This window comes from Triticum dicoccoides, chromosome 3B (assembly GCF_002162155.2).
Source record: "Triticum dicoccoides isolate Atlit2015 ecotype Zavitan chromosome 3B, WEW_v2.0, whole genome shotgun sequence".
Taxonomy (NCBI): Eukaryota; Viridiplantae; Streptophyta; class Magnoliopsida; order Poales; family Poaceae; genus Triticum; species Triticum dicoccoides.
The window spans coordinates 24,790,729-24,862,817 of record NC_041385.1 but is presented as its reverse complement, the minus strand read 5'-3'; positions in this window follow the sequence as shown (position 1 = coordinate 24,862,817).

Sequence of the window (72,089 nt, the reverse complement as noted above, 5' to 3'; positions counted from 1 at the left end):
CAGGATAAAGGACTGCCGTGAAGAAAGCGCGATTTCAATTTTCTACAACAATTGCACGGACAAGGGAATCATAAACGCCGTCAGTCGTCGCGAAGTTACACGCTTCGCCGACCTAGCGACCATCATACAAAAATACTGCGCGATGGAGAGTGTCTGGAAAACCGAAACTTTTGGGACAATCCGGCCCTGAATACAACCCCGGTCCGAAATAAAAGGGTGCGTCATAATCAAGCACCTGGGTTAAAAACCAAAAAGCAAAAAACCCCTAAAGGGTACGGAACCGTACTGGAGGGATGGCTCAACGGACCCTGCAAAATCCACAGTACGGAGGGCGCCACTCCAATACATAGCCTTCGAGCATGTTGGATACTACGGCAGGTGGCCAAAAGTGGCGAAGGCTTTTTAGCCCCGGGCAACCAGCCCAGCAGTACCAGTACGGTATTAACAGTCTTCAAGACTTTCACATCAAATAACATGCGGAAACGAACAATCCGCAGCCTCGCCGAAGTCTACCAAGTAGCCACAACAAATCCATGGAGTGACACGGCTATCACCTTCAATGCCAGCGACGAACCTAAATTCCGAACAACTAGAGCACCAGCCGCATTGGTCCTCAGTTCGATAGTGGACGGCTTTCGCCTTACCAAGGTACTCATGGATGGCAGCAGCGGATTAAACCTCATCTACGAGGAAACCCTTCAAAAAATGGAAATTGACTGGAGCCGCATTGAGCGAAGCAGCACAACCTTCAGGGGAATAATCCCTAGTCGAGAAGTACGTTCCACAGGAAAAATCACACTAGATGTAGTGTTCGGCTCGCCGGACAATTACAGGTCCGAAGAGGTCACGTTCCAAGTGGCCCCATTCGGCAGCGGATATCACGCTTTGTTAGGGCGAGAGGCATTCACAATCTTCCAAGCTATACCCCATTACGGGTACATGAAGCTTAAAATGCCCGGACCCAATGGAATAATCACTCTCGCCAGTGATCCAGATACAGCACTCCGCGCTCAAAATAAGACAGCCGCACTGGCCCTAGAGGCATTATCCGAAGCCCTAGCGGTAGAGGAACTAACTGCGCTGCGCTCCACGGTGGATAGGGACGATGTGATACTCGATAAGAGGTCCAAGTCCACCTCTTTTAAACCAGCAGACGAAATAGTCAAATTTCAGGTCCATCCAACGGACCCCACAAAGACGGCCTCCATCGGGGCACAATTAAATCCTGATGTAGAAGCCGCACTACGAGAATTCCTTCGGGAAAATTGGGAAATTTTTTCCTGGCACCCTTCAGACATGCCAGGAATCCCACGCAGGCTGGCAGAGCACAGCCTAAATATCCTAAAAGGATTCAAGCCAGTCAAACAAGCTCTTCGGCGATTTTCCGAACCCAAAAGACGGGCAATGGGAGAGGAGCTAGCCAAACTCTTAGAAGCCGGATTCATCAGAGATATAAAACATCCGGACTGGCTAGCCATTCTAGTAATGGTACCAAAAAAGGACAAATCCTGGCGCCTCTGCGTCGATTTCAAAGACCTTAACAAGGCCTGTCCAAAGGACCCTTTCCCTCTCCCTCGCATTGACCAAATCATCGATGCTACCGCAGGGCACGATTCATTGTGCTTCCTCTATGCATACTCCGGATACCATCAAATCAAGATGGCGGAGAAAGACCAGGCCGCAACAGCATTCATTACTCCATATGGGCCATTCTGCTTCAACACAATGCCCTTTGGACTCAAAAACACCGGCGCAACATATCAGCGCATGATTCAGACATGTCTGGCTACCCAGATAGGCAAAACAGTAGAGGCATATGTAGACGATGTGGTCGTCAAGACCAAACACGTCGAAACTCTAGTAGACTACTTGAGGGTGACATTCGACAACCTCCGAGCATATGACATTAAGCTCAACCCGGAAAAATGTGTCTTCGGAGTACCAGCCGGAAAGCTCTTGGGCTTCATTGTATTCGATAGAGGAATTGAAGCAAACCCAGCCAAGATCCGAGCTCTGTCACAATTGGATATCCCAAAAGACCTCAAGCAAATACAAAACCTAACTGGATGCGTAGCGGCTTTAAGTCGCTTCATCTCCCATTTGGGAGAAAAGGCCCTGCCCCTCTATCGCCTCCTCCGGCGCACCGAACATTTCGAATGGACGGATGCTGCCATGGCCGGACTCGAAGAAATAAGGGCCATACTGGCAACAAATCCGGTCCTGGCCGCGCCCAACCTGGGCGAACCTATGTTATTATATATCGCAGCAACACATCAAGTTGTCAGCGCGGTACTCGTCGTCGAACGAGAAACAGAAGGGCACAGATTCCCTCTTCAAAAACCAGTGTACTACGTATCCACTGTCTTAACTCCATGCAAGTCCCAGTACCCACATTATCAAAAGATAGTGTATGCGGTGTTCATGGCATCCCGGAAGCTGCGACACTACTTTCAAGAGTGTTCCATAATGGTGGCCTCCGAAGTACCTCTCAACGATATTATAAACAATCGCGACGCAACGGGCAGGATTGCAAAATGGGCCATTGAGCTCTTACCATTTGACATAACCTACAAACCACGGTGAGCTATAAAGTCGCAGGTTCTGGCTGACTTCGTCGCCGAATGGACCGAAGCCGAACTCCATAAAGAGTACGGCGCGTACTCCAATTGGATCATGCATTTTGACGGATCCAAAATGTTGGCTGGCTTGGGGGCTGGCGTCGCCTTGACGTCCCCAACTGGAGACACAATCCAATACATACTTCAAATAATGTACATGGACTCCAACAACGCAGCCGAATACGAGGCCCTTCTACATGGCCTCCGGATGGCAATCTCCATGGGCATTCAACGCCTAGAGGTGCGCGGGGATTCAAACCTCGCAATATCCCAAGTAAATGGAGACTTTGACGCCAAAGATCCAAAAATGGCAGCTTACCGTAACGCCGTCCTAAAAATGTCAGCTCGGTTCGAAGGACTCGAATTCCACCATGTAGCCCGGGATAATAACCAGGCAGCAGATGTGTTAGCACGCATCGGCGCAAAAAGAGACACCGTCCCTCCAAACATCTTCCTGGAACGGCTCTTTAAGTCATCCGTCTTATGGGAAGAGGAGTCCGGAAATAACAATCCGGAGCCAGCTGCAGCACCTAACTCAGACCATTCTAACACAATCGGCGGCTCAGCCAATGAAATAACACCTTCAGCCCACGAAATAATGGCAGTAATTGCCCCGTGGACGGAACCATTCCTAGCCTACTTAATCAGGCAGGAACTTCCCGAAGACCAAAATGAGGCCCGTTGCATAGTTCGGCGATCTAAAGCCTACAAGGTCCATGAGGGAGAACTTTATAAGAAAAGCACAATCGGAGTCCTTCAAAGGTGTATCTCCGAAGAGGAAGGGCGAAATCTCCTGGCTGAAATTCACGCCGGACTCGGCGGGCACCACGCTGCAGCCCGGGCCCTTGTAGGCAAGGCCTTCTGTCAAGGATTTTATTGGCCGACAGCCCAGGTAGATGCTCAGGACTTAGTCCAACGATGCGTCGGTTGCCAGCTCTTTGCTAATCAGAGCCACATGCCACCCACCGCCCTCAAAACTATACCCATTACCTGGCCGTTCGCGGTCTGGGGGCTTGACATGGTTGGACCCCTTAAAGGGGGAACCCACAAGCACAAATACTTATTGGTAATGGTGGACAAATTCACCAAATGGATAGAGGCCAAGCCGGTTAAAACGGCAGAATCCGGACCTGCGATAGACTTCATATCCGGGGTAGTACACCGTTTTGGCGTCCCCCACAGCATCATCACTGATAACGGCACGAATTTCACGGCTGACGAGGTTAAACTCTGGTGCAAAAACATGGTCATCAAGCTCGACTACGCTTCAGTCTATCACCCCCAAACTAACGGTCAAGTCGAGCGAGCAAATGGTCTAATCATGAGCGGCATCAAACCCAGACTAGTGCGGTCCCTCAAGGAATCTAACACGCACTGGGTAGAGGAGCTCGACTCCGTACTCTGGGGGCTGCGGACCACGCCAAACCGAACCACCGGATTCACACCATTTTTTATGGTGTACGGTGCAGAGGCAGTTTTGCCCTGCGATATAATTCATGACTCACCTCGCGTGCGCATGTACGAAGAAAGAGAAGCCGAGTTGGATCGGCAGGACAGTTTGGACGCCTTAGACGAGGAGCGGGACGTGGCAAAAGCTCGTTCCGCATTCTATCAGCAGCAGGCTCGAAGATATCAAAGTAGAGAAGTACGGGCCAAAACTTACAATGTTGGCGAACTTGTTCTACGCCTACCGGACAAGAAAAAGGATAAACTCAAGCCCAAGTGGGAAGGTCCCTTCATCATCGACCAAGTCCTGACCGGCGGAGCATACCGTCTATGCAACGCATCTGACAACCGACTCGAGCCGAACCCATCGAACCCAGCCCGCCTCCGAAGATTCTACGCCTAAACGCCGGACTCACAGTTCGTCTCACTCCTCCGTCCACCTTTTTACATTTTCACTGTCTCTTGTCCCCATCCTTCTTCCCACTTTTTCAAATACCTTTGATAGGCTGATGTGCGCATTGTTCGCACGCACTTGATGTGCTCCTAGAACTCATTATACCTGGGGGCTTCTTTAACAGAAGCTTATTTATACGGGCTTCATGCCCAACACATGCGTTATACTTCTGCATGTACCTTTTATTCACCATTATATGCATCAATATGACTTAAGTTTTGGCTAAGCTGGGTTGCCTGGCTCCTGTGCTTACCCCTACGTTCCCGATTGTTCGGCTAGGAGTAAAGGGAGCACCTCTGCGATTGTTACTGCCGGGTCAGCCGGATGTGTACCTCAGACTGGGTGAAGACGAAAGCTAGCGTTCTTAAGAGAATATTCGGTCGGTGACTTGAAAGATGATTTATTACTTACTTATTTATCTGCCCCCAGATGCTTTTTCTGCTATTTTCACAGTACGGACATGCACTTTAGGGCATGCCTCCCAGGGAAAGGAACCCTTAACGGAACCATTCTCCCTGGAAGATGTTTCTTACTAACCATGTAATATAACATAGCTAGTTGGGCACTTGTCTGATAAAGCAATTATGACCCCGACGCCTTGTCTCCATGCATGCCCCGGTTCTTTTATAACCGTAAGGGTATTCAGACACACTCCGGACTGTTAGGTCCCAAGGTTGAAGCGAAACGGTCCGCAAAGACAAACGATCTACAATCCGGCTAGAAGGCATTCTATATATCATTTCAAAATTACATCGTCATATTGACTGATTGTACTCCTCTTCAATCCCATCTAGCAGGCTGTCTAATTTATAGTCCTGTTGGGAATATTTCGCGGCCAGCTCTACTTGGCCATACGTCAATCTCACAGAGATCTCCTTCCCATGAGGCCCCACTGGTCCGACCTCGGCCATGTGGTTTGGGTCAGCCTTCGGGTACCGCGTCTTCACCATGGCCCAGGCCTCCCTGGCGCCTTGACGGCAGGCCGATATCTTCCACAGATGGAGACGTCGCCGTACTCCCTGAAGCTTCTCAACAAGCCCTCCAAGGCCCTCAGGTAGGGAGACGGAAGGCCATAAGGCCTGCACGACGCCACTCATCGCCTGCCGAACACGTTCGAGCAGTTGCACCAGCTCGGGAAGTTGATCACCCGTTGAACCGGTCATTTCCTCCGCAGGGCGACCTGTGAGCACACCTAAAGACACATTTCTGTCAATCGACTTCCTCGCTGAATTCTTCTTTTCAAAGGAATTTGCTCAAGCACTTACTATAAATGCCGCGATGAAGCCGCTGATTCTCCTTCACGGAGCCAGACAGCCGGGCCCAAACATCTTTCAGCTCTTCTCCTAGCTGGATGTGGGCATCTTGGAGCTTGTTCCTCTCCTGCTGCACCTTCATAAGCACCCTCTCGCCGGCCTTTAGCTGACGCAGTAGTTGTTGCTTGTCCGGATCTAGTCCGGCGCCCTCTGCAATATTATTGTCAGATTTACGCACACGCCACACTTTGTTAATTGCTTGTCTTTTCAAAGTGCGTATTACTAGCGGGGGTCTCTGTGGCTCCCCTGTGGTGGCCAGTGCGGCCTCAAGTTGGGCCTTGCACTCTTGGAGCTCCTGGGACAGGTGGGTATTCTTCTCCGTAAGATCCTGCATAATAAATGATCCTTAAATCAGTTATTTTAACTATTTTAAGTCTCGGGGGCTACTGGCATATATAACTATTAAAATTACTTACCCGTATGTCTTTCACATACTGCTCTGTGGCTCTGGTTAACCCATCTTGAGCGGCACGGAGGTGCGCGTTTCCCGCATCAAAGGCATTTAACGCCTCCGGGGAGAAACACGCATCAACAAGAACTGTCCGGCGACGCCTGTGATTCATGGCACTCTCCACCTCAGACCGGGTGGTGGACAGCCTGTCGGCATCCTTCGTCGGAGGAGCGTCCGGCTCATGCCTTGTGTTTGCCTCCCCTTCCGGACCATGCGTTGGAGCATGGCTGGCGGAGGCTTGATTGGCAACCTCTCCGGACACTATCCGGCGAGCGCTCTTTCTGGAAAAGTTATGAGCATTAATATACCTCCTAGGGATCCTTCCCTTAAAATCAGCGATGCTCTGTACCATTGCGGCGACATTTCGGTTCGCGTCGCACTCCTCTTCCGCCTGCTGGGCCGAACTGACCCTTGTTGGTCAACGGCCGCGGGTTCGGCTTCCCGCCTTAAAGGCACCTCCTGCGATGCACCATCAGTATAAGATGGTTGGAATTGAGCATGGATCAAATGATGGTATCAAGACCTCGGTCATAATCACCTGGGAGGCTGGAAACAAACCGGGGTAGTCAGCCGGAATGGCGACTAGAGCATTGTACATGCTAAGTTGGTGGAACACCCCATCAATCAGCTCCACCTTTATGTCCGGATCCTATTTGGAGGCCGGATCAAGGGATCATTCCGGATCCTCGGGCTGTGGAGTTAGGCTTTGTATGCCCTCCACGTCCCGGCGCAGCTCCTGCGTCGAAATCACAAAGTAAGATACTTGACTTTGAAAGTATGGATCGGGTAGATGAACGTCCGCTTACCCAGCTCCGAGGGTTATTCATGGAGAATCCATTCAATGGATTCGTGCGAAGGAAGTCCTCCTCCTCCCCCTTGTACAAGCCGGACAGGATCTTTGCCAGATCGGCTGCCGAGCCTGGCCCTCTGCAGCCATGACGGGTGGCGTCATCTTCCCCGTTGAAATCCCACATAGGGTGGGCCCTATATTGGAGAGGCTGCACCCCTCGCATAATGCACGTGGCCATGATTCCAATCATGGTCAATCCGGAGTGGGCCAGTAACCTAATCTGGCCCATCAGATAATGGACGCTCCCATCATCTTCCCGTTAAGGGCTCCGCGGGTGCCAACTCAGGCGTTTCTTCAAGGGAGCATTGCTGAACTCCGGGAGGCCGATCCGAACTGGATCCGGCAGAGGGGCGTCCTCCATGTAGAACCATTCCGAAGGCCAATCTTCGGATGCCTTCTTCGGGGTGCCGGATAGATATCCGGTCCCGGCGATGCGCCATATTTTCGCTTCGCCCACTTGATATATCGACCCCTCGTGAGAACGGGGTACGAGGCAAAACAATCTCTTCCACAGTGCAAAATGGGGCTCAATGCCCAAGAATAGCTCGCAAAGAGCTACGAAGCCCGTGATGTGCAAAATGGAGGCAGGCGTGAGGTGGTGAAGCTGGAGTCCGTAGAACTCCAGGAGCCCCCGGAGAAACTGATGTATGGGAAATCCAAGTCCCCTTATTAGATAAGGGACAAAGCATACCCGCTCTCCTTTGGAAGGGTTGGGGACGCTCTCCGCCTACTTTCCACCCCTGAAGGTGGCCAGTCCGGCTCGAACCGGAACCATGAAAGTTGGGGGAAGATATCCCTCGGTTTGGAGCGCCACTAGCTCGCTATGTGGAACTGAGCATCTCCCCCAATCTCCTGGCTTAGGGCTGGGAGCGCGAGAGGAGGAGCCGCGTCGGCTATCCATGATAGAATGGATTTTTGTCAGAAGCGCTTCGATGAGTACTTGCGGAAGGAGGATGGTGTGAGTTGGGTCTAGATCCTCGCCTCTCTTATAGGCGGCTCGTTCGCATGGCTAGGGGGTAAAATGTAAAAATACCCTAGCTCTTCGCATTCATACGACACGTGGAAGAAGGCCATTATTGGGCGTAGAAGCCAAGGAGCGCAACATTTATAAGGAAGCCGGACACTATTCGGCAAGAACATGAAGTTTGAAGGAGAACCCGCCTTGCAACGCCGAAGACAATATACGCACCGGACTCGTCATCGCTGAAGCCTGGTTCGGGGGTGAGGGAGTCCTGGATTAGGGGGTGTCCGGATAGCCGGACTACCATCATCAGCCGAACTATCATCGGCCGAACTATCATCATCGACCGGACTCCAAGACTATGAAGATACAAGATTGAAGACTCTGTCCCGTGTCCGGATGGGACTTTCCTTGGCGTGGAAGGCAAGCTTGGCGATACGGATACGTAGATCTCCTACCATTGTAACCGACTCTATGTAACCCTAGCCCTCTCTGGTGTCTATATAAACCGGATGGCTCTAGTCCGTAGGACACAACAACAACAACAACAACCATTACAATCATACCGTAGGCTAGCTTCTAGGGTTTAGCCTCCTTGAGCTCGTGGTAGATCCACTCTTGTAAACAACCAAGCAGGACGTAGGGTTTTACCTCCATCAAGAGGGCCCGAACCTGGGTAAAACATCGTGTCCCTTGTCTCCTGTTACCATCCGCCTAGACGTACAGTTCGGGACCCCCTACCCGAGATCCGCCGGTTTTGACACCGACATTGGTGCTTTCATTGAGAGTTCCTCTGTGTCGTCACCGGTAGGCTTGATGGCCTCTTCAATCGACAACGACGCAGTCCTGGGTGAGACTTTTCTCCCCGGACAGATCTTTGTATTCGGCGGCTTCGCACTGCGGGCCAACTCACTTGGCCATCTGGAGCAGATCAAAAGCTACGCCACTGGCCGTCAGGTCAGGTTTGGAAGCCTAAACTTCATGGCCGATATCCGCGGGGACTTGATCTTCGATGGATCTGAGCCACAGCCGAGCGTGCCGTGCTGTCACGATGGGCACGACCTAACTCTGCCGCCGGACAGCACCTTGGAGGCCGCACATGAATCCGCTCCGACCTATAGTCCGGAGCCGATCGCTCAGATCGAGGACGGATGGCTGGACACCGCCTCGGGAGCTGCAACTTCTACGGTGATGGAGCCGAACACTTACCTTGTCCCGCATAAAGCTCATGACTCCGAGGTGCCGGACTCTCTGCCGGACTCCGAACCTCCTGCGCCCCTGCCGGTCGAATCCGACTGGGCGCCGATCATGGAATTCACCGCTGCGGACATCTTTCAGCGCTCACCCTTCGGCGATATCTTAAATTCGCTGAAGCATCTCTCGCTATCCGGAGAGCCCTGGCCGAACTACGGCCAGGATAGTTGGGACGCGGACGACGAAGAAATTCAGAGCCCACCCACCACCCACTTCGTAGCCACCGTCGACGACCTAACCGACGTACTCGACTACGACTCCGAAGACATCGACGGTATGGACGATGATGCCGGAGAATATGAAGAACCAGTGCCTACAGGGCACTGGAAGACCACCTCGTCATATGACATATATATGGTGGACACCCCAAAAGATGGGGACGGCGAAGAAGCAACGGAGGCCGATTCCTTAAAGAAACAGCCCAAGCACCGACATCAGCAGCGCCGCTCTAAATCCCGCCACAGCAAGAATAGAGATTCCGGCACAGGAGATAATAACACCCCAGAAAGTGCCGAAGACAATCCCCTCCAGCACGATCCAGCGCAGGAGGAGGCAGAAGCAAGCCCTCACGAGAGGGCGGCAAACGAAGAGGTCGAGGATGATAATTACTTACCTCCCTCCGGAGACGAGGCAAGCCTCGACGACGACGAATTCGTCGTGCCTGAGGATCCCGTCGAACAAGAGCGTTTCAGACGCAGGCTAATGGCCACAGCAAACAGCCTAAAGAAAAAGCAGCAACAGCTTCAAGCTGACCAAGACCTACTGGCCGACAGATGGACCGAGGTCCTCGCGGCCGAAGAGTATGAACTCGAACGCCCCTCCAAAAGTTACCCAAAACGCAAGTTGCTCCCCTGACTAGAGGAGGAAGCATACAAACCTGCATCACCAGCGCACAATATGGCAGACCGACCACCTCGTGGCCGCGACAGAGAGGCATGCAAGCCCTCCACCAAAACCGTACCCCGGCATCGCTCAAAAGGCATGAAGCCATGGGGGAACGTGCCGGACTTGCGGGATATATTGGAGGACAAGGCAAGACAATCCAGATCTATCTATGGATCACGTGGGCGCCCCAAGACCCACGACGAATACCGTCGCGCCGGATACAACTACTCCGGCCGGGCCGAACACAGCAGACAACGCTCTCTCGAGCTACGTCGCTATATTGCTCAATACAGAGGCGCTGCACACCCACTATGCTTCACTGATGAAGTAATGGATCATCAAATCCCTGAGGGGTTTAAACCCATTAATATCGAATCCTACGATGGCGCAACAGACCCCGCGGTTTGGATTGAGGATTATCTCCTCCATATACATATGGCCCCCGGCGACGATCTTCACGCCATCAAATATCTCCCGCTCAAGCTTAAAGGACCAGCTCGGCATTGGCTTAATAGCCTGCCCGCAGAGTCAATTGGATGCTGGGAAGACCTGGAAGCCGCATTCCTCGACAACTTCCAGGGCACGTATGTGCGACCACCGGACGCAGATGACCTAAGCCACATAATCCAGCAGCCAGACGAATTGGCCAGGCAATTCTGGACACGGTTCTTAACAAAGAAAAATCAAATCGTCGACTGTCCGGATGCAGAGGCCCTCGCGGCCTTCAAACATAACATCCGCCATGAGTGGCTGGCCCGGCACCTAGGACAGGAAAAGCCGAAATCCATGGCAGCCCTCACGTCACTCATGACTTGCTTCTATGCGGGAGAGGATAGCTGGCTAGCTCGCAGCAACAACCTCAGCAAAAACGCTGACAGTCCGGATACCAAGGACCGCAATGGCAGGTTGCGTCGAAACAAAAACAAACGCCGCATTAACGGCGACAGCAATGAGGATACGGCAGTTAATGCCGGATTCCGAGGCTCCAAGCCGATCAACGGAAGAAGCCATTCAAAAGAACCACTCCGGGCCCGTCCAATTTGGACCGAATACTCGACCGCTCCTGTCAAATACATGGAACCCCCGAAAAGCCAGCTAACCACACCAACAGAGATTGTTGGGTATTCAAGCAGGCAGGCAAATTAATCGCCGAAAACAATGACAAGGGGCTACACAGCGATGACGAGGAAGAGACCCGGCCGCCGAACAACAGAGGACAAAAGGGATTCCCCCCTCAACTTCGAACGGTAAACATGATATACGCAACGCATATCCCCAAGAGGGAGCGGAAGCGTGCACTAAGGGACGTATACGCGATGGAGCCAGTCGCCCCAAAATTCAACCCATAGTCCTCTTGCCCGATCACTTTCGATCGAAGAGACCATCCGACCAGTATCTGCCATGGCGGATTTGCCGCATTGGTTTTAGACCCAATCGTCGATGGATTTCACCTCACGAGAGTCCTGATGGACGGCGGCAGTAGCCTGAACCTGCTTTATCAGGATACAGTGCGCAAGATGGGCATAGACCCTTCAAGGATTAAACCTACAAAGACAACCTTCAAAGGCGTCATACCAGGTGTCGAGGCCAGTTGTACAGGCTCAGTCACAATGGAAGTGGTCTTCGGATCCCCGGATAATTTTCGAAGCGAGGAGTTAATCTTCGACATAGTCCCGTTCCGCAGTGGCTATCACGCTCTGCTCGGACGAACCACGTTCGCAAAATTCAATGCGGTGCCGCATTATGCATACCTTAAGCTCAAGATGCCAGGCCCTCATGGAGTCATCAGGTCAATGGAAACACAGAACGCTCCCTCCGAACGGAGGAACATACAGCGGCTCTCGCGGCAGAAGTACAGAGCAGCCTTTTAAGGCAATTTTCAAGTCCGACCGTTAAACTACCGGACACGGCCAAACGCGCCCGGAGCAACATCAACCAAGACCACCTGGCATGTTTCGAGCACGCGTAGTAATGCGGCCTCAACCCCAGCCCTCGCACAATTGTAAGACAAACTCTCCGCGTACATAATTACGCCCTGGAGATACCATGGGCATAGGGGGAGAGGCACAACCACAACAGACCCAGAGTGCGGTTCGACCACACCAGGGGCTCCCAAGTGTGTGGCTCTTTTTATCTTTTATTTCTCTTTTCTTTTACACAGGACTCTGTCCGGCGGCGAACCTGCCGAACTCATGATGCAACAGCCAGGGAGGGACAAAGGCTGCGACGAACACTCAGGTGGTCTCCATTACGAGCATTAAATTTGTTAAATACACCATTCCGCGGCCTACCCCTGGAGGGAGACGCCTTTAATTCGTCCAATCCCTTGCTTTCCGCACTATTTGTATCATTCCGCACTCATAGCAGATCTTCTCGAATAAAATGCAGCACTTTTTGCCCATAATTGCATTACCTTATATATATATGTTCATTTACGACATGTTGCATCCGTACATTTTGGTACGGCCAAATACACCAGGGGCTTATGTTCCCCGCATTATGGTGTGATAAAGTCCGAACACTTTCACAAGTGCGGCACCCCGAACTTATAGCATTATATGAATCGGCTCCGAATCATGTCTTGGGTCAATAGTTGGGTTTGCCCGGCTCCCATGTTTGGCACCTTACGTTCCGTTCTATCGGCTAAGGTAGCACTGGGAGAACCACTGCGATTGCGCCCCGGTTGAGCCGGGTTAACGCCTCAGTGGAGAAAGCTAAAACTGACCGTCGTGATAAGGCGAGAGACTGGTCGCTGTTCGAGAGGTCCTTTCAGGTCCTTAAAGACCTACGCCGCTTCGAGCGAAGTTCCGGATAATGTCCGACGAAGGCGTGGATAGCGCCCCTAATTCGGCCTTCCAAATACTAGGGGCTTCGCCGAAATTTCAAATTATAGAATTCTATGGCTAAGTGAGAGTGTTCAAGCACTATAAGTCCGGTTGCCTTGTTCCTTGTGTTGAGCGCCTCCCTAGATGGACCCAAAAATGGGAACAAGAGTGCGCAAGTTTATCCCGAACACCCCAGCACTCGTGGCATGGGGGCTGAAGCCGATGACTTGCCATCTCTCAGATTTAATAAACGGCCGCACAGAAGGTAATATTTTAAATTAATAAGCGTTGCTTAGCGCATATGAACAAAGTTTTCAGCGCACAGGATAACACATTGCGAATTTACTCAATAATTACATCCATGGGGCACTCATCCGCAATCTTGCGGGCACCCTTCAGGACAGTCTTATAGTACATTTTGGGCGTACGATATTCCTTGCCCGCTGGTGGCGCGTCAGTGATTAGCTTCTCCGCATCCAGCTTGCCCCAATGCACCTTTGCGCGGGCAAGGGCCCGACGAGCACCTTCAATACAGGCAGCACACTTGATAACCTCCACCCAGGGGCACGCGTCCACCACCGTCACACGAGACCGAAGTAGCTCCCAGGCATGGCCTCTCCAGGCCACAACCGGACTATGAGGCCCTTCATGGCCTGCTCGGCCACCTTGTGCAGCTCGACCAGCTGCTTTAGCTGGTCGCTAGGGGGCACCGGATGGCCGACCTCAGCATACTGAGACCAGAAGACCTTCTCCGTTGAGCTCCCCTCCTCGGCTCGGTAGAATGCGGCGGCATCAGACATGCTGCGAGGCAGATTTGCAAACGCCCCTGGAGAGCTCCGAATTCGGGTAAGTAACACGTAATTTACATTCACATGCTTGCTTTGCATGAAAAATGCGTTACCCGCCGCTATCTTCCTCACCAACTCAATCTCCTGAAGGGACTTATGGGAATCGGCCTTGGCAGTCTTGGCACTTTCGAGAGCCGAGGCAAGCTCGGACTCTCGAGTCTTTGAGTCACGCTCCAAACTCTCATGCTTTTCCATGAGAGCCTGGAGCTCTTGCCGAACCACCGCCACCTGCGCCTCCTGCTTTTCTCGCTCTACCCGTTCCGCGGCCGCATTGCGTTCGGCCGCAGACATGGCCTCCTTCAGGGTCGCCACCTCGTTTGTGGCCCCTGCAGTACCCATGTTATCCTTGTTATTTTTTATTGCAACCTAAATCCTTTTCTGTAAGGTACAAGTTCAAAGTGGTGTTACTCACCTTCTTTGTCCTGGAGCTGCTCCTTGGCGCGGCCGAGCTCTTGCTCGGACCGCTCGAGCTCCTGCTTCAAAGCACCGACCTCCGCAGTCAGTGCGGCAGAGGTCAGCAGCGCAGCCTGCAACCCATATTGACATAATTTTTTAGCAACCCTGCGTATATCTTCTTTTTTTTCAGATCCTCAGTCCGGCTTTTCTTTCTGAACACCGAACCGAGCATCAGGGGCTACTGTCTATGCGGTATTACATTGCGTATTTTTAACTTCGTACCTCAAAGCCTGATAGAAGGCTACTGCAGGCTTCGGTCAGCCCGCTCTTGGCGAGCTATACCTTTTTAACCACTGCACTCATAATAGTGCGGTGTTCTTCCTCGATGGAAGCGCTCTGGAGCGCCTCCAACAAATTGTCCGGCGCCTCCGATTGGACGGAAGCCGCCGGCGTCACGGTCTTGCCCTTCGTGTGAAGGGGCCGCCGGCCGGACTCCGGAACCACTACGGGTTCTGATATGGAGTCCGGCGCAAAGTCCGGGAGGACGCCTTGTGGCGCCTCCGGAGCCTCCCCCTGATGGGTCCCTTCTTGGGATCCCACCTCGGCGTCCTTGGTGTCGCGAGGGGTGGAGGCAGTCGGGATGGAATCTACATCCGACGGAGCCAATGACCCGCTCGATGAAGCGGGGAGATCATCTTTGGCCGGACTACAGGTAGCATGCGGCATCAGAATGACACTATGTGACACAGAAAAAGAAATTATAAATCATTCAGGAATCCGGATACTTACAATCTCGCTGGAGGCCTGGCCCTTGAAGGCCATTCTTCCTCACCAACGTTGATGTTGGCGGAGCTGTCCGGGGGAATAGTCCTTCCCCTCTTGGACCCTTCGGCCTCCCTTGTTGGGGAAGCCTTCCTCTTCCTCTCTCCCTCCTCTGGGAGAGAGTCCTCCTTCTCCTCCTCATTTTCGGGTGAGGAGTCCGCCCCGAAGTCGTCGGACACCTGAAAGCGGGAACTCTTTCGAGCACCCGCGGCCTCCTTCTTGGCCTTCTTCTCCGGCACCACGTGCGGTGCCGGAACCAGCAGCCTCGCTAGACAGGCGTCTACTGGGTTTTATGGCATGGGAGCCGGGCAGATAATCTGCTCCGCCTTCCTCATCCAGTCCTGTCAAAGGAAAAGGGGAAATTAAAACCCGCATAGAGTCAAACTATGAAAAGCAAGTGTCCCGTAAAGAGGTAGAATCACTTACCTCGACGCTTGGTGCTGCGAGCGAAATCCGCGATCTTCAGTCGCGGATGCGGGGGCTTCGGCGCCCTTAAACAGCACCCTCCAGGCGCCTTCGTACGTCGTGTCGAAGAGCCCGCTCAGCGCCTGGTGCTGTTCCGGATTGAACTCCCACAGATTGAATGCCCGCTCTTGACATGGGAGAACCCGGCGGACGAGCATGACTTGGACCACGTTAACCAGCCTGAGCTTCTTCACCAGCTTCTGGATACAGGCTTGGAGTCCCGTCAGCTCCTCCGAACTACCCCACAGCAAGCCCTTCTCTTTCCAAGAGGTGAGCTGCGTGGGGATACCAGATCTGAACTCGGGGGCCGCCGCCCACTTAGGGTCACGCGGCTCGGTGATATAGAACCACCCCGATTGCCACCCCTTGACGGATTCCACGAAGGCCCCTTCGAACCAAAGGACGTTGGGCATCTTGCCCAACATGGCGCCTCCGCACTCTGCTTGAGTGCCCTTCACTACCTTCGGCTTGACATTGAAGGTCTTGAGCCACAAGCCGAAGTGGGGCTGGATGCAGAGGAAGGCCTCGCACACGACGATAAACGCCGAGATGTTGAGGATGAAGTTCGGCGCCAGATCGTGGAAATCCAGGCCGTAGTAGAACATGAGCCCCCGGACAAAGGGGTGAAGTGGAAAGCCTAGTATGCGGAGGAAGTGGGGAAGAAAAACGACCCTCTCATGGGGCCTGGGGGTGGGGATGAGCTGCCCCTCATCGGGCAGCCGGTGCGCGATGTCGCCGGACAGGTAGCCGGCGCTGCGCAGTCTTTCGATGTGCTCCTCCGTCACGGAGGAGGTCATCCACTTGCCTCCCACTCCGGATATAACTGGGGAAGGTTGAGACGAGATGTGCGGGCTTGGGCGCTGGAGCTCGAGTGCGCGGAGATGGATAAGCAAAAGAGGAAGAAGGCGTAGGTGAAAAGGTGAATCCTCATCCCTTATATGGGCGGGCGAAGTCTACGCGTCCCCCACCGGCCTGGTAAAACTCGCTTATCCCCCAAGCATCACCATCAATGGCGCGGTTGGCTTACCCACATCCGTATTGATGAGAATCCCGGATTAAGGGGGAACACGATCTCTGCTTCGACAAGACGTGCCAACGAAACCGCTTCGCTAAATGCGCTGAGGTGGTAGAGTAAAAAACGATTCAAGTAATGGCTTGGTAGTGGCGTGACGTCATGCCGCAAAAAACGTCAGCAGATTGAACTTGTGTGTATATTATTCTCTCTACGGTGGAATGTGGAATTTATTTTCCAGAGCCGGACACTATCCTGGTGCTCACAATCTTCTATTATTCGGAGGAGGAACCCGCCTTGCAATGCCAAGCAATATATGTGCCGGACTTATCGTCATTGAAGCCTGGTTCTGGGGCTACTGAGGGAGTCCTGGAGTAGGGGGTGTCCGGATAGCCGGACTACCATCATCAGCCGAACTATCATCGGCCGAACTATCATCATCGATCGGACTCCAAGACTATGAAGATACAAGATTGAAGACTCCGTCCCGTGTACGGATGGGACTTTCCTTGGCGTGGAAGGCAAGCTTGGCGATACGGATACGTAGATCTCCTACCATTGTAACCGACTCTATGTAACCCTAGCCCTCTCCGGTGTCTATATAAACTGGATGGCTCTAGTCCGTAGGACACAACAACAACAACAACAACAACAACAACAACAACAACAACAACAACAACAACAACAACAACAACAACAACAACAACAACCATTACAATCATACCATAGGCTAGCTTCTAGGGTTTAGCCTCCTTGATCTCGTGGTAGATCCACTCTTGTAAACATCCACAATATCAATATCAATCAAGCAGGACGTAGGGTTTTACCTCCATCAAGAGGGCCCGAACCTGGGTAAAACATCGTGTCCCTTGTCTCCTGTTACCATCCGCCTAGACGCATAGTTCGGGACCCCCTATCCGAGATCCGCCGGTTTTGACACCGACAGCGGGCTACTGAGGGAGTCCCGGACTAGGGGGTGTCCGGATAGCCGAACTATCATCATCGGCCGGACTCCAAGACTATGAAGATACAAGATTGAAGACTTTGTCCTATGTCTGGATGGGACTTTCCTTGCGTGGAAGGCAAGCTTGGCGATACGGATATGTAGATCTCCTACCATTGTAACCGACTTTGTGTAACCCTAGCCCTCTCCGGTGTCTATATAAACCGGATGGCCTTAGTCCATAGGGAGGACAACAATCATACCATAGGCTAGCTTCTAGGGTTTAGCCTCCTTGATCTCGTGGTAGATCCACTCTTGTAACACACATCATCAATATTAATCAAGCAGGACGTAGGGTTTTACCTCCATCAAGAGGGCCCGAACCTGGGTAAAACGTCGTGTCCCTTGTCTCCTGTTACCATCCGCCTAGACGCACAGTTCCGGACCCCCTACCCGAGATCCGCCGGTTTTGACACCGACAGGGAGGCAACGGAATGCGTCGTGTTCATCGGGAGGCAATGGAACGCGTGGGAGCCAACCGGCTTGGACGGAACAGGCGATGGAAACGAGGCCTGGCGTACCGCAGAACGGAGGAAACGGACCTCCTACGGTCGAAACGGGGGTCCTGTTGATTGGGAGGGGTGTGGCGTACCGCAAAACGGACGAAACGGAGCTCCTACGGTCGAAACGGGGGTCCTGTTGATCGGGAGGGGTGTGGCGTACCACAAAACAGACGAAACGGACTTGTGTTGGAGTGCTACGGTCGAAACGGGGGTCCTGTTGATTGGGAGGGGTGTGGCGTACCGCAAAACGGACGAAACGGACTTGTGTTGGAGCGCTACGGTCGAAACGGGGGGAGGGGTGTGGCGTACCGCAAAATGGGACTCCACGAGATACTGTTCATCTCCACCGTCGACCTCCTCCAGCCTCCACAGGCTACCGTCGACCTCCTCCAGCCTCCACGGGCTCCTGTTCATCCAGCCTCCACCACGCACTACTCCACCGGCTACTGTTCAACCACCCCTCCACGGGAACCCCTCCACCGTATACTGTTCATCCAGCCCTCCACACCACGGGGTCCTGTTCAACCACCACTCCACGGCCACCCCTCCACCGTCTACTGTTCATCCAGCCCTCCACACCACGGGTTCCTGTTCATCCAGAGGCAACGCCACCGCTCACTGTTCATCCAAACCCCCCGCAACGCTCACTGTTCATCCAATCGATCGGCTTTAGTTAGCAGCAGTAGCGAAGGAATCGCTCCATCGGGTTCAGTTAACAGCCATCGATCGATCGCTCGGGTTCAGTAACGCGTAGCCTGCAGTGCAACCTCTCAGGTTCAGTTAGAGCCCAACGCCTCGCTCGGCTTCAGTTAGAGCCAACGCCTCACACACACACGCGTACGTACGAGAGAAACGTGCATCGCTCTGCCCCCGACCTCCCACCGTAACCGGCAACTCCCTGAAATTTTCCTCCCCCTCGATTCTACCACGGTTTTTTCCACGATGGACGGCCCAAAGAATGTCATGCAGCTGCGTCTCCGGCCCGTCCAGGATGAAAAGCCCATTTTCTGTCATGATTTTTTGTAATAGAAGTAGGAGCCCACCACATCTATGATGATACCGGGTTCTGTCACAATTATCGTCATAGAAGTGTCATATGTATGACAGAAAAAAAACTCATTCGGCCCAAAATGTCACGGATGTGTCTTTTTTTGTAGTGAATCATTATCTTTCGCGTAATAAGGAGGCATTTCCTTGTTGCGGCCGTGGACCCAGCTGTCAGCCTCTCCACGTACAGTCCACGTCCGATGGAAGTCGTTCTTTGACCACATTGACCACGCCGCGCCGAGAGCACCAGGGCGGTGGACGACGGTGAGGCCTAGGAAGGGGACGACGCAGAGCTAGGGAAGCCGTGACAGTGGATGCCCACGCATAGAGGAGTATGAGGGTTCACTGGTTCAGCTGCGGTGTGAGGCTGCTGTCACCATAGAATAACAGGGGGGTGTGGGTGAGTAGAGGGATGGCCTAGCCAGTGGTGGGAGTAGTAGGGGGCGGTGAGGCCTCCGCGGCATCAAAGCCGGCCACGGGAGGTAGGAGCATGCGGCATGACCGGCGCTGCTTTGGGCGGCTGGAGCAAAAAGACCAGAGGTTGAAGAAGCACTACGGCCGTTGGATGGACATCGTACGGTCACCAGAGCTAGAGTCGTTCATACTGACTAAAGTTGAAAAGGCCTCCGTCCCAGTCAACTTAGTAGGCCCACAAGTCATCCTCCCACCAAGGTGGGCCCCATCTAGTGGGGGTATTCATTTTTTTGTGCGTAATAAGGAGGCACTTCCGGTGGGTCCGAGATACAGCGGGGGGAACTTTTTTTTGCGAAATACGATGGCCTATCCGGTGGGTCCCAGCAGTCAGGGGGAAACGTTTTTTCGTGAAATACGGGTTGCCCATCCGGTGGGTCCCTGCTTTCAGGTGGAGGAATAATTATTTTCCATGTAATAAGGAGGCACTTCCTTGCAGCTGTCGTGGACCCAGCTGACAGCCTCTCCACGTACAGTACTCTTCCGATGGAAGTCGGTCATTGACCACATTAACCACGCCGTGCCGAGAGCACCACGGCGGTGGACGATAGTGAGGCCTAGGAAGGGGACGACATGGAGCCGAGGAAGACGCGGCAGTGGAAGCCCGCGCGGAGAGGAGTATGAGGGTTCACTGGTTCGGCTGTGGTGTGAGGCTGTCGTCGCCATAGAATAATAGGGGGTGTGGGTGAGTAGAGGGATGCCCTGGCTAGCGGTGGGAGTAGTAGGGGGTGGTGAGGCCTGCGCGGCAGCACAGCCGGCCACAGGAGGCGGGAGCAGGCGGTCCCGCCAGCGCTGCTTTGGCGGCTGGAGCAAGAAGATCGGAGATTGAAGAAACACGACGGCCGTTGGATTGGCATCCAACAGTTATGTCTGCTAGAATCGTTTGTTGACGTATATAATAACTAAAAAAATCTTGCATACGCGTCAACTTAACAGGCTCACAAGTCAGACCACTCTCTCTTTTTTTAATAATTTATATATAGCTCATTGCAACTTCTTATGCAATTTATTGTAGTTGTTTTTTTTTTGGTTGGCCAGGGCCAATTTTGCATATTTCTGTGGGTTCCAAACTATTTTTAATACCGAAATGTCAAGCCAGATTTAAAGTACTTTGAAGATATGTTTAAATTAGGTTAATGCCCAGTGAAATAGGACTCTGAAAATGTGAAAAAAAATCAGAAATTATAAAGTAATTGCCAATTTGTCATCTATTTTTATATTTACAACCCATTTCATATTACTTTCAAGATTTGCAGGTGTCTTGAAAGAGTTGCAGCCCATCAGGGCATAGAAAAATAAGTAGGCCTGGATTGGGTATTCTTCAGAAAAAATAAAGTGGGCTCATTTTCACAAAGAAAAAATAGCTGGGCTGGTCACATGGTGAACATAAAATATAAGCCTGAGCTAGACGGGCCATGGCCCAGTTCAAACCCTGCTCCGTCTCGACAATAACAAAAAAAATACTGCTCGAGCAGGTACGTCCCAGGTGTCAGCCGATCTTGTGTTGTTCTCTTGTCTATTGACTATATACGCTCACAATGTCGTGGGTCCCAGATGTCAGGAAAACACTAGGAGGAAGCATTTTATTTTTCCATACGCTGACATGGTGGGCCCCAACTGTCATCCTCTCCACATACTTCTGCCGATTTCTGTTGTTTGTTGACCATGTTGACAACGCGAGAGGGCGGCGCCGCGGTGAGCGCACCAAAGCGCGCGGAGGACGTCGGCGTTAACGATTTAGGAGAGGGTGGGGCGGCAATGCATGCGCTGAGGCGCAGCCAGCCGTGGGAGGCGGAAGCAGGCGGCCCCGCCGGTGCTGGTTTGGTTTTGGCGGCTAGAGGAAGACAGGACTGAAGAAACACGACAGACTGCAAAAGCAGCTGGAATACTTAACAACCTTAACTGAAACCAGCAGGGGCACTTAACAACCAAAGCTGAAAGCAGTATGAGTACTTATACAGGTTCAACCGTACAAAGCACGCCCCGAACAGTGCTACTTTGCCTGCAGTAAACCAAGGGTGAGGCCGCCAAGCCCCAGGACAAGGCCTAGGCGCCACCCCGCGCATCCACAACCTTCTCAAAGCGGCTTCATCTCGCAATGTGGTCAATAAACAGGATATTCGCTTTAGAGCCATGGAAAAGCATGAACATAATCTTCTGTCATATTCTCCAAGATGGACGGGCCTTAATTATTTGAGACCACCCATGAATAAGTATCTTTTCACCTCCAAGGGGAATGGAGTAGGTCGACATAAACATCATGTTGTGACCAAGTGCAAGTCTGACCCGACCATGGCCAGGCATCTGCATAGGAACAATAGAACTGGGCAGTTTCTGTTTCAAGAAGATCACAACTATAAAACTGTGTATAAGCAATAGTTTATGAACAACGTATATAACAGAAAACAGCTCGTACCATAAGTTTCTCGACACAGTTGGACCTGTTCAACGAGTGGAGTAGTGGCACACATATCCCACGTGGCCTTCCACCATTGAAACGCCCCACAAGGACCTCAAGACGATCAATAAAGTGTAGGAACTTGTGGATGTCGTCCCAGTCAACTTCAGTGCGATCAGTAACAGCCGAGTTATTACAAAATAACAAACGAGCAGCCTTCTTAACTCTGAAAAAACCTACACGTGCCACCAATTACAGGAAAATATTAGTTAGAAGTAGCATCTTCGTGAGAGATTTGTTGCTACTTCTAAAGTTAAATTGTGATTAGTTAGACAGAATAGGTGGATTAAGAAGTAATCGAGGAAACAAGCAAGAACCAGATACAAAACTAACATGGATGAACAATTGGAACGACGTCGGGGTGGAAGATCACAGTGAAGATGAGACCAGGTTCTTCTATTTCCATCAACATTCGTGCGCCAACTTTCAGTCCGTAGCACTTGGGAAAGTTTATCCAAGTTCGGCCATAAAAAAAGCAGCGATCTTCTTGGTTCATGAACCCGACTCGGAACTTATATCCATGGCTTGTCTTCACTGTGACCATTAAACTGGTGTATTCAGTTATGGCAAGGCCGAGCATCTTGAGTACATGCATTCTGGTAGAGCAAATAATGCACTGCAGGAAAAATAATATGAGAAGTCAATGTATTCCCTATCCAAATCTTGAAATAACTTCCTCCTTCACGTCAGTGTTGACCATCATACTAGTAGTACCTTTTATCCAAATATAGCAATCCAAATTTCCAAATTAGTCAACAGCATGTTCAAAAAAAACCCACCCTCCCGGATAGAAAAGAGGATTTTAGGAACAAACTGTGCGCGTTTTAAAATCCCGTGTTAGTATGAGAATGAACAAGTGTGGCGTCTCGCCGAGGGCGCAGAAACCTGTAGGGTCCTCGCACTTTGGGCACTGCAAATGAAACACACTAGATTCAGTAGGAAGAAAAATGCATCAACGGCGGCGGCTTTCATCCTAGGATTACCTGCGACCAAGGGACTTGGATTTATCGGGGATGGATGAAGAATCCGTACCTAGTTCTCCATGAGAAAACCCTATGCAATCGCCGAGAGGGGGCTTTCTTTAAACAAGCAGACAAGGGAGAAGGGATTCAGACCCAGTGAAATATTGTCACTTCGTCCGTCCAGCTTACTGCTAAAGCTGGAACAGGGGTGATTTGATGGCTCATTGGGCATTACTACGGTGCTATGACCGGGGTGTGTCTACCGTGGAGTTGTGCACTCTAATTTGTGCATATGGCACGTGGACCCTGTTGCCGATTGCCCCACATATCCGCGAAAGGAAGTAGAAAGACAGGAGTAACTAGTTACACATAAATATATTTTTGACAGAGAGATACTCCCTCTGTAAAGAAATATACAAATCTTTTATATCACAACTTTACAAATAAGAAAAATCAAGGGGAATATATATAACATATATAATTATAAAAAACAGAGTTGTTTTTAACATAGTATAGACGAGTTGGTGATGATGGTGTGCCTGCCATCCTGCAATATAGGCCGTCCGATTTATATCTGACGGATAGGAATAAAACTATGGAAATTTTGCAAAAAGGTACCCACACACCTCTCCACATTTGCAAATAAGGCCTTCCCTCATTCATCCTTTTCTCGCACAAGATAAAATACTCATACAAATGCATCTTGATGTTACGTGCAACGCACAAGCATTATGGGGGTTCAGCTGAGAATATAATACTCAGACAGGCTCACGGTTCTATACTTTGGGCCGTAGGCCCACCCTGCATGTTTGCGGGCCCATGTGGTCTACCTCAGCGCTTTTCATATTACAACTTGCAAGCGATCGGTACGGTGCTAGTTTTAGATGCTTTCGCAAGGCAAATACACAAAATTGAATAAAGCACGGCAGCTGTTGGAATGAAATCGAACGACAGTTCCTAACCAGCAATGAGAGTTGCAATTCTATCAACGATATACCATGTGATAAATAATACTGTCATACTACTTATACACACAGGACACTTGTTTCACCATGCCAGATTATTACATCAAAATCTCTCGGAGGATAGATCAGTTCGGCAGTTGCGTGCTGCTACTGAAGAATTTCAAAGTTGATTTGGACCAGCTCTCCTTGCCAAGAAAGTTCGATTTTTACATCATCCCCTACCGCAAGATATGATTTAGATTTGAACCTTGACCATCATTTAGTATCAATCATCATGCGACCATCCTTTGTACTTACGGTATATTGAGCAGGTTCATTCACACCAAGGTTGTGCATGGTAAGAGAAACTTGGCCGCGGTCGCTCGGATTGTTGAACGACTCCCGCGTTGCTCTAGAAATTCTCTGTTTGCAAACAAGAAGATATACCCAAACAGTTAGATCAACACAGTGAATCATGTGAAACAACATGGAAAGAAAAAAGAACGAAGCACTTGGACAGCCAATGCTTACCAAGAAGGTGGACATGTCGGTTTTTGTAAGGACTTTGGTATATGAAGTGCGAACTACAGCCCAGCCTGTTGCCGGTGCAACTGCTCGTTCGGTTGCCACTGCATGGGCCGGAGGAGATGCAAGTGCAAGTTTTGGTGCAGGTGCCGAAGCCGCTGCTGCTGTCGGAGATGGAGCTCCTTGTAGAGCTGGTGCTGGTGTCGGAGCAGGTACCGGTGTCGATGCCTAATCCTTCGGTAGATCAGACTGATTCGCTGACGCGGTCGGTACCCAATCCTTAGCTGGATCAGACTGAGCTGATGCAGCTGTCAGTGCTAGAGCAACTGCCGGTGCTCGATCCGTTGCTGAAGGTGGTACCGATGTGCGAGGCAGTGGCGATCGCGTCTGGTCTGCTATGATCAGCTTTCTAACTTGACTAGGATCCAGTTTTTTTCTTCATTTCTTTTAAACACGAGAAGGACTAATTGTGGCATCTTTGTTAAACCAAACTGCAGTTCATCATAGGGATTCCGCTTGTACTCAGACAACAGACTGATCCATTTTTTTCCAGTAATATAAGTGATGGACAGCTCCTTCATTACTTACACGACATAAGAAGTGAAACCTGCAAAAATAGCCATCGTAGAGAAAATCAAACGGTTTATTCTGTGATGAATGTCACATGGCAAAACCTGCATCGTAAAATCTATCTATTATATAATTAAAATAGTAATAATGGCTAGGATTTAAAGTTATTACGTAACATGATAAACATGTATATACAGTTGCATTGAACCGTCACGTGTATATATGGGCATATATAACGCAACTATATATGGAATCATAAACGGAAGCGTCCAGCGTTTAGAATTAAGAAATAAAAAATTTAGATGCAAATATATCTATCACGTACCTACATACAGGAAGCATACAACTATACGTTTGCATGCACCTAAAGTAAAACCACAAAGGGACATCCACAGTTCCAATCGGACAGCGACGGGTCAACCGACCAAGCAGTCGGGAATCACGCTGATATATATTAAAGAAAAGAGGCTGCACACTTAAAGAAAAATCTTGGACCAGCGATGGTACAGACCCGATCAGATAGAAGCACAATAAATTATTTATATTTTAGCCGGACATTAATTGATAGAGATGTCACATTGATGTATATGACCCAAAAAGCAAAGAAATAACCCAAAACCGTGTCATTACACTGGACCGCTATAGATTCAAAAGACAACATGCAGCCCCCCCCAAAAAAATGCTACGTAGGTTCAAATGGAAAAGCGAGCATGCTGGCGTCTACTACTAAATAGAAATTAATTCAAAGTGACCCTAAATTTCTTTAGCTCAACACATGCATGCGTATTAAGGATTAATGTAAGCTGAATGATAGATTAACAGTTTCATTTCCTTTTAAAGCTTGGAGAAAAAAATCCGTATTATATTTATTGACACACAAAGTTGATTAGTACATATTTGTAGAATTTAATGGGGAAATATATATACTATTTCCATCTGGATATATAGTGTCTAATATGTATTTTGAGCTTTATTTTGACTATCTATAAGACTGAAAATATATGAGATGTATATACTATAAAATACATAGGGTCACGCTATTCGTCACCAACACATATTTATGGGTTATGAAAATAATTTTAAATAGACAACATATATAGTACATGCTATTATATATACACGTATTTCTATACATATTTTTTCAAAATTTATAATATTTAATAATAAATATTTAATAATAAAATACACATATACGTGGAGCATAGCTACATGTACACATGAAATTTCTTGCAAAGTTCTAAAATTTATAAATCGTTACTGTTTTTTACTTTCGAAAATTCTTGGCCCGGCTATACAAGTATATTGATGGTCTCCAACTTTCTCTCTTTCGCTTATTTCAAAATTTTCTAAAATGTGTAAATATGATTATATGATAAAACCTATAATATTTTTTACGTGAAAACTAATCATAAGCGCTAATCAAAGGCATTGCCGCCGGTGGAATGTAACATGATGTGAACTCATCATAAGCGCTAATCAAAGATAGTATTGCCTCCGGCGGAATTTTACATGTTTTTTCTTCTATATGAGTCAGGCCATATTGTGGACCAAGCAAATGTTGAAATGTGGACACAAAACTCATAGGTGTTTTTTTAAGCTCCACTACAAAACTAAACATATTCGTGCATGCTAATTACTATTTATGATGTTATGCTTACAAAAAAAAGGCAGCAAGTATCTTTGTTTTCCTCATTAGCTACATGCAGAGATGTTTATTTGGCACCTAATTTAGCTAATGGAACATGTATTCGAAGGAGAGATAAGAAAAACAGGGTTGTGCCATAAAAAAATAATAGATGAAGATATTTGCATTATTAGTAACATTGCAAGATCATCACTATGTAGATCTAATTTCTGACGTAAAAACTGTTAGAACACTCTTCGTCAAAATTAACATATATGCGAATATATGTGACAAAGAAAAAAAATGTAGGAAATTGTATGCTTTTACATGGAGAATCATGCATCCTTGGTGCAATTGATGGCATGTTGTGACATACAAAGACTCTTACTAAGAACCGGATATACTTGATTGGTGGTTTCTATGAAAATCCACTTATGATTCCATCAGATGGACATTTAACTACAATATATATTCATATTCAAAGTAATACAACCACAAGCTAAATGAAACAATAGTTAACCATGCCTGAAATTGATTGTAGATAATAAAAATAATATGAATGCATAGAAAATGTAAATCCAGCCGCGCAAGTGCGCGGGACATACAACTAGTTGTAAGAAAAGAAAGAAAACATGACATTAAATCAATAAGATTTAAACAATAAATCAATAAGATTTACTTGATGTGACACAACTGAATCCTTACCAGGAAATCACTATGTTGAAGTACTAAACAGAGGATTGATCATCCAACTACGGGTGGCATGCAGGGGCCTCGCCTACTCCCACAAGCAGGATAGTCCAAAGGTCGTGACAAATCGTATGGGCCGAACATCCATTGGACTGGAAATCCTGGTGGGTGCGATAAACCCTGCAATGCATACAGATATTGGAGTGTAACCATAATTGATAAACTGTCCTCACAAAAAAGATGAATTAGATACTTCAAAATATACATACTGAATTGAGTGGACAGACATTAACATAGACCATTCTTGGGACTGACCACACACCAAAAGCGGCAGTACTAATAAACAATATAGGATTCACAAACACAAATCAAGTACTGAACAATAGTACTTATACAGACAAGCAAAGTTGCAGTAATTAAACTCTGCAGACTATTTCTTGCCACCGACCTACGGGATAAACCCCGCATAACTAACTAGGCCATGGACTTCGTGAGAGATGTCTACATGCACCATCACCATCTCGTCAACCATGGAGAACCTAACAGAGTGGTCTTTGCACTCATAAACATGATGATGAAGACATGCCACATCAGATTTGTTGGGAAGCTTTACAAGAACCACACCCTTCGTAATCGAAGGCACAGCCAGGAAATTGTTGTGGTCAAGTACAGCCTTGAGAACACGCTTGACAACAATGCTACAGGAAAACACTAGTTCAGGACACGTGGCGACAAGGACACAACAGCTGGATAGTTTAGCAGTAGAACTCATGTCCAGGTCTTCCACTTCACACGGCATGACTTTGAGAACTTCATCTCCACCGCGGACCTGGTTCTAATTCAAACAGAAACCATATTTTATTACTACCTCCGTTCAGAAATATAAGATGATTTTCGATATTATACTCCATATATGACTACATATACGCACAGAATGAGTGAACAAAGACACTAGAACATGTCTTCAAAGGCATGAGAGCAGAGGGATTACTTGCAATATCCATAACACAAGTTACTGAGGCAAATATACCCTCTTCAAAGGTAGCATTGATGTTCATAAAGTACTCCCTCCGTCCCAAAATTCTTGTCTTAGATTTGTCTAGATACGGATGTATCAAGTCACAGATACATCCATATCTAGACAAATCTAAGACAAGAAATTTGGGACAGAGGGAGTAGTTGAAAGTAATCTATAAGAAATCAGTGTCAACCTCTCGCATGTTTTGGTCAAAAGAGGAATTTAGAACCATCATTTGTCACACTAAAATCACATGCAAGATCACCCAGAAAGTTGTACTACCAGTACTAGTACTGCGTGTTAGATGAAAAAACACGATCAAGATCGAGAAAAAGATCGTCAACAAGAGACATTACCTAGACTTGCTTAATGAGGGATCCCGGAGAAGGGGGCTTGGATAGGGCGATGGCTTTGAGCTTGTTTGCGGTAGTCTCAGCGGGGTGCTTGCGCTTCTTCGTACCATGAGCCTCGACGGTTTTGGCCAGAGCCATAGACATCACATCGGACGGTGCTCCAGTGTACATCCAAGAGAGGAAGCTGAGAGAGAAGAGTGAAAGGAGGAACGAGATGAGGGAGAAGCGAAGCGAGTGGGGGTTTTCTTCAAGAGAGGAAGCTGAGAGAGAAGAGCGAAATGATGGTTGCTTCGTCCATCCAAGTTACTGCTGGAATGGAGGGGTTTTTGTGATTTGACGGCTCATTGGGCATTACTGCGGCGCTTCAATCGGGGTAGTCTACCGTCACTCTACTACGGAGTAATTTAGTGCATGGCTGGTGGACCCAGGTGCTGGCTGTCCCACACGTCAGCGAAAGTGAGTAATTTAGTGCATGGCTGGAGGAGGATCCGCACGGTAGAGTGTGTCCACTGTTTTTCTGAAGAAAAAAATGATTATAGCAAGTGTTTCCACTCTTACGACGGAGGAATGCGAAACACGGCGGCCACTTGAACATACACAGTGCTCCTACTACTAGGCATGTGAAGTGGTTCATACGTCAGTACTACATAATCTTGTTGCTAGTGTAGTAAGATATGATGATAAAAAATGATGTTGTGCGCGTGTCAACTATATGTAACATAGTATCGCTTTTTTGACTCTCTGGTCGAAAATGAACGGTGAGATCAATGTTAACAGAACTAGGTCTACAGCGCACGAGAGTACAGTGCTATAGTACTCCATGAAACATGAACCATATGAAGCACGAATAGTGTTAGGCAGGGTGTATGATGGGTGCACGGGATGGGAACGAAAGTTCCCTTCTCGGCCCACTTTTGGTTGTTTGGCATAGTGCATGAAGGGTGCATGAGTCCACACTAGTAGGTTAACAAAAATACATGAAGAGGAAACAACTATATTGAGATGAGAATGCAACCAAACACACCCACACGCTTTGTGCTATAGTGACTGATCTGCATCGTCTGAGTTTGATCCAACGGTCATGTTGCACCGAGACATGGACATGCCCATGCAGAGGGCGCCTAAACACCACCGAAGCCCCTCTGCTTCTCGAGGCGCACGACGTTGGTGATGCAGGGTGCAACCACCCACAGAGCCCGCTCCCGGTCGACGGGAGCCAGCTCGTCAAAGACGGCGTCCAATGACATGAATAGATTCCGGTGACGGAGTCCTGAAAGGATTCGCCCGGCAACAGCGACGGCAGCCCGCAACCCCTCCTTGTCCAGCTCAGCCCCCACCATTGTGCGGAGACGGCTCAGCTCCTCGGAGATATAGGTGAAGAAGGAGACCAGTTCAGGAAGCCGCAGCTCATTGAAGTTGACTGGGTGGTCGAACGGGTTTAGCCCGACGGCCGGCATCATCGAGCTGGCACGACGGTAGGCATCGCGCAGCCGCAATATGTGTGTGGAAACTTGGTTCACCAAGTGGCTGAGGCGATCCTGAACCTCGTCACGATCGGCCCGCTCGCGCTCCAGCCGGCTCCCTGACGGCCTATCGTATCTCCCGCTTTCTACAGCAACACCGCTGACGACTCGAGCATCTTTGTGGTGGACGCCTGCCACTTTTGAAGCTCCGTGAACTCCCGCACATAACAGAGGAGTGTGGCACTCCTCTCCTCCTTGAGCTCACGGAGCTCCACGGACTTGGCCCTGAGCTCCGCATCCTTGGCCTGGAGCTCCTGTGTAAGGCGCCTCACCTCGGACTCTGTGATCTGATGCGCTACCATGGCACCAGGTAGAAGCAATGGGGAGAGGAAGCAAAGGGGGCGAAATGGCTGGAAGGCAATGCAATCTACGGGGAGGCAGAGGGAGCCAGCCGAGGAGCGGGGAATCTTTAGGTTTTCACCATGGTAAAACACCAGTCGACGACTTCTCACATGAGGGAGCAATGGGTTTTACAGGCGGAGTCATCGTGACTAATTGCTGCCATGCCTGCTCCCGTCAATCAAAAAATTAAAAATCCTGCCGCGCGTGCTCGTCAATCAAAAAATTAAAAATCTTGCCGCACCCAAACACCATAGCAACGTCGCGGTGGATATTTAAATTTACCCGTCGGCAAGTAGATAAAAAAGGGGTGAGAAAACAAATGTGGCGGCGGCCTAGCTAATCGGTCGAACTAGCCCAACTAGCTAGCCACCGTGCTTCACTGATGTACTCGGCGGGAAAGGTGGTCTTTCGTGATTTGACGACTCATTTACTTGCTTCGGCACTACGACCGAGGAGCACCCAGAAAACGCACGGTAGGGTGTCCCATGTCAGGAAGAATATATGCGTGCACCACCCGGGAGGACCCCGAAACCACGCGGTAGGGTGTGCTACGTCTCGGCACAGAGGAAAAATGGGCGTGTAAAAATATACTGTATCAGACGTAGTACCTATGGTTCGACCTCGGGACCCAGCCAGTCGGTTGAAAACACCCCACTAGCCACACAGCTTCATCATGCAAGCGTGGAATGAAGGATAGATGTGGTTAGCTCCGTCTCGACCAGCCACAACGTCTCTTGTTCTAGGCGATTCTTCTATTTTCCAAGCTTTTTTTAGTTGTAATAACACCACGGCAAGCTAGCGCCGCTCTTCGTGTGTGCCCGTGCAAAGGTTAGACGATGGAGAGAAGAGAGATTGAGATCGCAGACCTGGGACCCACCAGTAAGTGAGTCAACGGTCATGCATGTGTTGACGAGGCACTCCCTCTACTCTACTAACCGTAATACTGTATAAAATCAAGTTATAGGACAAAGCCAACAACAGTTGTTGTTTCAGGCTATCGACTTACGCTTTGTAGTCCATGTTGCCAGTTCGAATCTTGTCTTTCAGATTTGTTAGTTTTAGGTCCAAATTTGATTAATGACAAGTGGGACCCCCGTGTGTTGTTCCGATATTTCAGTGTAGGATGTTTTTTTAACAAACACTTTGCGCGGTTAGACAAGTAACGGCACAAGTTACACATATTTTGCAAGTTTACGAACAAAATGACAGCGGCATAGAATATCACATCTACCCCGCAGCTTAGATGCTATGGTGATACGAGTTTTTACACCGTTGGAAGTGAGATCCAATGGCTTGGGAATAGTATTTGTAATTATGCGCAATTTCTAAACTCTCCAAACAAAATTTGCAAATAAAACATTGAGGCCTCGTGTGTGCCGCTGCATCTTCGATCCAACGGCTCCTCGTTGCTCATATTAGGTGATCCCCGTAGCTTAATTACCCGCTACGGTGATATGAGCATCTAGGTCGTATGATCAGTGTTCAAATGGCACATGCATAGTACTTGTACTTTCTGCGCATTTCCCAAACTCTCTCAGCCGTATATTGCAAAAAAACATCCAAACCTCCTACTGTGGGCCGTTAGATCTCAGTGAAGTCATATCACCATAGAATCTACGGTTTGGGAGCACCTCATATTCTCCCGTGCGAGAAAACATAAGGTGTTATCGCAGCTTGGATGCTACGGTGATACAAGCTTCGAGGTCGTTTGATCTGAGATCCAATGGCATCTGAGCAGTCTGTGCTTGTAAGCAGTGGCCGAACTCTTTTGGGGCTTTTCTGCAAAAAAACATTCGAACCACCGAGGAGGTGTTGGGTCACAAATCCAAGGGCTCCGAAGAGCTTGTATCACCAAAGCATCTAAGGTGTGGTAGCACATGATATTCTTACATATAGGAGAATATGATGTCCTCCTTCATCTTAATGCTACGGTGATACGAGCTTTGAGGTCGTTGGATATGGGATCCAAGGGCATCTGAGTAGTTTTTGTACAAATTGTGTGCAATTCTCAAACTCATCAAGGTTTCCTGTAAAAATATTAAGACACATCATGTGAGCTGCTATATATATCTCAGATCTACAAGCTCCAAGCAACTCGTATCGGCATATAGCATCTAAGGTATGGGGGCACATGATATTCTCTCGGGGAGGAGGGGTGGGAGTGCACAACCAATGGGTGGTTGGGAGGGTAGGGACAAATATAATCTAAACAACCCTAAACAGAGCTCCACAATTTTATCTAAGGTTGAGGGGTTGACCCCCGACAATCATAGCTCCGCCTAAACACAACATTTGCATGTATTGTAGTACTTTTTTGACTACAAACAGTAGGGTAAAACCCCACTGCAATTTTTATTAAAATAAGGTAGAACAACAAAAAAGCCTTAAAGGCTTGAGGTAAGCCCAAGAAACAAAAAAAGGCTAAAGACCTAAAAAACTAGAAAAATAAAAGAAGAAATAAAGGAAAAAGAGAGAAAGAAGCTAAACAACTAACTAAATAGCCTAAGAAGATAAAATTACAACAGGCCATCAAGCCAAACTGAGAATTGCCTCTCATGCTTCTTCCTCATCCTATATTTGAGAAGCTTCAATTCCTCCAGAAAAATGAACTTCCACCCTTGGAAAGAAGGTGCAATATTCTCAAAGATTTTATTGTTTCTGGTGATCCAAATGGCCCAAGCTCCAAGAATGATTATCTCCATGTAAAATGGGTACCCTATCTTATCTTTGAGGTCTTGGAATGCTTCTAACACAGACAGATTTGGAGCTCTTGTGGGACAAATGAAGTCCCAGCATTGTTGAACAAATGGACAGCCCCAAAAGAGATGATGTAATGTTTCTTCTAGAGGACAGCCTCCAACAGCACAATTGTAATCCAACACAAACTTCTTCCTTCTAAGTAAGTTTCTGGTGTTAACTCGATCATGTAGAAGTTGCCAGAAGAAAATTTTATGCTTTGGTTGGCAGGAACTCTGCCAGATCCAGTTGAAGTGAGGGGTGTCTGTTTGTGACCAATTAAGACTTTATATGCTTTGATGGTGGAGTAGTGCTCAGTTCCCCAAATGTAGCTCCAAGTATCTAAAGAGTTTAAATGTTCAGATTGTCTCATGGCTATACAAATGTCTTCCATTTGTAAGAATTCCTCATAGGCCTCGGTTGTCAATGGGAGGAAGAATAAATCCTGCAGGTACTCAGTCTGCAAAACTTGTTGTATATTCAGCTGGGGGTTTCTGACAAAAGAGAACAGGTGGGGAAATTGGTGTTTAAGAATTGCTTGGCTCCACAGATCATCCCAAAAGAATGCACTAACACCATCCCCCACATTACATCTAGCAATAGATTTGTACTGATCAATGAGGGCTAAGTTGGACTTCCACCAGAATGATCCAATCATGTTGTCCCCTGGTAATTTTCCATCATTGTAATATGTCTCCCAGATTAAGTTTACCCAGGGAATATCATGTCTGTTGAAGAATTTGTGAAGGTTTTTCATGAGCAGGGTCTTATTATGAGTGAAGATATCTAAAACACCTAGGCCTCCCTGGTCTTTTGGTCTGCACACTATGGTCCATGCTACCAAAGAGGCCTTTTGTCCTCCATATCAGGTCCTCTCCAAAGGCAGTGTCTCAGGTATTTGATGATCTTCTTTTTTATTGTAATTGGTATGTCCAAACAGCACATGAAGAAGACTGATAAAGATGTCATCACTGACTTGACCAACAGTAATTTCCCAGCTTGGGTCATGAAGATAGAGATACCAGCCACTCTTTTTGCAATCCTGTTAACTAAAGGTAGACATTGCTCAACAGTTGGCTTGTAAATTCCCAAGGGCATACCAAGGTAGGTAAATGGGAATTGCCCTCTAGCACACTGCAAGGTGTTTGTATAGATTTCTACTCTGTCTTCAGCAATATTCAAGGGCACCATGATGGACTTCCCATAATTAACTCTTAGCCCAGTTGCTGTGGCAGAAGTATTCATAAGTGCTTTTAAGCAGAACAACTGCCTAGAATCAGCTTGCATAACCACTAAGGTGTCATCTGCATATTGCACAATTGGGAAGTGAGGACATGAGTTTACTTGCAGAGGAGCAGTGATCATATTTAATCTCATGGCTTTATTAAGGATGGATTGAAGCAAATAAGCAGCCAGCACAAAAATTAAAGGAGAATAAGGGTCTCCTTGTCTTACTCCCCTCCTTATGTAAATTCTTTTCCTAGGAACTCCATTGAGTAGTACAGAAGAGGATGCAGTTGTGAACAAAGTTTCCATCCAGGAAATCCACTTCTCTCCAAATCCTTTAGCTCTAAAAATATCAATGATTGCATCATGCTCAATTTTATCAAAAGCCTTCTCAAAATCTAGTTTTATTACTAAGATTTTCTCCTTAGATTTATGACACTGGTGGATGTATTCATATGCCCAACCAAGGCAGTCCTGGATTACTCTATCTTTGAGAAAGCCATATTGATTAATATGCACCAACTATAGAATAACTCTTTGCAGTCTATTTGCCAACAGCTTTGTAATGATTTTGAGAACACCATTTAGCAGGTAAATTGGCCTAAAGTCATTTGGAGAAAGTGGCACCTCTTTTTTTGGCACTAAAGTGATGAAAGAGGAGTTAATGCTTTCAAGATTTACATTCCCAGCATGAAAAGCCAAAATAAGCTCAAAGACATCATTCTTGATAATATCCCAACAATTTTTAATAAACTCATTATTGAATCCATCTGGCCCTGGGGATTTATCACTAGGTAGGTTTTTGACCACTTCCTCAACTTCCTCTTGGGTAAAAGGTTTTTCAAGATCAATGAATATTTGGGGGTCCATTGTGTTTTCATAAAGATCATTAAGGTCAAAATGCATTAGTGACCATTAGAATGCCCCAATCTATTTTTAAAAGCCTCCCAGAGTATTGCAGCCTTTCCTTCATGATCAGTTACTTCAACTTGGTCTTTACTCAGCAACATAGCAATCTTATTGTGTCTATGATTAATAGAGGCTTTAGTGTGGAAGAATTTTGTGTTTTCATCTCCAAACTTTACTCCTTTAATTCTCCCTCTTTGTTTCCAATAAATCTTCTGATCATTGAGCACAGTTAACAGATGCTCCTTGAGCAAGGTCCTGCAATTATTTTCAAATAGAGTAAGATCTCTGAATTCCTCAATCATATCCCAGAGAAATATACAGTCATTTAGATCTGCAGTTTGCTTCTTATGACAGGCAAGGTTTTGGCCCACAGCTTTAAAGCTCTTCTGACATTCTTGAACTTTGCAGAAATCTTCTTAGCACAATCTGAATGACCAACTGGAATAGCCCAAGCATTCTGAACCACCTGTTTAAAATCACTGTGATTAAGCCAGTAGTTTTCAAATCTGAATACTCTAGACTTTGGAATATTTGTGCCAATTTTAATCATGAAGGGGAGGTGATCAGAGATTGGTTTAGCCATGGGGAGGGCCAAGGTATCAGGATAACTGGTCATCCAAGCTGCAGAGGTAAAAAACCAATCTAATTTCTCCAAGAGAGGGTTGTCTTGCATGTTGCTCCAACTAAATTGTCTGCCTTTAAGGGGTAATTCAATCAGGCCAAGCTCACTTATTGCCTCATTAAACATGAGCATTTCATTTACATCCCCTCCAGGTCTATTTCTGTCCTCAGGTGTTCTGATGAAATTAAAATCTCCCATAATAATCCAATCTATATCATTAGGCATCTGAATATTCCCAAACCAGTCAATGAACTCAATTTTGTCCGCATGATTGCAAGGGCCATAAATGTTTGTGAGGACCCAACTTTTGGAAGATGTTTTGCAGGTGAGCTGAATAGATAAAGAGTATTTGTTTTGAAACATTAGCTCTCCAGAGAAAAGAGCTCCATTCCAAGCAGTGAGGATGCCACCTGATGCCCCAATGGAAGGTAAGAACTCAAATTTATTAAACCTTTGGGGACAAATTTTATGAATGTATGCTAGATCAAAATTTTCTCTCTTAGTTTCCTGTATACAAACAATATCAGCAGCACTTTCTTCCACTTTGTGCCTGATTGCCAACCACTTATCTGAGGAATTAATGCCTCTCACATTCCAGTTTAAGATATTCCAAGTTGCATTGTTATTCATTAATAATCAGTTTGGTGATACAGAAGTCAGCAGAGCCCACCCCCTGATGACAATCCCAGGCCATAAAATTTTTGGGTTCCACACAAAGGACAGAGAATTGTAAGTATGTTGGGCCATTCCAGCACTAGACATAAGTAGGTGAGGAGGTGAACCAAAGCATCCAAAGTTGATTGCCCACAGCTTCCAAGGCAACAGATAGAACAGAAGTCTCAGCCATAAGTGGATACCAGAGTTGACACAGCAGCAAAGTGCAATTAACATACAAAAGGTGCCTTCCAGGGCAAACAAGAATTGTGCAACAAGTGCAAGAATTATAGATAACTGCATACATAAGACAGGAAATTCCCAAAAGAAAATAACAGGCCATCCTGCTATCTAGTGGAGACTGATGTTGTAGACACATATCACACAGGCCTGGACTGTGATGCTTCTGTTGTGGCCTTGGACACCTTAGCCACATCTTCCTGCCCCTTTTTCTTGGGCTTCTTTGTCAACTTCTCCTGAATGTCTTCCTCAGCAACCTTGCAGAAAGATTTAGACAGGTTTTTAACCACTGAATTGTGAATAACTGGGGGTATGGCATTGCATGGTAAACAAGACTGAGTAGCACAAGATTTCCTTCTATAGCCATTGTTATCCTTTTTAATTCTATCACTTCTTCTTACCTCAGTTTCTACCATAGGTTCTTTCTCCCTCCTTTTCCTTGATATGGCCTCTCCAAGGGGCAAGATTTTATTTGGGGACACCTGCTGAAGAGGACTGCTAGCCCCAGTGGAAGAGTGGGCAGCAGGGCTAATACCCTCATTTTCTTTGCCTAGCCCCAAGATGAAATCCTTACATGCAGGTGCCTGAGAAGTTGCGCATTCATCAGGAATGTGAAAAAGCATGTTTCTGTTTCAGTTTCAGTTTTAGTTTCATTTTAAATATTGAACTGAGGACCATGCATGTCTTACATTTTACTCCCTTCGTTCCTAAATATTAGTCTTTTTAGAGATTTCAAATGGACTGGCACATACAGATGTATATAGACATATTTTAGAGTCTAGATTCACTCATTTTGATCCGTATGTAGTCACTTGTTGAACTCTCAAAAAGACTAATATTTAGGAATAGAAGGAGTATTTTTGAATTCGTGTCATACATGCATGGTTTGGAAAAAATAGATGCACTATACTTATTGGATTGTTGTTGTGTTCGTGCGTGTGTGTCTTTGTGTGTGTGTGTGGTCATATGCTTGATACATACAAAGTTTTCTCAACTCCATATTGTTCATCTTTTAAATTTGAATTTGCATTGGAAAACTTACTAGGGATACCATGAAATGTGAAATCCACGTTGAGATCTCTATATCACAAACTCACTCTAATTCAACAACTCGTCATAAATCAGCTACCACGTTGAGAATGGTAGGACCAAACGGCATACCAGCCAGACCTTGGCTGGTGTTGATACTAAAAAAATAAAAAAATAAAAATGGGCTTGTGTCCTTCGGTGGCATGTGTGGTACGCACATTAGGCAACCCTAACAAGTTGAGCCTCACCGTTTCGAGTCGAAATATTTGGCGGCCAGAATTCCAGCCCTAGGAAATTCTCCTCATGTCCCCGGTCCATAATGACTACCGATGAACAACGGAGGGATGCTTTGTAACTAGACAACGTTACCTACCGTGTCGAGCATGGTTCAATTCCCTTGATCGCCGCTCGTCAAGGTCACACGTCAATTGCATTTCCTTGTACTACTACTACTACTACTACTACTACTACTACTACTACTACTACTACTACTACTACTACTACTACACCAGGATGAGCACATAATTGAGCCCGTTTGTTCGTGCCTAGTACTTGAGTTAATATATCAGGCAATGCACTGGTACGGAGGGATTATCCTTTTACTCTGCATATATAACTTGTCTGGAGTCTAAATAAGCAAAATGTTTGACCAAATCCTTTCTTAAGAAATACAACAGGACAGATGTACGGCTTGAAAATTTATTGCATGATGCAGGTTATGATATTGTTTTGAATCTTGGATCTTAAATTTCAGAAAATTCAAAAGTGAGCATAAATTCTTGAAACTGAGCATGGTCATGTGATATGGCACAAATATTACTTCATAAGTTTTTTCTTCAATTTGAGACAAGCTCCTTATGAAAAGTTGCACAAATGAAGAGCCAAGGTATTTTGGAACAAAGACCTGTCACGTTAAGGCGAACGCTTTCACTATTGAAACCGTGGGCGTTTACGTGCCGCCATGAGTCCCCGCTTCTCATCGGCAGGTGCCATCCGAGCAAGCGTGTGAGTCGACGGGAGGCGTGTGAGCAGACCACTGTGCCGGCTAACAGGGAGGCGTGCGAGCAGACTGCTGTGCAGGCTCACCGGGAGGCGAGCCCTTTGACCAGACTCCGCCGCCCACCTTCGTCTCAACTGCTCCCACTTTTAATGTCGTCAGTGCCGCAGTTTAAAATCAACCCCGCACTACCCAGTATCGCTACAATCTTCTCTCTTCCTCTTTGATTCTCCTGTCGTCTACCTCCAACTAGCCTGACCTAAACGTACACCATGCCGCATCACGATGGTCTGCCCTTAGTCTTCCAGTTTCCTGAGGAAGACACCCAACCAGAGTCTCAAGAACATAAGGCGCTTTGGGACGAGCTTGAACTAGCCTTGTGGGAAGACACCGCTCCTGTCCCCGCTCCCGTTCCGGCTCCCGTCGCCCCGACTGCGCCAGCGCCCATCCCTATGGCATTGATGGGCTGGGAGCCGCACATTGTCGCCGAGCTTGATCCCACGGGGTTCCACAAGGTGCCCGCCGACTTTCACGCGCCCGTGTACCTGCCAGCGCATGCGCCTGCGCGTGCACTAACGCGCACGCCCGTGTCGGTGCCCGTGCACCTTCCAGCGCATGCGCCTGCGCATGCACCGACATGCACGCCCGTGCCGGTGCCAATGCACACGAGTGTCTCCGCCGCACCGTTGACAGCGCATGTCCCCGTGCGGCTGCCAGTGCCCCCCTCAGCAGCATGGATGGCCGTCGTCGACCGCTTCCTTGCACCAACGCCAGTCATCTCCTCTCGCCAGTTGACTCGCTCCAAAGTCCAGAATATTTTGGCCTTCCTTGAAGCTAGGCCAATGTCCAGGAGTACGCCAACAACGGCGCAAGACGCTGCTGTCGTCGTCGGTCATTGGCCCGATGACACACAGAGCACGGCAGCGGAGCCGCTTCCCATCGCAAGACGCCCCCGCCGCTGCCACCGCGTAATCTAAATTTGCCATGAAAAATGTTCGGATTGGCATGCTTAAAATCCGAACGTTTATCATTTCCGTTTATTTTGTATCGATCGTCGTATAATTTAAAGTCAGAGTCGAACTGAACGACATCTATTGTTTGATCGATTGAATGTTCTGCTAGAGCCGTATCAAATTAAATATAAAACGTCATCAAGCCACATGTATTCCTTGTCATCCAACAACCTAGACCGCTTCAATGTCAAGCGCTCAACACGTTTAGCGTGCAGTTAATTTCATGCCAAAAATAGTGCTAATCACATAATAACACGCAAATAATATCCTACTTAATATCCGCATGCACTTAATATACTTCCAAATTAACGTGCATTGCACGTACATACTGACTAGTGCTTCTAGTACGTGAAACTGGTGTCGTAACTTGTGAACGCGTCCAGATATGGTCAACGGCAACATCGCGCGCGAGTTCTTTGTGTTTGCCCGTGCGTCTAAACGTAGAAGGGGAGGAGAGAGAGAGAGAGCACACATGGAACCCACCAGTAAGTGAAGGTGAATAGTACTAAAAATACATAAATTCTTATTAAGTCCAAAAAGTTGTTTCATGGAGTTTCAGGACTTTTGGAGTTGTGCATAATAGGTTTCCAACGTTTGCTCCTTTTCCAGCTAGAATTCCAGCTGTCGGCATTCCCCCTCTTCATGGTAAACCTTGTAAAATAAGAGAGAATAGCCATAAGTATTGAGATATAATGTGTAATAACAGCCCATAATGTAATAAATATTGATATAAAAGCATGATTCCAGATGGACGTATCAACTCCACCAAGCTTAGACCTCGCTTGTCCTCAAGCGGAAGCAGAAATCGAAAAATATGTCCGCATGTTTAGAGATAGAGGTGTCGATAAAAATAAAATACGGATATAAGGGCATCATGATCATTCTAATAACAGCAACATATATAAATTTTGTCATATGATTTCCTATGCTCAAGTAACAAGCAATTCACAATATCAAGTATGGTTCATAAACTTCATTGGGAACTAACGAACTATAATCTCAGTCATTGAAGTAATTGCAATTTATCATAACCTCAGAAAGAGTCAATAATAGAGTTTCTCAACAAGCTCACATACTCAACTATCTCGTAGTCTCCTACAATTGCTAACACTCACGCAGTACTTGTGGTTATAGAGTTTCAGCCGGACACTGAGAAAGATAGGGGCTTATTGTGTTGCCTCCCAACGTATTCACCTTTAGGTGATGTCAACAATAATGGCCTATGCTAACTTACATCCATTTGGATATATATATCACGATCTTTCAAACACCAGGAGCTTGCCAAAGGATAAAAATAAAAAGGGAAAGGTGAGGATCACCTTGACTCAAGCATAAAGTAAAAACATAAAGTAAAAGATAGGCCCTTCGCAGAGGGAAGCAGAGGTTGTCATGCGCGTTTAAGGTTGATGCATAAAATCTTAATGCAAAAGAACGTCACTTTGTATTGTTCCTTGTATGTGGACCATTATTATGCAGTCTGTCGCTTTTATTACTTCCACAACAAGTTCGTACAAAGCTTATTTTCTCTGCACTAAAAAGTCATACATATTTAGAGAGCAATTTTTATTGCTTGCACCGATGACAACTTACTTGAAGGATCTTACTCAATCCATAGGTAGGTATGGTGGACTCTCATGGCAAAACTGGGTTTAAGGATATTTGGAAGCACAAGTAGTATTTCTACTTGGTCCAGGGAATTTGGCTAGCATGAGGGGGAAAGGCAAGCTCAACACGTTTGGAAGGTCAATGACAATATACTTTAACTGAGATGTCGGAAAACATAAACCATTACATTGTCTTCCTTGTCCAACATCAACTCTTTTAGCATGTCATACTTAATGGGTGCTTCACAATCATAAAAGATGTCCAAGATAATGTATCTATATGTGAACCCCTCTTTCCTTATCACTTCCTATTAATTGCAACAATGACCAAGGCTACGTTCATCAACTCTCAACAATTTTTATGCCTCATACTTTCTATATGTGAAGTTATTACTATCCATAAGATCAATATGAACTCTTTTATTCTTTCTACTTTCTCAAGATCATAGCACATAGCAAAGCCCTTGACTCAACACTAAACTTTATTATAGATAGCACAAGGACTTGATTACATAAAGATATCACAAAGCAAAACTCAAACTACTTGAAATCAAAACTTAAAACTACTAAATCAAGACACTACTAAAAGGATTGAACTAAATAAAGCGGTAAAGATAGGAGTGTGATGGTGATACAATACCGGGGCACCTCCCCCAAGCTTGGCAATTGCCAAGGGGAGTGCCCATACCCATGTGATTATTTCCTCGGAGGTGGTGAAGTAGGAGTTGTTGATGATGTAGGCTTGACGTTCATCTTCCAAGGCATAGGTTCTCCATCATAAAAGGATGATCGAGTCTCCGGGGTCCTTAAATCTACAGCCAAACTCATTCGTTTGAATCTATATTCATACTCACAGTTCTGGTTTTGCAGGTCATAGATTTGGGCCTGGAGGTGCTCGATTTTCTCTTGAAGCTTGAATATGGTCTCCCCAATGACTTTAGCATCTAGCTTGTGATTGTTGGTGAACTCCGTGATCATCATCTGGTTGGCATTGAGTCCACGCTCCATCATCCCTTGACACTTGAAAACTTCCTGCTCCATGGCTTCGAGCTTTGTCTCCACACTTCCGGTACGCCTTGGTCCCTCCACATCGCGGATGTGCAGCACCCCCTCACGCATCTCAATGGGTTGAGGGTGTTACAGCACCTCCGCGAGATAGGGGTTGATAAACCTCTCGAAAAACTTGTCCTTGGGAGCGCTTGGAGACGCCATGGTGCTCTAGATCTGAAACAGAAACAGCTCGAAATGAAAACAGAGGATATTTGCGTGATACGGTGGTCAAAACCTTCGGGAGTACATATAATGAATTTTTACCGACCAAAATGCGTAACGTGTAAGAAAACGGAGTCCGGGAGGCACACGAGGTGCCCACGAGACATTCGGACTACTTCTTTCTTCCTAAAATTCTTAAATAATCCAAAACTGATAAAAATTGCCATTGGAGTTGTTTTGGAGTCGATTTACTTATTGTACCACATACCTATGCCTTTTTGGAGTCTAGAACGTTCTGGAAAGTGTCCCTTATGTATTCCTCAGGGGTTACGGTTTCAATAATATTAGTTTCAACATTGATAGGATTACCTGAAATATAGTGTTTAATTCTTTGACCTTTTACCACCCTCGGGTTCGTGCCTTCGAAGTATTTTTATAGCACCAGAATGGTAGACCTCCTCGATAACGTAGGGACCTTCCCATGTTGAGAGAAGTTTTCCTGCAAAAAATCTTAAGCGAGAGTTGAACAATAACACATAATCTCCTGCGTTAAACTCATGCTTTTGTATCCTCTTATCATGCCAGCGTTTGACTTTTTCTTTGAAAATCTTGGCATTCTCATATGCTTGGGTTCTCCATTCATCAAGTGAGCTAATATCAAATAACCTCTTCTCACCAGCAAGTTTGAAGTCATAATTGAGCTCTTTGATAGCCCAATATGCCTTATGTTCAAGTTCAAGAGGTAAATGACAAGCTTTTCCATAAACCATCTTATAAGGAGACATACCCATAGGATTTTTGTATGCAGTCCTATAGGCCCATAATGCATCATCAAGTTTTTTGGACCAATTCTTTCTAGATCTATTCACAGTCTTTTGCAAAATTAATTTGAGCTCTCTATTGCTCAACTCTACTTGACCACTAGACTGCGGATGATAAGGAGATGTTATTCTATGATTGACATCATACTTAGCAAGCATCTTACGAAAAGCACCATGAATAAAATGTGAACCACCATCAGTCATAAGATATCTAGGGGCTCCATACCTCGGAAAAATAACTTCCTTAAGCATTTTAATAGAAGTGTTATGATCAGCACTACTAGTTGGAATAGCTTCTACCCACTTAGTAATGTAATCAACAGCAACTAAAATATGTGTATAACCATTAGAGGCAGGAAAAGGTCCCATATAATCAAAGCCCAAAACATCAAACGGTTCAATAACAAGAGAGTAATTCATAGGCATTTCTTGTCGTCTACTAATGTTACCTATTCTTTGGCATTCATCACAAGATAAGACAAACTTACGAGCATCTTTGAAAAGAGTAGGCTAATAAAAACCAGATTGTAGTACCTTGTTTGCAGTTCTATCTCCAGCGTGGTGTCCTCCACAAGATTCAGAGTGACACTTATGTGAATCTGTTCCTGTTCATGCTCAGGCACACAACGTCTAATAACACCATCTACTCCTTCTTTATAAAGGTGTGGATCATCCCAGAAGTAATGTCTTAAATCATAAAAGAACTTTTTCTTTTGCTGGTATGTGAAATTAGGCGGTATAAATTTAGCAACAATGTAATTAGCATAATCAGCATACCAAGGAGCAGTATGAGAAGCATTGACGAGCGCTAATTGTTCATCAGGAAAGCTATCATTAATAGGCAGTGGGTCATCAAGAACATTCTCTAACCTAGACAAGTTATCTGCAACGGGGTTCTCAGCTCCTTTTCTATCAATAATATGCAAGTCAAATTCTTGGAGCAAGAGAACCCATCTAATGAGTCTAGGCTTAGCATCTTTCTTTTCCATAAGATATTTCATAGCAGCATGATCAGTGTGAATAGTAACTTTGGAATCAACAATATAAGGTCTAAACTTATCACATGCAAACACAACTGCTAAGAATTATTTTTCAGTAGTAGCATAATTTCTCTGGGGCAGTATCAAGAGTCTTACTAGCATACTGGATAACATTTAATTTCTTATCAACTCTTTGCCCAAGAATTGCACCTACAACATAATCACTAGCATCGCACATAATTTCAAAAGGTAAATTCCAATCAGGTGGCTGAACAATAGGTGCAGTGATCAAAGCTTTCTTAAGTGTTTCAAAAGCTTCTACACAATCATCATCAAAGACAAAAGGAATATCTTTTTGCAATAAATTAGTCAGAGGCCTAGAGATTTTAGAAAAGTCCTTAATGAACCTCCTATAAAAACCGGCATGACCAAGGAAACTTCTTATACCTTTTATGTCCTTACGACATGGCATCTTTTCAATAGCATCAACTTGGCTTTATCAACTTCAATACCTCTCTCGGAGATCTTGTGCCCCAAGACAATGCCTTCATTAACCATAAAGTGACACTTTTCCCAATTCAGGATGAGACTAGTGTCTTCGCATCTCTGCAAAACTCGATCAAGGTTACTCAAACAATCATCAAAGGAGGATCCATAGACAGAGAAGTCATCCATGAACACCTCACAAATCTTTTCACAAAAATCAGAGAATATAGCCATCATGCATCTTTGAAAGGTAGCAGGTGCATTACATAAACCAAAAGGCATGCGTCTATAAGCAAAAGTACCAAAAGGGCAAGTAAAAGTAGTTTTAGGTTGGTCCTTCGCTGACACAAGTATCTGAGAGAAACCAGAATAACCATCTAGAAAGCAAAAATGCGTGTGTTTAGATAGCCTTTCTAGCATTTGATCAATAAAAGGTAAAGGGTAATGATCTTTCTTACTAGCTTTATTTAACTTACGGAAATCAATTACCATCCTATAGCCTGTAATAATTCTTTGCGAGATCAATTCATCTTTATCATTAGGAACAACGGTAATACCTCCCTTTTAAGGGACACAATGGACAGGGCTTACCCATTCACTATCAGCAACGGGATAAATATTACCTACCTCAAGGAGTTTCAGAATCTCCTTTATTACCACTTCCTTCATTTTGGGATTTAATCGTCTTTGAGGATCTCTAACTGGTTTGGCATCTTTCTCCACTAAAATTTTGTGTTGACATAATGTGGGACTAATGCCCTTAAGATCGTCCAGAGTATATCCAATAGCACCTCGGTGCTTCTTCAGAGTTTTCAATAATCTTTTTTCTTCTTTCTCTGAAAGGTTAGCACTAATAATAACAGGATATATTTCTTTTTCATCAAGATAAGCATACTTAAGATTATCAGGTAATGGTTTAAGTTCAAAAACGGGATCACCCTTGGGTGGAGGGGGATCCCCAAGAATTTCAACAGGAAGGTTATGTTTCAGCATAGGCTCCTGTTTAAGGAACACTTCATATATTTATTCCCTTTCCTTCATAAACATATGTTTTCATGGTCTAGCAAATATTGTTCTAAAGGATCAGTTGGAGGAACAACAATGGAAGCAAGACCAATAATCTCATCCTTACTAGGTGGTTCCCTTTCACGAGGTTGTCTACTAAACTTAGCAAAATTAAACTCATGAGACATGCCATCTATGCCAACAGTGACATTATTCCTTTCACAATTAATCTTAGCACTAGCAGTATTCAAGAAGGGCCTACCAAAAATAATGGGACAAAAAGCATCTTGCGGGGAAGCAAGAACAAGAAAATCAGCAGGGTATTTAACCTTCCCACACAAAACTTCAACATATCTAACAATCCCAATAGGTTTAATGGTATCCCTATTAGCAAGCTTAATAGTAACATCAATGTATTCTAATTCAACGGGTGCAATGTCGTGCATAATTTCTTTATAAAGATCATAAGGTATCGCACTAGCGCTGGCACCCATATCACATAAGCCATGATAACAATGATCTCCTATTTTAACAGAAATAACAGGCATGCCTACGACAGGTGTACGTGTCTTAGTATCAGGTCTAGCAATATTAGCAGTCTCACCAAAGAAAGAAATAACATGCCCATCTAAGTCCTCATCCAAGAGATCTTTAACCATAGCAATACTAGGTTCAACATTAATTTTCTCAGGAGGTGTATAAGTCCTAGTATTACTCTTACGAACAACAGTCGAAGCTTTAGCATGATCCTTTATCCTAACAGGAAAAGGAGGATTTTCAACATAAGCAGTAGGAACAATAGGATCACTATAGGTAATAATCTTTTCTTCGACTGTAATAGGTGCAACTACTTTCACTTCAATAGGAGGATTATATTTAAACCACTTCTCCTTAGGGATATCAACGTGAGTAGCAAAAGATTCACAAAAAGTAGCTACTATCTCAAAGTCAAGTCCATACTTAGCGCTAAATCCACGAAAAACATCGGTATCCATAAAAGATTTAACACAATCAAAATTAGGTGTCATACCTGACTCCTTACCATCGTCAGAACCCCAATCTTCAGAGTTGCATTTAATTATTTCCAATAAGTCCCATTTGAAATCAATAGTCTTCAGCATATAAAAACCAGCACAAGAAGTATTGAGCAGGTTGCAATTATCAAGAGAAAGCCGAGCATAGAAATTCTGAATAACCATTTCCCGAGAGAGCTCATGATTGGGGCATGAATATAACATTGACTTAAGCCTCCCCCAAGCTTGAGCGATGCTTTCTCCTTCGCGAGGCCAGAAATTATATATGTAATTACGATCACGATGAACAAGATGCATAGGATAGAACTTCTGGTGAAATTCCAACTTCAATCGCTTATAATTCCAAGATCTTGTATCATCACATAGCCTATACCATGTCATTGCATCTCCCTTCAAAGATAAAGGGAAGACCTTCCTTTTGACAACATCATCGGGAATACCTGCAAGCTTAAATAATCCACAAACTTCATCCACAAATATAAGGTGTAAATCGGGATGCAATGTTCCATCTTCTGCAAATGGATTAGCTAGCAGTTTCTCTATCATACCCGAAGGAATCTCAAAGTAAATATTTTCATCAAGTTTGGTAGGTTGAGGAGCAACTCTTTGCTCTTCTGGTTGGGGTGAAGATACCCCAAACAAGCCCCTCAAAGGATTAGTTTCCATAGTGACAAGTAATAGAAAATTTCAGCACACTATATAAATGTTTCCTTACCAAGTTCCACTCACCAAAAGCGTTACACTCCCCAGCAACGGTGCCAGAAAAGAGTCTTGATGACCCACAAGTGTAGGGGATCTATCATAGTCCTTTCTATAAGTAGGAGTGTCGAACCCAACGAGGAGCAGAAGGAAATGATAAGCGGTTTTCAGTAAGGTTTTCTCTGCAAGCACTGAAATTCTAGGTAATAGATAGTTTTGTGATAAGATAATAGTAACGAGCAACAAGTAAATAAAGTGAATAAAGTGCAGCAAGGTGGCCCAATCCTTTATGTAGCAAAGGATAAGCCTAGACAATTTCTAATAATGAGAAAGGAGCTCCCGAGGACACATTGGGGATTATCATCAAGCTAGTTTTCATCACGCTCAAATGATTCGCGTTCGGTACTTTGATAATTTGATATGTGGGTGGACCGGTACTTGGGTACTGCCCTAACTTGGACAAGCATCCCACTTATGATTAACCCCTATTGCAAGCATCTGCAACTACAAAAATAAGTACTAAGGTAAACCTAACCATAGCATTAGACATATGGATCCATATCAACCCCTAACGAAGCAACGCATAAACTAGGGTTTAAGCTTCTATCACTCTAGCAACCCATCATCTACTTATTACTTCCCCATGCCTTCCTCTAGGCCCAAATAATGGTGAAGTGTCATGTAGTCGACGTTCACATAACACCACTAGAGGAAAAGACAACATACATCTCATCAAAATATCGAACGAATACCAAATTCACATGACTACTAATAGCAAGACTTCTCCCATGTCATCAGGAACAAACGTAACTACTCACAAAGCATATTCATGTTCATAATCAGAGGAGTAATAAGATGCATAAAGGATCTGAACATATGATCTTCCACCAAGTAAACCAATTAGTATCAACTACAAGGAGTAATCAACACTATTAGCAACCCACAGGTACCAATTTGTGGTTTTGATACAAGATTGGATACAAGAGATGAACTAGGGTTTGAGAGGAGATGGTGCTGGTGAAGATGTTGATCGAGATTGACCCCCTCCCGATGAGAGGATCATTGGTGATGACGTTGGTGATGATTTCCCCCTCCCGGAGGGAAGTGTCCCCGGCAGAACAGCTCCGCCAGAGCCCTAGATTGATTCCGCCAAGGTTCCGCCCCGTGGCGGCAGAGTTTCATCTCGTAAGTTTTCCCATGATTTTTTCCAAGGTAAAAGTGATGATATAGCAGAAGATGGACGCCGGAGGCCCACCAGGGGACCCAGGAGATAGGGGGCGCCCTATAGGGGGGGCGCCCCCTTGTCTCCTGGATAGGGTGTGGGCCCCTGGCCTATTTCTTTTGCTCATAAATTCTTATTAATTCCAAAAAGTTGTTTCGTGGAGTTTCAGGACTTTTGGAGTTGTGCAGAATAAGTTTCCAATGTTTGCTCCTTTTCCAGCCAGAATTCTAGCTGTCGGCATTCCCGCTCTTCATGGTAAACCTTGTAAAATAAGAGAGATTAGCCATAAGTATTCAGATATAATGTGTAATAACAGCCCATAATGCAATAAATATTGATATATAAGCATGATGCAAAATGGACGTATCATTATCCATTAAATAGGTTGTGGTAATATAAAAACATTATGTGAACAAAGGGGGGGTACAACAAACATTGTTGTTCTACATATGTTCCCTATTGACGTGCGGCTTGAAGGCCCTGGTCGCATGTTCGATCCTCCTCCTTTATTTTTTTAATTTGTATATGGGTCCAAATTTGTTTCATGACATGTGGGCCCCTCGGTGTGTAGTTTGTAGCACTTTAATTTGTGGGTCGAAATTAGTTCCATTCCAAGTGGACTATTGGTGTGTAGTTTTCTAGCTTATCTATAATAATTAAAGAGAATAACAAAGTTTTTTGCAATAATACCATGGTGTGACGTTGAAGGCGAGAAAGGACGTGCGAGAGAGCGATGACCGAGCCAGAGGGAAATCATATAGGGGAGTTGCGGGGGGTCGCAATGGTGTTTGGAGTAGTTGTGGGCCGAATGCTACGAAAATATAATCTAAACCGACCGGAATAAATGCCTACACAAATTAATCCAAGGTTGGAGTGCCCCTCGCAATGTAAATAGCTCCGGCTTTGCGAGGGATGGAGAGGTAGCTTCAATACGTGGAAGATACGGTGTGAGAAAGCGAGGTCAATCGAGAGACATATAGATAGAGAGACAAAGTGAGTGTGGTCCGACATTCATTGAACAGATATATATGCTCTGGAGAAATATTGTCCGATTGAGCTTTTGGCAAGGGTGAGGGCTGTAAGTTAGAGCTTGAGAGATCATCCAGTCACAGACGTGTAGATATATTTTGTGCGTGGGAGGAAGCAAGGTCAATCGATCACATAGGGTCGCCGTGCGATCGAAAGAGTGAGACGGGTTGGAGAGAGTGACCTAGATAGACAATGTGTGTGAGAGAGTATACAATGTGAATAGGTCGAATTGGGATCAAACATGATGATATATCGTTTTTGTCCGAGAAAGAGCAAGGTCAATAGAGACATACAAGGAGAGAGAGAGAGAGAGAGAGAGAGAGAGAGAGAGAGAGAGATTGAGTGAGTGTGGCCCGCCATGAGGTCGAAAAAGTGGGGCGGCTTAGATGGACTGACCTAGATAGACAATCTGTGTGAGAGAGTATAGAGTGTGTCGATCGAGGCCCGAACAGGGAGATATATCATTTGTGGGTGAAAGAAAATGAGGTTAAACGAGACTCAGATAAAGAGAGCGAGATTGAGTGAGTGTGGCCTGCCGTGCGGAAGAAAGAGTGAGACAATCTTGAGGGAGTGACCTATAAAGACAACGTGTGTGCGTGCGCATGAGAGGTTGGGGGGCTAGATAGGTAATGCATGTATTTAGCGCGAGAGGGTGAGAGGGAGAGGGAGAGAGAGAGCTCTGCATGGGGTGCAATGGCGGGTGTGTGAGGTAAATACATTTGGTAACAGAGTGGAAAAAAGGGTTGTGTAGTTGAGAGACTTAGAGATCGAAACATGGAGAGAAAGAATGAATGTGTGTTGGAAACTGATAGCTTCCTAAGGTGGTTAGGAGAGGAAGATTGACCGATACAGGAAGTATGTAGCATGTGTGCGGGGGTGGGGGGGCTAAAAACAACATTTGAATGTACATAGTACGAGACTTAATATCGATGTTTCAATTCAGTGTACATTGTAAGATTTGAACTGAGGACCATGCATACGGGTAATTTTTCGAATTCGTGCCATACTAGGTTTCGAAAAGTTGACATTGACTCAATTTGTTGTGCTATTTTGTAGGTCATATGTTTGAATCCATCCAAAAGTTTTCTCACTACCATGGTGTTCATCATAGACATATGAATTTGTATTAAAAAAGTAGCGTGGATACAGTGAAATGCGAAATCCACGTTAGAATTGGAGATCGCTATGTGACACACACTCTAATTCAAATAACTAATTATGTGACACACACACTCTAATCCACGTTAGCGTGGATATCGTTTCGGTTTTTTTTCAAATAACTCCTCACTAATTAATTTATAGTACTCCCACTGTTCACTTTTATAAGAACTTGAAGACATTTCATACAATGTGCAAAACAGTTCATTTTAAGTTGTCTGAAACGACTTACAAAAGTGAACAGAGGGAGTATCTCGTTCCGAAAAACTAATTATTGCAAGGAAAACACAGGCATGCTAATACATACAGATTCGTTTGCAAATGAAAGGAGATTCATTTGCATTCTCAAATGTAGGTGCACCAGGCAGACCAGGGTCGTGTCAGGGTGGTCACGTGTGTCGGACGGATGCGTAGCACCCAGCCACCCACCCCCCTCCCTCCCTCCCCCACTCCCCCCACCCCAAAAAAAGGACGATGACAAAATAAGTTCGCGCTTCCACGTTTCGGATTGAAATATCTGGCGGCCCCAATTCCAGCCCTACAAAATCTCCCTTCTCCACCGTCCCCTTCCGCGCGCAGATTGCTCAAATCCCTAATTCGCTGCCAACCCAAGAAAAGTTCGAATCGCCCCTCATCTCGTCTATTTCTCCACCTCTGTGCCAGACGAAGAGGACAAAGACGACGGTCACACTTCACCACCGCACCGGAGCTACCTCATCTACGCCCTCATCCACCGCACCGGGTGGTCCATCGACAACGTCGGCCGCTGCAACCGACGTGCCTCACAGACACTGACTTGTACCGCATCAGGTGCGCTTCACCAATGCTGTCTCCCAGCTCACCGGGGCTAGCTACTTTACCGAGCACATAGTCGCACCTCCGCCCCCCGAGGCCATTGGGGCTTCACCAATGGTCTCGTCCACCGCATCGTAGAGCTCTGCTGCCACTCAAGATCTACATCCGTGCGTAGCCAGCCAATGCCAGCGCATCTCCCTCAACGGCTCTGAAGTGACCCGCACTCTAGCTAGGTGAGCATGCCCAAACGCTGGCCCGAACTAGGTATCCACACATCACTCCCTTGTGCATTGTTTCGACGATGTTTGGATATCCTTTCACTGCTCTCTTAGCTTACACGCCTATGCAACTCTGACTTTAACTCTTATTTCTTCTGGAGATATCATCTGAAACAAGAAAATCTATTTTTTAGCGAAGCATGACGGCGCTACATGATCTGGTACACATCTTGCACACCCGTATAACCTTGTAAGTATCTGTCCTCCGGTACAACATCAAGGTCGATTCCTCTTATTTGATCAACCATTCGCCGTGTCAAAAATGCAGAGGGGGATGCAAGGAGCACAAGGTCTGCACATCCAAGCAAGTGGTAACATGGACTTGTACATGGAACATCCCAAGCGCAAGCAGAGCTGTAGTGAGCATGTACAATGAGCTAGCGTAAGTCCATGCATTTCATTTAATTCGTACTGGCATTCGTGTATGATTTGTGTGCAGTGGCGGATCCACGAATTCAAGTTACCAGGGGCGAACATTTAACTTAAAAAATACGAAGGCACTTGCACTCCGGAAATCAACATAACTTGAGAAATGTGAAGCTACATGCACTTTGAAAACTAGCTAATGATCCAAAGTAGTTGAGATTATAAACACTAAATGATGCAAGCACGAAAAAAACAAAATGCAACATGGTGTACAAGGACTACAAACATGGTCTATACCTGCTTGATTATTCGCTCTCTGGCTGAAAATATCGAAGTGTAATTGCACCTATAACCAGTGCGCAAACTGCATATCAATATATCAATCCTGCACAAGTATGCCAATAGTTTCAAACAACAGATTAGAAAAGTATTTATACTATGTTGTCATGATACGGGGACTTTCTGGTAGATGGCCTCAACGCTTCCTCAAGCTATGAAAATGCACTATAATTTGTTTGTCATCAATGCCTACAAATCTCTGTCTCTCTCAACATAGCAGATCATCATTAGACACTAAATCCTTCAATGAGCTTGCTAAATGCTTGCATTAGATCCCTCATTAGACACTATATGTTCATCACCAAGAGCATGTAAAATGTTTGCATCAAATCCTTCATTAGCAGTCTGTTCATTAGACACTTTAGGCTCAAGAACAAAATGAGCTTGTATGTTTGCACCGGAAACTTGATTAGATACATCAGATTTAGTCTGTTCAGTATTGATTGGGGGAGTTATAAATAAGTAGAAATTGGTTTAATTTTCTCATAGATTCCCGACATACAAGCAGTTTTACAACACCGTCACGTTTAACTATTGGCCAGAAATTGAAGAGTTGAATTAGATATAATCAGGGATGTGATCTACCCGCTTGTTGCACATGCTACTCTTGCAAGCTGCGAGTGTCCATTTGTGCAAGCTCGATGCCATGCCCGTGCTGCCGCCGCTGCCTCCCAAGCAGGCTACACCCAGGGTTGGATCTTCATCTTCTTGTCCTTCCGTTCGCTTGAAGCCCGGCGACCACCCTCCAACGAGGGCATGAGGAAGTGATGTGTCGGTCTGTCCAGCGGCGGCTAGGTTAGGAGCAAACCAGACTGGAGGCTGGAGCGAATGAATTGGGATTTTTCCTGTTGTCAATCGATATGGGAGGCGCTCGTTTGGGTCGCGAGCCGGCTATAGCGCCTGCCTTGCACTTATGTTATTGGCCCATCCAAATTGAAACATTTTTCTTCATTTTTTACACTGCCTGCTTGTGCGTTGGGACGAACAAAACTAGCCTGGGCCAACCTGGACGACTCAAACTAGGTGCACACTTTCCAGCCACCTGAGGCGGCGGCCCATACCAGCCCCTATGGTGGCGCCGCCCCTTTTTGCGTGTATGATTGGGTAGTGAAAAATATTCCAGTGGTGCTTTTGATTTACCCACAGAATGGTTGAATTGCTTGTTTCTATGAACTGAGTTCGCCAATAATGTGAAGGATGCCAATCTTTTAATCATATTATAGATTGCGTAGATCTCGATATGCCAAAATTAATCGCATGAAATATACTGTAAAAGCCAGTGTGATGTGTGTAGCTACAACTAGTCTGACTACACGTCCTCATATAACATATCAAGGATGCACCATCTTACCAAATTAACCATTCAACTTACCAATGCAGTGTGGGAAGAAAAAGTATTGGGACTGCGTATCCAAGCAATTGATGCCATGGACTCCTTACGACCTTGTAAGCTAAGAAGAAGTTGTAGTGTGCATGTACAAAGAACTAGCATAAGTTCAGTTACCTACTTCTCGGAATTTTAGTTAGCCACTTATTGCAAAATTGTTCAATTACATTGCTTGGCTTAATTTAGTTTGCTAATGATTACATAATGCCACAGCCAGTTAATCCTATTGTAGACTGCGCATATCTATGTGTTTGATACTTACTGTTAAGAATTACCTGTTTGCCTTAACTTAAATAGCTACTTGTTTGTTTAACTGCTTTCCTACTGCAACAGCAGGTTACAATGATGTTAATAACTACTTTTCAGCATCCAATTGAAACTCTTTAATTCCTTGTTTGTTTAACCGGTCTGCTGTTATAACTCCCAGTTGAGATATTTTGCTAACTTCAACTTTTCTGAATCCAATCGGAACTTTAATGGAAAAACAGGTTAGCCCAAGATCAAAGAGCGAGGTCCCCATGGACGTTGCATCATCCCACAGCAGTGGCACTGACCCAGTCGTGCATTATGAATTGCCAACTGCTGATGCTCTAGAGGCTAAACTAGTGGTAGAAAGAGATTCTGCTTCTGCACTTAGAGATGAAGTTGACATGTTGAGGAAGCAAACAGCACAATTGCAAGCAGTACTCAAGACAACCATTAAATATTTCGTGGATTTCAAAATGAAGCAAGCTGAGACTAACCACATTGTTAAGGTCCTGAAGGAAAAAAGGGAATTAAATTCCCACTTGGTAAATCATAGGTGAAATGTTCTTTCCATCGTTGAATAACCTTTGTGTTGTTTGTTCATGTAATCAATCAAACCATTTGTTTTAGAGATCATGTAATAATTGTTTTTTGATTTTTGTTTTTTTGGTTTGTAATTTTATTTGAGCACAAGTATGTATTAGTTGATAAGACTCGGAGACATTTCATTTGGATTGTTGTGCCAGACCTACAAATATGCCAATCAGGTTGAATGTGCATTCAGCAATAATAGTAGTATAGATGGACCATAAGTGGCACACATCGGAAAGGGCCAAGATGCTGGCTAAAAAAAGGATGCTGTTGTAGCAAAAAAAGTATTGCGTCCTGGCTTATGTATGTTAGTTGATATTATTGATCCATATACTCTATAAGTGTTTATATGTCTGTTAGTTCTGTACATTCTTGGTTGATTGACTCAGTATTTGAATCTTGATACATCGCTTGTGTACATATCTAAATGGGAGTACACATTATGCTGCGTGTGACATTTGAGTTGGATATGAAGTGTTCCAAATATTCGAATTCACCTTAAACTGGATTCTAGCTTCTGAATTTGAGTATCGACATTGGGAAACCATATTCATGTATGACAGTGGAATACATCTTTGTCGTCCTTTTGAAGATATATAAAAACACATAGAATGATTTATAAAAATTCATATTGGAATACAAAATGGATTCAAATTTAGTTGTCAGGGTAAACGTGGATGCTAATTGTCCCAAAATTTAAAAGAAGCGGCAAAATGTCCACTCCCAGGTCGGCTGCCTGAAGCCAAGTGTTTGGGAGATGGAAATTACTGTCTACCCATTACACGGACAATCCATCGGCCTGATTTCCACTGCTCTAAATAGGGGTAGGTTAGTAACTTCAATTAGACGTGACACGACCGCCTCTGAGCCCATTTCGACACGGTGGGCGTCAAACATGGGTGGCAAAATACATTTGATTCAAGCTCGTCCAAAAGACCTCTGTTTCTCCCTCCATTCCCCATTCATACACGGTGGGCGGCAAAACAAACTCGACTCGGCCGAAATCGATGTAGGCAAATATTTTCAATAGGGGCAGGTTTGTAAATTCACTCAAACATGACACAACCGCCCTACCTGTCAGCCCCGTTCATACACCATGGGCGCCAACCATGGGCGCCAACCACCCTCTCCTCGCCCGAAATCGCTCTGGGCAAATATTGGTGAGATGCGAGATTACCGTCCTATCCCCGACCGACGAGACATCCAAATTTTAAACGGGGGCTAAGTTCGTAACTTTCCCATATTTCAGATAGGCGCATCCCAAAAACATGGTTCCCCGTACCTCTCCCTCCATTTTCCCATTCATACACCGTCCGCACTAGAACACCCCATCCCCACACCAGCCTCCGTCCGCCACCCCATCCATCGCCGCCGTCCTCCACCACATCCATCGCCACCGTCCTCCACCATGCCGGAGCGCCTACCAAGACCGCGTCATCCACTGCTAGAGATGGACGTTTCTCATCCACGGCGACGGACCAATAGCCTTGCATCACGTCCTATCGCTTCATCGGCGTTGTCGTCCTCTTTGTCGGGGCTGCTCACACGACCTTCTCTTCCACCGCAACGGGACTTATCCCCCGATGCACCCGTCTGCCGTCACAGATTTGCTTCAACGCCACCGATAGCCATCGCACCCCCGATGCCTACACAGCGCCGCAAGAGAGGTGGTACTTCATATCTCCTCAACTTTTTGATCTCAACCAGAAAATAGATCTTAACTTGGTTACTCTACTTTCTTTTCATCTCTTAGAATTTAGTTCTTAGTTCAAAGCAAACAATGGATGTTAAATATCATTTCTCCGGTTTGCAGCTTCAAATCTGCCATGGCACAGCCATAATACGGTTTAATTGATCATGCTTAGGGTTTAATTGATCATGTTGGTTCCATGGTGGTTTCTTTAATAGAAATTGGAGGGGAACCCCTCTTTTGCTAAAAAAATATGCTTAGAGTTTTCCCCTTTTATGATCACTATACGATCAGAATACGTGCTTCGTGTCATAATAACACTGCTCCACCCATCAAGCTAAACAAGCTTAGTTGTTCAAATACGAATCTGATATTATTAAAACAGAGTTGTTTAATTGGTCAGCTAAATGTTCCTAAATTAGTTTCGAAAATGCATGTTCACCGCTCGGGTGTGGATCTCTACAGGGTGCTCACAGTGGGCCGGCCCACCCTGGGATTTTGGGTCGTCCCAGGCCCCGATTCCCCTTTGTTCTGCTGCGCGCTTCCGATCTCTACTCGCCCCCAGCCGCCTGCCTCGCCGGCGACTTGCCGTCCCTGGACAGCATGACTCTAGGAGGAGACGCCGGAATAAAAGGAAGTCAAGAGCCGCTCGCCCAACAGCGTCACCGCTGTCCGGGCGTGTCGTCGTGCCTACCTTCCCAGTCCGTTCAGGGCTCAGGCATGCAGCACCCACCAAGCCAACCCGATTTATCCTGAGATACGTCCTCAACACTCAGCAGCCACTCCTCATCACCCATTTTCTAATTGATTCATTACTCATTAGGCAGGACTGTCATTAGGGTTTGTTGTGTGCTCAGTGCCACCTACACTTAATGGTTTAGATGTATTTCGGTAATCTTTAGTACCTCTAAAGTTCACAGGGTTTTCAAAACTCCGGCCCTCGGAATAGACACTAGTCATTTTGGATTGTTGGTCATAGTGACATTGACCCAGATTACTACTGCAAGCCAGGTTTGTTGACAATTTTACTTGTCTTTCTTACTCATTTGATATAATATCCAATTATTCACGTTGATTAGTTGCAAACAATAAGTGCCAGACAAACTTCTTCATTCAGATTTTGGACGGTCTCTTACTGCAGTTACAATTCTGCATACTTGTCCTAGTAAGCTCACAAGTAAATGATTGATTCACTACATCTATGCTTGTCTTGTCATATTTGTTTTCAATATTCTTTCAGGGTGGACCACCCTGTTTCTAAATACTGGAACCGTAGACATGAGTGAATAGTATTTCTCTATGTGATCTCTTCCATCATGTGTGGGCAATGAACACTGCATTGTATAGAAAGAAAGTGTCATTTTCAGCTTTTACATAGGTTTCGCTCTTTTACATGGAATACAATCTGCCTACTTGCTTTGTGTCGCACTACCAACACTCCACCCTTGAAGCTAAACATTATGCCACTCATAATTCCTTAGTTTATTTTTTCAAATACGAATTTCATATGATTCTAATGTTCCTACTTCAGTTTTGAAATGTGTGTCTGCCTGTTATAGAGACATAAGGGGTTTGTATTTCTGTGTGTTGTCTAGTCAGCACGGTTGGGGGTGAACTTTGCATATGCAGGGGTTATAGCGAGACACTCTTCGAGTTGAATCCGCAATGCATTCCATAGATATCCTGACTACTTTTATGTTTTCATGAATCTCAGATTTTGAACAGCATCATAATGATTATGAGCTTGCGCGCATGAAAAGAATAAAGCAGAACAATGCCATGGCTGTCAAACTTGGCATTAAGGGACTGAAATCAAGTCTGGATGCAATGCAATGCAAACGCTATCCACCTACAGATTAATGCTCAGAATATGATCCTAACAGTGATTCTGAGCTAGAGGGAGACCTAAGTCAATGTAGCTCCCTAGTGGAGGAGTCAAAGGAAGATGCCTTATCTTATTCACCCATCAAGGTGCTTGCTCTAAATTTCCAAGTTTACATTACTCGCACATATCTTGCAACTGATGCTTTGCATTGCTTCTACTTTGTTGAACTGCTCTACCTATCCATTTTCAGTACATATTCCATCTGTCATCATACCATATTTATCCATTCAAATGTTGTTCTTGTGTATCAGACGTTCAAAAGGAAGAGGGTGATTGCTGATCGTGGAGGAGCACAAGCAAAGTATTTGGAAAAGGTAGTGGCACCTAATAAATCAAATAGCCCATTAGGTGTAGTTGCAATATCACCTGACCCACAAAACACCCCAACTCTAGCAGACTCTAGCCCTACTATACTGGTCATTTCTGATGCCCCAACTTAGCAAACCCCAACTGGAGCAAACAGTATGATTATGCCAGTTGACATAGCACCAGCTCTACGATGCGAAACCCCCCTTCCAGCAAAGAGTACACCAAATCCAATTGCCAAATCCCTTTTCGAACCAGAGAGAGCCCCAATTGCAGCAAATAGGACCGCTGTTCCATTTCTTCCCAGTTTAGAAGACGAAGCTCATGTTGTTGTGAGGAACTTTGTGCGCATCTTTCCTTCATAAGATTATACCGCAGACACAGAACAATTTCCAGTCTTCCTCGGCAACTTACACGTAAGTAATGTACTAATGTTATTCATGGTCATTACTGCATATGTTTCTGCTAACAGAAGACACAAGATTTCATTCTTTTAAACAGGCAAGGAGCAAACTGGATTGTGAAGACGAGCAAGGGTTCGTTGCGCTTTTCAAGCACTCGTTGATGAAGTATCGTTCCTACCTGAGGCAAGCACACTTCAATGGAAAGCCTCTGAACGAAATTTCTGTAAAGTCTCCGGTGCTACATTTATCCAACGGTGACTGGAATAATCTTGTTACACATTGGTCTCGGTTGCGACGTAAGGTACTGTCTATGATATCACATCACAATTTGAACTACATTTCTGCATTTGCCTTAATGTCTCACTTGTACGAAAATTGTTAGCAGAATAACATTCGTTCTCAAGAGACCACAGAATCTCGCAACTATACTGCACACTGCATTGCTCTTGTGAGTACCTCTTGCCCTGTATGACCATACTTACTTTAATAGTTGTTTGATTATGTAGAATCACTTCACATGTTAGCCTCGTAATCGTCCATTTGGTGGACATTATAAGATCCATATGGACTCTTACATAAATTTAGAATCAACCCAATGCTTTTGAAGAGGTTTAGCTCTGCAGTCCTCTTGAAAGGACTGAACGTGGTATATCACTGTAGTTCCATTAACAGCTACTCCCTCCGTCCCATAATATAAGAACGTTTTGTACAGTACACTAGTGTTCAAAACACTCTTGTATTATGGGAAGAGGGATTGGTTCATTGTGTAGCATTCTGCATCTTATCTCCCTCGCCCACCATTTACTAAAAAAGATTAGATCTATATTTAATCTTAACAACAAGTAGAATACACAGACAATGCCAGTGTAGAAGTGTAGCCCATTGCTCTTGTCAGTACATTTTGTCCTGTAATGCTTGTACTTCTAGGGATTGGTAGTTGATTATGTAGCATCAATCTGCATCTTATCTTCATTATACTCTATCCCTTCCACTATTATCATATCTATAATTACTCTCTACAAAATGTAGAGTACAGGCAATGCTTATGACGAAGATTCTGTGTTGAAATTCTTAAGTTATCCTTCCCTTGGCATGGAGAAAGGCATTATAAAGCCGGTGTTAACTGTTAATGTAAGTCAGTCCTTCTAAAGCCTTTATCCTCAACTGCTGTTTAATTTGCTCATACTCCCTATCATTTACTGCTGTTTAGTTTGTTGTTTCTACCAAAATGCATGTTCGCAAGAACCGTAAGTTCTAAGTTTTACTTGTAAAACCAAATTCCTTATTCATACCATGCACATTACTTAATACTCCCTATATGTATGCTTGTTTTTGTGGATCTATAATCCAGTGTGTGGTGAAGCAGCCCACGTTTGCACCTTGTCATCTCCTGTTTTATCTTACTGATGTGGCTGATGATATGAACAACATGCCATGCACATTAACCAAAATAGATACAATGATTTTCTTTGCCCTTCATCTATGCTTGTTATGTTGACATGGTAATCTAGTAGTGTGGTGAAGCTCCCCGCATTATGAACAATGCCACATTATGCTATTGACATTTTGAACTTACTCTTTATTTTCTAATTTGAAATTGGATGGAATTGATAGCACAATTATCATCTTTGTTTATACACATGCAAAACCTATCATCTCTCTGCTTTGTTTCATGGTGATATGCCTGATGGCATGCACAAGTCTGCTGAAGTCTGTGAGACAAACCCAACATATATTGCAGCAAAGAAGGCAAAACATCTTGAAGATAGCGAGACAACCCCAAAGTCTAGTCTTGATGCAGTGTTCAAGTTACTTAAGACTAGCAGTCAAACAAGCTCACAGAATTCGTTATCTGAATCAGTTCGACTTCTTCAGTCCCACGTTCTAGCAGAAAGGCATTCTGCAACTCAACTTCGACTTGAAGTCCTATCTCTAAGAAAGATTGTGGAGAACACCAATGAGAACCTCATCGCTAAATAGCTACACCTGGAAGCTATGACCGACATGCTAGGCCGGTCCCACAGCCTTGCTCAGCAGCTTGCGCAGCAGTTCCCCCGCAAGGCTAACCTTTCTTGAAATGTCTTGCAAGTGGTCTCGGTTCAATATTATTTTGTTATGCTGCAATGGTGCCAAGTTTTTGTAATCTGCTTCTTCGTTGCGCTTTATGATCACTGGTGGCGAACTTCGATGCCCAGTGGATGTAATATACCTTAAATCCTTTATTGTATAGTGTAGGTTTATTCTTAGTTACTATGTTGTAATTTCTTTATTGTATAGAGTAGGTTTGTTCTTAATTCCTAGTATTACTGCCATCATTCGCTATCTAGAAAAAAATCAGATGTAGTCGACCGGGCAGAAACATTCGACTCTAACGGGCCAGGTTTTTAGCGGGACACAATTGGGCCAGCCTGCGTCTTTCTTGGGCCCGAATGATTGGGGCCTTCACACATTGCGCCAGGCCCACAACTTACACCGACCTATATTTTAGTTGGGCCTTTTGTCGACCCAGCGCTTAGTTTGGCCCAGGTAGCGTTGGGCCATTAACAGGTTGAATATTGTATTGGCCTGTTACGGCCCAGATGAAACCACAGGCCCCTAGCAGGCCGAAATGCATGTTGGGCCTCAATTTTCACTAGTCGTCGACGGGCCTTCAGCAGGCTGAAATGTAGACCGGGCCTTTTGGGGCCCAGTTAGCTCACGGGTCGTTACCAGGCCGAAACATATCTCGGGTCTTAGTTGGCCCACTGGTATCATGGGCCTTTAAGAGGCCGAAAGCTTAGTACAGGCATCAACGGGCCGAATTACGCGATAGGCCTTTAACAGGCCCAAAGTCACGTTGGGCTTAACTGTTGCCACCTTTAGCACGGGCCGTTAGTGGGCCCGATGTCCCGTTGGACCATATATGGCCCATTGGCAGCACGGGCCATTCCCAGGCCGAAAGTCAAACCGGGCTGAAATGGGCCCATGTCTACATCGGGCCTCTAACAGGCCGAAAGTCACTGGGCTATAGTTGGGCCCAAATATTCGGCGAACAATTAACGGGCCAGATCTGGCTTCGGGCCGTAAATGGGCCCAAATATTCGGCGAACAATTAACGGGCTAGATGTGGCTTCGGGCCATAAATGGGCCTTTATTAAGCAGGCCGTTATTGGGCTGGCCCACTAGTGCCTGATTAAGTACTACGAGCCTTTGACTGGGCCGGCCTTTTTAACCTATATGGGCCTCTTTTGGGCCTAGCCACATGTCAACGTATTATAGGCATGTCTCCTCCAATGGACGGGCGACATCTGGCCCACTAACGAGCTGACAGGTGTTCCCTCCGGCCAATCAGAATTTTACACATGGAAATTTCCCATTGGTCTGGGCTGTTAACGGGTTATCGGATCCAAAACCCGGCCCAATATCTTAACAGCGTTCCGTTACGGCGGATGCCACGTGTCGGTCACCCTTCACGAAAGCACTTCTATGACGCGCAATTTATCGTCATGCAAGTGGACACTTCCATGATGATAATTCTGGTAATGTCATGGAACACTTCTATGATAGCACAGGTATGACTATCTTGATTCTGTCATAAAATCGTCATGGATGTACATGCATGACAAAAAATGCGACCTACTATGAGAAACACGTATCATCACGGAAGTGTATTTTTTTTGTAGTGTCGGTTTACTTACCGTACCACATACCTATTCCTTTTCGGAGTCTGAAACATTCTGGAAAGTGTCTCTTATGTATTCCTCCGGGGTTACGGTTCCAATAACATTAGTTTCAACATTTATAGGATTACCTGAGATATAATGTTTGATTCTTTGATCGTTCACCACCTTTGGATTTGTGCCTTCGAAGTTGTTGATTTTTATGGCACCAGAACGATAGACCTCCTTGATAACGTAAGGACCTTCCCATTTAGAGAGAAGTTTTCCTGCAAAAAATCTTAAACGATAGTTGAATAGCAACACATAATCACCTACATTAAACTCACGCTTTTGTATCCTTTTGTCATGCCATCTTTTAACTTTTTCTTTAAACAGCTTGGCATTCTCATAGGATTGGGTTCTCCATTCATCAGGTGAGCTAATGTCAAATAACCTCTTCTCACCGGCAAGTTTGAAATCATAATTGAGCTCTTTGATAGCCCAATATGCCTTATGTTCAAGTTCGAGAGGTAAGTGACATGCTTTTCCATAAACCATTTTATATGGAGACATACCCATAGGATTCTTATATGCAGTTCTATAAGCCCATAATGCATCATCATGTTTCTTGGACCAATTTTTTATAGATCTATTAATGGTCTTTTGCAAAATTAATTTGAGCTCTCTATTGCTAAGTTCTAATTGGCCACTAGACTGTGGGTGATATGGAGATGCAATTCTATGATTAACATCAAACTTAGCAAGCATTTTACGAAAAGCACCATGAATAAAATGTGAACCACTATCAGTCATTAAGTATCTAGGGACACCAAACCTAGGAAAAATAACTTCTTTAAGAATCTTAATAGAGGTGTTATGATCAGCACTACTAGTTGGAATAGCTTCTACCCACTTAGTAATGTAATCAACGACAACTAAAATATGTATATATCCATTAGGGGCAGGAAACGGTCCCATATAATCAAAGCCCCAACCATCAAATGGTTCAATAACAAGAGAATAATTCATAGGCATTTCTTGACGTCTACTAATATTACCAATTCTTTGGCATTCATCACAAGACAAGACAAACTTACGGGCATCTTTGAAGAGAGTAGGCCAATAAAAACTGGATTGCAATACCTTATGTGCACTTCTATTTCCAGCGTGGTGTCCCCCATATGCCTCGGAGTGACAATTGCGTAGGATCTATTCCTGTTCATGCTCAGGTACACAACGTCTAATAACACCATCTACTCCTTCTTTATAAAGGTGTGGGTCATCCCAAAAGTAATGTCTTAAATCATAGAAGAACTTTTTCTTTTGCTCGTATGTGAAACTAGGTGGTATAAATTTAGCAACAATGTAATTAGAATAATTAGTATACCACATTAGTATACCATGGAGCAGTACGAGAAGCATTTATGACAGCTAATTGTTCATCAGGAAAGCTATCATTAATAGGTATTGGGTCATCAAGAACATTCTCTAACCTAGACAAGTTGTCTGCAACGGGGTTCTCAGCTCCCTTTCTATCAATAATATGCAAATCAAATTCTTGTAGCAAGAGAACCCATCTAATAAGTCTAGGTTTAGCATCTTTCTTTTCCATAAGATATTTAATAGCAGCATGATCAGTGTGAATAGTTACTTTAGAATCAACAATATAAGGTCTGAACTTATCATACGCAAATACAACTGCTAAGAATTCTTTTTCAGTAGTAGCATAATTTCTCTGGGAAGTGTCTAGAGTTTTACTAGCATACTAAATAACATTTAGTTTCTTACCAACTCTTTGTCCCAGAACAGCACCTACAGCATAATCACTAGCATCACACATAATTTCAAAGGGTAAATTCCAAGCAAGTGGCTGAACAATAGGTGCAGAAATCAAGGCTTTCTTAAGTATTTCAAATGCTTCTACACAATCATCATCAAAGACAAAAGGAATATATTTTTGTAATAGATTTGTCAGAGGCCTAGAAATTTTGGAAAATTCCTTAATGAACCTCCTATAAAAACTGGCATGACCAAGGAAACTTCTTATACCTTTAATGTCCTTGGGACATGGCATCTTTTCAATAGCATCAAGTTTAGCTTTATCAACTTCAATACCTTTCTTAGAAATTTTATGCCCCAAGACAATACCTTCATTAACCATAAAGTGGCACTTTTCCCAATTCAAGACGAGACTAGTATCTTCACATCTCTGCAAAATTTGATCAAGGTTTCTCAAGCTCACATCAAAAGAGGATCCATAAACGGAGAAATCATCCATGAATACCTCACAAATCTTTTCACAAAAGTCAGAGAATATAGCCATCATGCATCTTTGAAAGGTAGCAGGTGCATTACATAAACCAAAAGGCATACGTCTATAAGCAAAGGTACCGAAAGGGCAAGTAAAAGTGGTATTTTCTTGATCCTCCGCTGACACAGGTATTTGAGAGAAACCAGAGTAACCATCTAGAAAGCAAAAATGTGTATGTTTGGATAGTCTTTCTAGCATTTGATCAATAAAAGGTAAAGGGTAATGATCCTTTTTAGTAGCTTTATTTAATTTGCGGAAATCAATTACCATCCTATAACATGTAATAATTCTTTGCGGGATTAATTCATCTTTATCATTAGGAACAACAGTAATACCTCCCTTCTTAGGGACACAATGGACAGGGCTTACCCACTGACTATCAGCAACGGGATAGATTATATCTGCCTCAAGGAGCTTTAGTATTTCCTTTCTTACCACTTCTTTCACCTTAGGATTTAATCGTCGTTGATGATCAATAACTGGTTTGGCTCCTTCTTCCAATTTTATTTTGTGTTGACATAAAGTGGGACTAATGCCCTTAAGATCATCAAGAGTATATCCAATAGCAGCACGGTGCTTCTTCAGAGTTTTCAATAATCTTTCCTCTTCCTGGTCTGAAAGGTTAGCACTAATAATAACAGGATATATCTTCTTTTCATCAAGATAAGCATATTTAAGAGTATCAGGTAATGGTTTAAGCTCAAACATGGGATCACCCTTGGGTGGTGGAGGATCCCCTAGGATTTCAACAGGCAAGTTGTGTTTCAAAATAGGTCCATGTTTAAAGAATACTTCATCTATTTCCCTTCTTTCATTCATAAACAGATCATTTTCATGGTCTAGCCAATATTGTTCTAAAGGATCAGTAGGAGGCACGGCAATATAAGCAAGACCAATAATTTCATCCTTACTAGGCAATTCTTTATCATGGGGTTGTCTACGAAATTTAGCAACATTAAATTCATGAGACATATCCCCTAAGCCAATTGTAACAACATCTTTTTCGCAATCAATCTTAGCATTAACAGTATTCAAGAAGGGTGTACCAAATATGATGGGACAAAAGTCATCTTGTGGGGAACCAAGAACAAGAAAATCAGCAGGATATTTAACTTTCCCACATAAGACTTCAACATCTCTATCAATCCCAATTGGTGAAATAGTATCTCTATTGGCAAGCTTAATTGTAACATCAATTTCTTCTACCTCAGCAGGTGCAATATCATGCATGATTTCTTCATATAAGGAAAAAGGTATTGCACTAGCACTAGCACCCATATCACATAAGCCATGATAACAATGATCTCCTATTTTAACAGAAATAACAGGCATGCCTACAACAGGTCTATGTGTCTTAGCATCAGGTCTAGTGATTCTAGCAGCTTGTTCACAGAAATAAATAACATGCCCATCAATATTATCAGCCAAGAGATCTTTAACCATAGCAATACTAGGTTCAGCTTTAATTTTCTCAGGAGGTGTATATGTTCTAGTATTACTCTTACGAACCATACTTGAAGCTTTAGCATGACCCTTTATCTTTGAAGGGAGACGCATTGACATGGTGTATATATAATTACGATCACGATTCTGGTGAAATTCCAATTTCAATCGTTTATAGTCCCAAGATCCCATGTCATCACATAGCATATACCATGTCAATGCGTCTCCCTTCAAATATAAAGGGAAAACCTTCTTCTTAATATCGTCATCGGGCATACCTGCAAGATTAAATAATCCACAAACTTCATCCACATAGATAAGGTGTAAATCGGGATGCAATGTTCCATCTCCTGCAAAGGGATTAGCTAGCAGTTTCTCTACCATACCCGAAGGAATTTCAAAGTAAACATTTTCAGTAGGTTCAGTAGGTTGAGGAGAAACTCTTTGCTCTACTGGTCAGGGTGAAGATGCCCCGAACAAGCCCCTCAAAGTATTAGTTTCCATAGTAACAAGTGACAGTAAATTTCAGCACACTGTATAAATGTTTCCTTACCAAGTTCCACTTACCAAAGGCGCTTCACTCCCCGGCAATGGCACTAGAAAAGAGACTTGATGACCCACAAGTGTAGGGGATCTATCGTAGTCCTTTGATAAGTAAGAGTGTCGAACCCAACGAGGAGAAGAAGGAAATGACAAGCGGTTTTCAGTAAGGTATTCTCTGCAAGCACTGAAATTGTAGGTAACAAATAGTTTTGTGATAAGATAATTTGTAACGGATAACAAGCAATGAAACTAAATAAGGTGCAACAAGGTGTCCTAGTCCTTTTTGTAGCAAAGGACAAGCCTGGACAAGTTCTTATAATGAGAAAACCGCTCCCGAGGACACATGGGAATTATCGTCAAGCTAGTTTTCTTCACGCTCATATGATTCGCGTTCGTTACTTTGATAATGTGATATGTGGGTGGACCGGTGCTTGGGTACTGCCCTTTCTTGGAAAAGCATCCCACTTATGATTAACCCCTATTGCAAGAATCCGCAACTACGAAAGAAGTATTAAGGTAAACCTAACCATAGCATGAAACAAGTGGATCCAAATCAGCCCCTTACGAAGCAACACATAAACTAGGGTTTAAGCTTCTGTCACTCTAGCAACCCATCATCTACTTATTACTTCCCAATGCCTTCCTATAGGCCCAAATAATGGTGAAGTGTCATGTAGTCGACGTTCACATAACACCACTAGAGGAGAGACAACATACATCTCATCAAAATATCAAACGAATACCAAATTCACATGACTACTAATAGCAAGACTTCACGCATGTCCTCAGGAACAAACGTAACTACTCACAAAGCATATTCATGTTCATAATCAGAGGGGTATTAATATGCATTAAGGATATGAACATATGATCTTCCACCAAATAAACCAACTAGCATCAACTACAAGGAGTAATCAACACTACTAGCAACCCACAGGTACCAATCTGAGGTTTTGGTACAAAGATTGGATACAAGAGATGAACTAGGATTTGAGAGGAGATGGTGCTGGTGAAGATGTTGATGGATATTGACCCCCTCTCGATGAGAGGATCATTGGTGATGACGATGTGATGATTTCCTCCTCCCGGAGGGAAGTTTCCCCGGCAGAACAGCTCCGCTGGAGCCCTAGATAGGTTCCGCCAAGGTTCCGCCTCGTGGTGGCAGAGTTTCGTCCCGAAAGCTTGCTTATGATTTTTTTTCAGGGTAAAAGACTTCATATAGCAGAAGATGGGCACCGAAGGGCTGCCAGGTGGCCCACGAGGCAGGGGCGCGCCCAGGGGTGTAGGGCGCGCCTCCCACCCTCGTGGATGGTGGGTGGCCCCCCTCAGGTGTTTCTTCCACTCAATATTTATTATTAATTCCAAAAATGACTTTCGTGGAGTTTCAGGACTTTTGGAGCTGTGCAGAATAGGTCTTCAATATTTGCTCCTTTTCCAGCCCAGAATCCCAGCTGCCAACATTCTCCCTCTTTATGTAAACCTTGTAAAATAAGAGAGAATAGCCATAAGTATTGTGACATAACATGTAATAATAGCACATAATGCAATAAATATCAATATAAAAGCATGATGCAAAATGGAAGTATCAAGATCCCACTAGCATAAGCATGAAGTATAAGAAAACTCTATTTGAAATACATAGTGCTATTCTGAAGCACAAGTGTGGTAAGAGGATAGTAGCATTGCCCCTTTTCTCTTTTCTCTCTTTTTAAGAACAGCCTCATGGACCTCATCCCCACTTTTTCGAGGACTCATAATTCCCCACCATTCTTTTCCTCACTGGGACAATGCTCTAGTAATGATTATCATCACACTTTATTTTACTTACAACTTGATAAACTGAAAGAATATGACTATATATAAATGCCTCTAGAAGTGCACAGGATGTCCAATGATCTAGTGTAACATGTAACAATGATGAACGGTGGCTTTTCCACAAAATATCATCTTAGCTCACCTGTGACGCCCTGATTCAATTGTACACTAATCATGCATGCAAATGTGTACGATCAAGATTAGGGACTCACGGGAAGATATCACAACACAACTCTAAAAGTAAAATTAAGTCATACAAGCATCATATTACAAGCCAGGGGCCTCGAGTGCTCAAATATAAGTGCTCAAACATAAACGAGTCAGCAGAAGCAACAATATCTGAGTACAGACTTAGTTAAACAAGGTGCCATAAGATGTCTAGCACAAACTGGGATACAGATCGAACAAGGCGCAGGCCTCCTGCCTGGGATCCTCCTAAACTACTCCTGGTCATCTGCGGCCCGAACATAGTAGTAGGCACCCTCGATGCAGTAGGGGTCGTCGTCAACATTGGTGTCTGGTTCCTGGGCTCCAGCATCTGGTTGCGGTGTCTGAGAAGAAGAGGAAAGGGGGGAAAAGAGGGAGCAAAGCAACTGTGAGTACTCATCCAAAGTACTCGCAAGCAAGGATCTACACTACATATGCATGGGTATTTGTGTAAAGGGGCAATATCAATGGACTGAACTGCAAAATGCCAGAATAAGAGGGGGATAGCTAGTCCTATCAAATACTACGCTTCTGGCAGCCACCATTTTGCAGCATGTAGAAGAGAATAGATGGTAAGTTCACCAAGTATCATCGCATAGCATAATCCTACCAGGCGATCCTCCCCTCGTCGCCCTATGGGAAAGCGATCACTGGGTTGTCTCTGGAACTTGTCTAGGTGTGTTTTATTAAGTATCCAGTTCTAGTTGTCATATGGTCGAGGTACAACTCCTGGTCGTCCTTTTACTGAGGGATACGGCTATTCGAATAGATAAATTTTCCTGCCGGGGTGCACCACATAACCCAATACGTTCGATCCCTCTGGTCGGACACACTTTCCTGGGTCATGCCCAGCCTCGGAAGATCAACATGTTGAAGCCCTACCTAGGCACAACAGAGAGGTCAGCACGCCAGTCTAAATCCTATGCGCACAGGGGTCTGGGCCCATCGCCCATTGCACACTTGCATGTTTGTGATGAAAGGAAGGTAAAAATGTTGTCGATGGTGACTCAAATTACCAAGGGATGAGGATGATACTTATCATCATCAATTTGATTAATATCCTGGAAGGAGTCAAGATGTTGATGATGATCATGGCAATTTTTGTCGAGAGGCTCCACGAAGAAGCAATCGAGCAGCGATGGCATCAGCAAAAGGATTGATGTAGCGAAAGATTATTGGATCCACGGATACCACATAAACTCGGAATCAATCGTGTTGTTCAAGGAGAAACGATATGACGAGGAAGATCGACATAAGATTAGCTCATTGAATTACGCTCCGAAAAGAAGGACCAGGTAGCACAGTTAAAATTAGCACGATAATGATGTAGCCGATCAGTCTAGGAATGACGTGGTGGAGTATTAAACTTCCCAACAACAAAGTACTAGGAGTATTGAATCATGGTGTGGATTCAATTCACTATTCGGTGTTCTCGATTGACGACAACCCAGAACCCATGGAGTGACTAAGACAGGGAAAGGTACTACATCATCAGAAATTTATAAGATTTAGTGCAATCGCGTGATATCCTCAAGATACCAGGGGGTAATACTCGAAGGTAGATCAAAATAGAGGTTGGGCAGGCGTACTAATCTAATAAGACAAGTATTTTAATTCATCTGAGAAATGGGATCAAAGAAGGACAATATGGTTGGAACCATGATTGCAAAATACCAAATCCCAGATATAAGATGAACGTATACCCAGGGGACAATTAATTTTAAGAGAAGCTTCCATGATAAGATCTACATCGTGTCCGTGGGCATGAACGTAAAGTTCAAGGTTGACTCCCACTTCTTCAATGCATAACCATTCATTTACTCTCTAATAAAAATGAATTGAGTGTGAAAACCTACCTGATGAGTTACCAGAGGAGTATGACCCGTGAAAACTTTCGGGTTCTCCCAGATTAAGGAAGACATAGGTTCAACCCATCAGGGCATCTTAGAAACATATACCACAAGCTTCGAGAGTACTTATCTCCAGCTCGAAAGTACAGCATGGTTGGCCAAATCAGAGAATAGGGTTTACCAATGGCATTATGTATCAGGGAAAGAACTTCTCGAGGTTTTTGTAAACGAAGGACACTGTCAGATGATAAATTCAACAAAAGATCTGACGGTCCATAACAGAGCTGATGTGAGCAGCGGCACAATCAGAGGATGAAACAATGCAAAGGCATTGTATTATAGAAACAACTGACTCATTCAAAGCTCAATTGCAAAGGAATTATGATTTCCAAATCAAGGGTTCGGAAGCAAACGCTCTGATTAAGGATGGATAAGTTGAGTAGGCTTAGGGGTAAAATCGATGGCAAGTTGATTGATCGAGATCCAGCTCCTGTTTAAAAATCATGGGTGAGCCGGAAGGATGAATTCTAGGATCTGGTTGAGGATTGCGAGCATTCGCAACATACTGAATCAAGGGACTCAAAATGGGAATGACAAGGGATACTTTGATTATTGCTAGATATATGGAACACAACCATAATTTCAATAGACAAGTATTTGCAGAGCAATAGCGGGCAGAGGATTA